Source organism: Micropterus dolomieu, unplaced genomic scaffold (assembly GCF_021292245.1).
Source record: "Micropterus dolomieu isolate WLL.071019.BEF.003 ecotype Adirondacks unplaced genomic scaffold, ASM2129224v1 contig_11328, whole genome shotgun sequence".
NCBI classification, from domain to species: domain Eukaryota; kingdom Metazoa; phylum Chordata; class Actinopteri; order Centrarchiformes; family Centrarchidae; genus Micropterus; species Micropterus dolomieu.
Window position 1 is genome coordinate 16,287 of NW_025740314.1, and position 61,745 is coordinate 78,031.

Consider the following 61,745-nt stretch of genomic DNA (forward strand, 5'->3'; position numbering starts at 1 on the left):
CTTCGCCAGACCTGGAGTCTAAAAACACAGACTCCCTCAGGAGGAGCGAGTATATAAGGGCATGGTGGAGCAGTGCGGCATGGTTTGAGAATCAGGTGGTGAGGCTTGGGCTTGTGGGTGGGTTGGTACTTGAGCACAGCAGATGGTGTTAAGTGTTGAATGTTGAAAAACAGATGAACCAGTAAACTCATTAAGCCTGGCTCATGGGTCAAGAGCGCCATGCCAAGAATGACAGAGAACACTCCCCCAAACCAAGAAATCTGTGGGGGGGAATCATTTTTAAATCAGTGTGTGTGTCACTGAACTTCATGCTGTTACAAGAATTTTCAAACTTTGCAGTTAACAAAGTATCATTCCACTGTTTAGTAATAAATAACACAATTCAAGGATTGTTCCATGCAAGAATTACTGTCAAAGCGGCGTGTTTTTACTTATCCCTCTATCTCTCTGACATTTTCACTTGGGCCTGCACACTAATGACTATGCCCGCACACATCATGAAGCTTTCACCAACTAATTTGTACTTCGAGGATTCTCCCTAGAAATGCCATTTATACCAACTAGAACACAAAATAAGCATGATCAGGGTTAATTAAGCCAGCAAAAAGCTCTGTGTTGCCGGGTCTACCCATCATATTTTTGGGGAGCCGTCTGTAAGCCAGTGCAACATCAAGCAGCCATGTTCTTTGCGCAACTAAAGCAATTCTTAATTGCATGCAAATAAGAATGACCTGGGTTCAAGATGTGGAGCAACACTTTCTGCTCATCACAAGGCTCAACAAGAGAACTAAATGCATAACAATGTACTTCACTAAGAGCATCTTAATGAAATGACTCATGTTTGTGTGGAAACTCGATGAAACCACTAGACAGCCTCACACAAGTCAGGACACTCCAAACTGTCATTAAAGTTATATGATTCATGTTTGGAGTCAGTCCTGAAATCCCTCCTTTTATCACCCATTTTTCATCTTGAGTTCCAAAAACTCTCTTCCACCAATCCTTCAATCAGGTCTGATCTGTTGTTCCCCCCTATTCCCTTACCTCCCTCAGCCATCTGTCACAGTAGGGCCCTTGCTGCCAAGCATCTCCTTTGAAATTTTTTTAACGCTTATCACTCAACATTTTCCTGGTTAAATAAAGTCTTTCTTGATGTCCTCAATCACTTCCAACACTTTTACAGATCCTAATAATAAAGCACACTTACTTTCATTCAGAGTCATTAGAATTGACAGCACTGTTTTGTCGCTGGTGTAATCTTTTGCTTTTTCTACAGAGGTGATTGAATCTTAAACGCAGCATTTTTTACTGCAAAGCACAGGAACTACATACTTTGTCAAAACTGAGTTAAGACAGAGACGTTTTTAGGATTTGTTAGTCCAAAATAACTGCCCGGAGGCATTACCAAGATTGTCAAGTGGCAGGACTTGCCTATAAGGACAGGTCAATTTTTTTATTTATTAGGCTATATGAGCGTTATTGAGACATAGAAATGTGTTGAATTTCTGTGAAAATAGCTTTTAAAATTAGCAGTAACAACACAACTAGCTAACTAAAAACCAAGCTAAAGCATAGGCTGTGAAGTTACTGAATTTTGGTATCGTACTGCTGCATGACTGTACACTCTTGAAATGAAAAATATATATTTTGAGGAACTGCCGTCTTTTGTAATTCAGTTAGTTTTTCCAAATAACTAAATTTGACAGTACCTAAATGCAAACATGACGGAGATTATTTTTTAAACCTAGCTAAACTTTTGCTCTGGGGAAATTAGCTATAATTAGTTATATCAGTGTCATTTTAGCATTTCACTCTAGTGGAATTCCTGTGATTTGGTAAAGTTACAGGTGGCAATGTGGCAGTGGATGAGACACATGCCTTGGTATGGGAGACCTGGGTTCAATTCTCGCTGTGACATATCCACCAATGTGCCCCTGAGCAAGACACCTAACTCCTAGTTGCTCCATGACATAAATAACAATTGTAAGTTGCTTTGGATAAAAGCGTCAGCTTAATTATATTACTTTATTATATAAATAATAATAGTAATAATATACTATTAATATACTGTCTTTATTGTAATACTATTTAAAATGGACAAGAAAGTTGAAAGAACCCCTTATGTTATGAAATACTGGGAGTTGGTTTCTGTTTTTTTGAGTCAACATTATATTCCAAGTTTTGAAAGACATAATTTTTACATGTTTTTAAATGCAAAGGACCTAATTTGAGATCTACTGAAATTCCATTTTTGCACTTAGCTATTATATTAGAAGTGTAACTGCAAGCTTATTCTACCATGAGAGATTAGGGTCTTGGGGGCTGGTTATCTGAATGATCTATTGATTCCTGTTGCACCTTCAAACCTCTGCTCTATGTTTTCTGTCACATCTTGTGAAGACTGAAAAACGATTATCGTATATAAAATGAAAGTGGTACCGACATGGCATTGAACAGTTATTCCCATATTGAGCATTTCAAGGAGGATGGATTGATAATATCGACAGCGGTTTCTGAAAAAAACTGCAATAATATGAGATGATTTTGATCACAGGTTTTTACCATGACCTTTTTACCATCTTTTCTATATCCATTTGCACACATTGGCTCTCACTGAGAGTTAAAGTCAAGAATTTCAGTTAAAGTCATTTGAAGAATTGGGGAAGCAGCCATTCAGGAACAAAACATAATTTACAACTCTGTCTGTGATATATCCATATCAGAATATGCAGCTGCAAGTTTGGTTTTTATTTGTTGTGTACATTCAGCTTTTCATATTCAGCTGGCAGCCCACAGTGCACTGTATTCTGGGACAAAAAATACACCATGTTTTTGTCTATGATTATTACAACCCAGTAAAAATAGCTCCTAAATAGCACGCTGCTCCAGGGTGAATATAAGTTTGTAGAAATCCTCCTTGACCTTTGCCAAAATGCTTTAAGGTGGGCCTTTAAATGCTTTGAAATGTTATTGTTCCAAAGATACAAACTAGTGCTTGATTAAATATTCTGTTTAAATTCCCCTGTTTGTCATGAATGGACCCCTACTCCTTATCACCTCATGCCAGTCCCCTCTATAAATATTTACCCCGGAAAGTTGTGCCTACAGAAGAATACCAATTCTGTGTCAGCAGACCTTCACGCTGGGGGGAAGAAGTGTGTGGCATGCCACTGAGTATTGGATTAACAGCAAGTAAATTAATACAGCATCTGTTCTTCTTCTCATTTGCTTGGCTTTAATATGTTTATATTCACTCTGTATGTGTGTTCCAACTGCATTCCCATCTGTGCTGATATATGTTATCGTTTGAGTTTTCTGGGCAGTGGCCATCAGTGTGATTGACACAGTGTCTACTACACTGCAATTAGAAATATTTTTCCAGATTTCATCCACAAAAATGCTTTTGACAAAGACTGCCATGTAGACTCATGAAATCTGCATTTTCTTATTGAAAGAAATAAACAAACCAAATCTACAAGCTGTCAGATATCGACTCTGAATGTCTCTGTTTCCTTATAGCTGGATGAGCATAAGTAAGGGGGGACTTGCAAGAGATGGTTTAAAAGTCATGAATAGCCAAAGTTGAAGCAGTAGACACAGAGATATCCCAAATTTTAATCCCTAGTTTGGGTTAAGATCCACTGGATCCTACACTTCCCATAATAGCACATTTTGATAGACACTTTCCCTTGTTAGGGTGGCATAGTGGTGCAGTGGGTTGCATTGTTGCTTCATAGCAAGAAGGTTGTGGGTTCAAACCCTGGTTGCATGAGTGGTTGTTTGTCTATGTGTGTCCCTGCGATGGGCTGGCGACCTGTCCAGGGTGTACCCTGCCTTTCGCCCGATGCCAGCTGGAATTGGCTCCAGTCCCAGTTCTATGCAGGTCTACAGGTGTTTAACTGCTCTTGAACGCACCTCTAGAGCATCAAATTAGCTCCACCCAGATCAGACCCCCTCATTAGCAGAGCTTATTAAAGGCAGCTGTGTTATCATGGCTGCCTCTTTGCCTTTTACCTGCCTGTAGGTTGCCACATGTAACCGTCTGTGATGTATAGGTAGGTGATTGAAATAAAAAAAAACAACCTCTCTTATGTTTTCATTGTGTTTCCCAAATGACTGAGGTTGTATGTTTTGCAGCAGTCTGCTGCCCGCCTGCTCTGTGTTGTGGTTGATTCCAAGGTTCCCAGTTTGGAGTATAGTGATGTCCTTTACAGAGCACCTTGTGTTAAGGTATGAGAAGTTTAATAAGCAACAAGTAGGTTATGGTAACTACCTGAGATTTGCACATTGATTACTTTTATAAGCCTGTAGCTAAAATGTGTGTTTTTAATTGTAGGTTGTTAGCTGTTGTTTTGCCTTGGTTAAACTACGGTTTTAACAATTGTTGCTTGTACACTGTGGCTGCAGTGCCTCCAGGTGGTGTTTTTTTCCTTTTTAGTGGTTGTAGTGGTCGGCTTGTGGTGGAGGCTAGGCACACTAGTGTGGGTCCCTTCACTGATTGTAGTGTTAACAGCACTGGGGCACGATTGGATAGTGACACGATTTGCACTGACTAAAGATTGCAGTGGGAACACGCGGTGGGTAAGTTGGTGCACCCCTGGAGCACACCCTTAATTGGATTGCCTCTCCACAGCTGGCCCTGGCCCAACATATTTTTATGCCATGTTTTGACCTGGAAAAATTTTATTCACAACAATAGGTGAGTAAAGCTTAGTCATTAATTGTTTAATGTAATTTATTTGATTATATATTGGAAAATAGTTCAAATGCAAATGTTGCCTTGAAGCAAAATCATACCATTATTAAATCTTTAGGTTTATTTACTGCTCATAAATGTAAGAGTCAACATAATTTTTTCTCATTCTACATTAATCTATTAATTATACATTTGATGTCAGTTGTAATAACACTGCAATACAAATTACAATGGATATTTTAACAGTACTTTGGTTCCATCCCTGCAGGGCACATGCTTATGTTTTAAATGCATTATTCTTCCATTTCAAGATGAAAACAGTTTTCTGTGGTTCTTCGAAGAAAGGGGCACTTCTAGTTCATGGCAGTGAGGATGAATAAGGGTTTTGTAGTGAGGGAGGCAATGAGCTGCTAAAATTCCTGCAAGAAAAGAGACATTACGGATGAGTCTAAAAATGCAGATGAGGATAAGAGTGAAGTGATTGTTGCATTTTGTTGACATCCTATGCTTTGTCAACTTCTATAAGCACTGAGCCAAAGACGGCTGCAAGGCAACACCTATCAGAATGGTTGACATTTAAAATTGCATTCATTCCTATAGGCGGTTTCACAATAGTACAATGTTGCCTGAGGGTAATGTTCAGACTAACAAACCCATGTAGAGTCTTTTATTTTTGTTGTTTTCACATTTAAAATAACATGCATCTCAAACTGGTGAAGCTGTTGAACATGTTCATTTAGTATTTTAATCAATTTTATTCAAACTTTAAATAAACTTTTTTTAATTTCATTAAATTATGTTTACTTGGTCCATTTGATGATGATCACAACAATAGTTTAACCCACTTGCAAAATAATGCATACCGTAAAGGGTTATATGCTGTCTAATAACTTATGTCTTTATTTAGGGAGGGACAACTCGCACCCAAACTCAAAGATTTCTTTTTAAACTGCGTTAACTCCGCTCATTGACTATGTTGTTGGCAAGTCTGGTTCCACGACGGTGAGTTTTCTCTGTATAAACTGTCAACAGTAGCAGAGGGAGATGACTCACAAGTGCATGTGGGTGTGCGCTTCATTAAACCACAAAGGGTTACTCTTCACACAGCTTGAAGTACACTGTGGTCCCTTTCAAGGGCATATTCTTTTAGAGGGCTCTTGAATTTCCAACAAAATGCAAACTTCTGTTATCTTGATAGCAGGCATTTATTTGAAGTGAACATATCATTAGTCTTTCATAAAATCTACAGCCTGATTTATTTGGACTTGAAAGTGCTGAAATAAATTCTATATGGCACCATAAGTAATCTTCTAATTGACTGAAAATAGAATGCAGCCAGACTTTACCATGCTTATGGATCAGCAATTATACATTTTGTTTTTCACAGCCCTGAAAAAATATAAATAGCCTAGATACTTTTTTGTGATAACAAACTGTTCCTTTAGGTATCTGTCTAAATTCAGGTTAAAATATGAGCCACAAACAGGATTTACACAATTTGTATGGTGCATTAACTGCCCCACTCCCGCAGTGCCCAGGTTAATTGGAATAAGGAGGGAATTCTTCACCTCCTTTCAGCATCTCTAAAAACTCTCTCAAAGTTTAAAAGTACTTCTCTCACAATGGAGAGGCTGAAAGAGAACCTTAATCAGAAACAGTGTGACAGTCCCAGAGTTTTTATCAACCCTTCCCCTCCTCTTCGTGATTTAGTTACTGTGCCGGTGCTGTCAGCCCGAGTGCCATCTATCAGCCTGTGTCGATTCACAGTGCCGGGAGCTCCACACCACAGCGATTGCCTCCCCCCGTTCCTTGTTTTCCCTCAGACACTTCGATTTAGATTTTGTCAAGATACACTCATCACATTAGTATTGTTTCAGAGTGATGGGCATGGGGGTTCTCCTTTTATATAACTTCAGTCCTTTTGTTAATACTCCCAACTCACCTCGTCAACAGATAAGAAAAAGGATGTTACAAGTACAGAGGGACTTGGAGGTTTAGATTTTTTGGGGGGGTGGGGGGGTTCAGCTATTACAAGAATTGAATTAAGAGACAAATATGGAACAGTGCACAACACCACCTGTAGCTCCAAGGTGTGTGTTTCGGGGATATGACATTTTACAGTCAGATACTGATTAAGCCTGTTGATACAAGTAATGATGTGATATCTCAGTGAGTTTATTTATTTTAATGTTAATGTCATGTTTTAAGGTTTTATCACAGCTGCAATGTGTTTATTTCCCCAAAACAAGAAAAAGATGGCACGTTTGTTTTCATTTAGGAGGATGACCCCAAGCAGGATGGATGTGTGGTTTGTTTGAGTGCAATAATTTATTGAAGGAATCTTCATATTATCTGTGGCTGCATTAACTTAGGGCATTTTTTTTCTCATTGCTAATTTATTCAAAAAACAGTTAAGTGATTAGTTGTACATGTTATCATCATTGTTTATACCAATATGGCAGCCACTATACACACACAATTACCAGTACTTTGTTTAGGTTGCTGTGACAGACTTTCCTCTACAATTGGCGCACAACTTCTCACACAATCAGCATCCCACCTGATGCTCAACTGTAGCTGAATATGCTGGTTTAGCCTGTAGAAAATGGATCAGAAAGGTTTGCCAGTTTCAAGTGGCTTTCAGGTCTCCTGCTCTTTGAAGAAGAGCAAGTCTATTCAGCAACGCTGAGCCAATATAGCATGTAGCACATTTCCCTTTATCATCTCTGTACCTCCCCAAAATTCAATTTAACAATTTCTTTACTAATCCTCAGTGTGGATGTAATCCCTGGAAAAAGTTGCAACAATAATTGAGCCCATCCAATTGCCTAATCCAAGAATTACAGTCAGTTACAACTGAAAAATGAAAATGGATAACTCCGAATATCTACGAGCATTGTTCTCTTACTCAAGACTTTCATCATTCACTTGGAGAAGGAAGTTATTTTAACTGCTCCATCATAAAAAAACTCTTCCAATATAGAATACTGTAAAGATATTAAAACTAGTGATTTTAGGGAAACTCAAAATGGCTTCTCATTTTCTATAGCAACAAGCATGAAAAGCTTGTTCAAACACTTCCGTCGGAAAATTGAAACCAGCGCTGCAGGTGCATGGGTAATTGAACAGTGTATCAAGGAACAGAGATGAGCAGAGGATGTGTAGAGCTGGGGCTCAACAAAGGGATCCCAAGCCATCTGGAGTCTTTTGAGAAAACTCATACTGTGGCAGCGGAGGAGGAGGGAACATAAAGACTCTTCTGAGAGACACAATGAGAATAAGGGAAAAGGCACACTGCGTAAGAGGATGAGGGGCTTGACATTTTGACAAGCACATAACCATCAATACTATAATTTATTCAATATTTAAATCAGTCATACTGATTATAAAAATCCTCCAACTCCCAATTCCATACATACTAACTGTATACAGTATATGCAATATAGTCTTTAGAGTTCACTGTTAGGATACAAGAAATCAATTTACTTAACTGTTTTATACTAACCGGAGACAAATAGCCTACTTGTGTCATTGAATGTCAAACTGCATCTTTCAAAAATCTAAAACATTTGGAGAAACCAAAATGTTTTACCAATAAGTGAATTATTTGAATTATTTTTCTTAAATGAGTAGTTTTACACTTTGGGAAATACGCTTAGCCCAATCAATAACTTATAGCACTTTTCAAAACAAAGTTACTCTGTGCTTTGCAAGACAGAAGAAATGGTTGACAAACATTGATGAACCAAATCACTAAAACAGATATGCAGCACTGCGCAAAAGGAGCCACATATGAGAAAGAATGTGAAGTAAAATAATGTGAGATAAAGTAATCAATAAAAGAAAAGTTAAGGGAATGCCTTTGTAGATTTAAAGGGACTTAAGTTGCAAAAACAAGTTGTGGCTTTACAGGAGAATTTGCGCCTGACTGTTTATTAGCTCTAAGCAGTTGCCGGGCAACCAGTAGTGGCTCTAGGAAGGTCACAAGAACTTTCACAAACAGTCTAGTCCCTCCGTAAAACCACAAAGATATATTGTGTTAATTTGTGAGGTTTAGAGCTGCTGATAGGCAGATTTTGTTACGATTAGCGGTTTACCCAAGCCCCTCACGGCCAGCAGGGGGCAACTCCACTGTTGAAAAAGTCTGGTTCCATTAGACATAGCCTAATGCTTAAATGAGGCTTCTTCACACCTGTGGCCTGTATTACGAAGGGAGTTCAACCTACTCAGAGTTAACTCAGGGGTTATCAGGCAAACTCAGGGTTGACAAACTCTGACCGCCTACACTGGAGTGAAACGGTACAACAACGGTGGATAAGATGGTTAGTTGAGTCCGTGTTAACTTAATTGGAGTTGGTGCGCGTTTGCATAAAAGGGGCGTGTTCGGCCGTGCAGAGTTTTTTTTCGCAACGCCGCATGCTCCGTATTTCTCCAGAGGAATGCACATTGGTAGTGTCAGGAAATTATGAATGTAAAGACAAGTTAATGGCTAAATATCGCGGCGGACGACAAAGCCAGGGAGGTTTGTTGGCATCACATTGAGTAAATTTGTAGCCTAATTATCTTCCCAGTGTTCTTATTGTAGTTCAAATCTCTAATGTATTTTATGGGCTCTTCTTTTATGTGTAATAAGATGTAAAGGTACAACTGCACATAAGGTCTATTGTAATAGGTGGGGGGGGAAGGAGCCAGCAGAGGGGTAGTCCTAATAATCTGAGTGAGAATTTAATTTCCAAGATTAGGCTAATCTGCAAGTAAAAAACTTGAATATTCTCTGCCATTATAGTCACACATTTGAGAGAAACTTCACTTTGCAAGGCTGCAACATCACACACACGTCTGCTGTGTATTATGCATGCACTGGAAAGTTGGCCTATATTAAACTTTGCAATCGGATTCAGCAGTGAGGAAATACTTGAGTTTAGCGTACAATCGCTTTCATGCACCTTAGACATTGCCATGGATTGAGTGTTTTCAGAAGAAAACGTCAGGGATTTTCCGATTTCTTGTAAATTTAACACTTTCATCTAGGTTTTTTCTTTTCTCGGTTATTAGCCTAACCCCACCCTAGCTACTTTTTTTTTTTATTTTGGGACACGTAAAATAGTCAGTCTAAATATGTGAAAACACTTAGGAGAATTCAATTATATACTACAGATGGGCTACATCTAAAGCTGATGCTACACGGAGCAACTTTTAGAGCAATGTTGCTGTCAATGGTAATTAGTAAAGATTGCTACCGTAATCCACTTATCCCGCCGCTATCCATTGAAAACATAGTCGGACTTGGCACCAGCAACATTGCCCAGCAACATTGCTCAAAAATTTGCCCCATGTATCATCAGCTTAAACTATCCTGTTTAATTAAAATTTCCTCTCTAAAATCACTGAGGCTGCAGAGCTCGCTGTCTGAACGTAATGCTGTTGTGTTCAGAACTTCATTGCAACCACAGTGGAACAAATCAGGATGAAATCTAAACATTTATGAAGTGGTGTATATTAATATCCTACTTCTCATCATTAAACCGAGTACAGATGTGGTGTGTAGTCCACCTGCAGGGTAACCTCAAGTTAACCATGAACAAAACCTGCCCGGAGCAGTTTAGAGATGCAGTATAAATTGCCATAGCAACAGACCTCAGGTAACACCTATCCACCTTTCGTAGAACGGATTAATCGGGAAGTTGCACCCAACGTCACGAAGTTACTCCTGAAGTTACCTGGATAACCAGTTACCCCGCTTCGTAGTACAGGCCCACTGATTTATTACCTCAGTAAACACTTTCCTAATGAGTTAATGGTCTCAATCTTTAGTTTCAAGTCTTCTTCAACACAGCATGATGTTCATGTAGTAAATTATGGTCCAATTTAGAGGAAAATGGACGATAAAGCAGCATATGCTTTAGGGCGGGACTACCTTGTGATTGACAAGTCGCTACCAATGTGATCTGTCATCAGGCTAGAGTGACTCGAATCCACTGCACGGTGTAAAGTTAACCAGCGCCATTGTAAAAGTTTATTAGGAGTTGGCTGTTCCTTTTTCTGGAATGTACGTTTTGTTTGAAGCCTGTTTTTAGCTAGCAAAAATTAGCATCCCGGTTAAAATATGGTAACGCACGGAGCTGCTCGTTGCAAAAAATCAACGTGGTGGCGGTCCAACTGCCAAACTCAAGGGGTTCAAAATGGCAGTCCACAAACCAATGGGTGACATCACAGTGATTACGTCCACTTCTCTTATATAGTCTATGGGTTTACTCAGTTTCTAGTCCTTATGCTAAGATAAGCTTACTAGTGGCATATTTAGCATATGAACATGAGTGGTACTGATCTCCTTATCATTTTTTTAATACTTTTTTTTTTCAAAGAAATTCTCAAAATTCACAAGATAATTTGTGATCAATGTTTTAAATGATTTTTAATTAAGCAGGAAAAGAGAAATACATGCATACTTACACACAGAGAGAGCACAAGCTATTTCCGATCTTCTAAAATCCACCTTCTCAGACACAGCTTCCATATTCCTTACTTTGAGTCACGTTCTCCATAAGTTCTACTTTTTTAATTGTACTTTTCCATTTTATTAAATCTGAAGGTATGTTTAACATATTTCAAGAGGATGAATATTTTGTATATCTTCTGTTTTTAAATAACTTCTTATTACAAGTATCTATAAAATTATTTGGTACTACTATCAGTATCTAACCAATTCCTTTTTAGCCAACATAGATCGTCATCTAACTCTTGATAAGACAGCAAATAAGCATTTTTCCTACAATGTCGAACTATTCCTATAGTCTTTTTTCCAGTTGTGCATTGTGCGAGAATAGTTACATTGACACATCAAGCGAGATATTTTTTTTTTTTTCTACTGTTAGCGCTACAGTCAAAATCAGATGACTAAGAAATCCAAAGGTTTGGGTTACAGTCAAGAAATTGTGCTGCAGAAGCACGGCGTACTGGCTGTCATGTCTCAACTCCAAGTGAGCAATAGGTTATTCCAACAATACACCCACAAAACAAGTCTATCTGCCCTCTAAGCTGCACTAGCGCAAGCCTGCTGTGAGAAAAACACTATGTCCAGGCTTTTTAAAGTTTCCCCCTTTCTGGTTATCAAGGTATAATGTATTGGGAATCTGAAACCTCTGCTGTATACAGAGAGGTTAAGGGGCAGGAGGAGGGAATTCATTATCCTTGAGCGGCTACGGACTTTGGCGAGAGAGAGACCTTCAGATAGGGCATACGTGCTTCCTCCTCACCTCCGCTAGCCTCCAGTATCTCCTCAACCAGCTCATGATGAATAGGCCCGATCAGCAGGTGAGCTGATTGGTGAAGCAAGTAGCATCGAGGCAGCCGCAAAGATGAAGAGGAGGTAAGAAGTGTCCCTTTTAGAACAGACTGAATCTATTAGGTTTGTAGTAAACTCTGACAGTGCAAGTGCTACAGTATATATATCAATGCCAGCAAGGACAACGCAATGTTTGAGATTATAAAGACAGAGGCTGATTCTCTCATGCTACAGTATTAACATCCAACTATATACAATGAGCCAGTGCCTCATTGTCTTTTACAAAGTCAGTGACACACTGTGTAAGGATAATGTTCATTCCAACAAAACAACAATCCACTGGCTGGAGCCTCACAATTTATCGTCATTTAACGTAATCTATATTTTATGCTTCTATTCCTGTTTTGTTTTTTTTCAGATTTCCACTAGATATGCATTGTTAGATCTGTCTAACAATGCACAGTATGTGACTTATAGGAAACACTTATCAGATTTGTGGAAATGCCAGAATAAATAAAACACTGTTTCCTTTTGTAAGCAGCACATTACCCACTTGCACGATCTTTTACTTGCATAAAAGTGGCAGTACCACAGTGTGGAAGTAATGAAAGTACTCATTAGGCTATATTGCCCATTTCACAATATTGTATTATAATTGGTGATGCATTAATGTGTACATAATTTTAATGTTGCAGCTTGTGCTGGATAGCTTAATCAATAATAATAAATATAAATTATAGAATGAAATAGAGTAAAAAGTGCAATACTCCCCTTTTAAATGTAGATGAGCAGAAATACAAAGTAACATAAAATGGATATATTCAAAGTAAAGTACAAGTACCTCAACAGTACTTGAGTAAATGTACTTAGTTACTTTCCACCATTGCCCACTTGAGTTGTAAATGCAATCCTGGAATACAATGGCATTCAACACAAGGCAGAAGGCAATATAAAGAGGAGAGCTGAGTGACAAGTATAACATGTATAGGTATTGTCAGTTGAAAAAAGTAGGCACAATGTAAGTTTTTAACTTGAAGCCAAGTATGGACATCCAGAAACTACAGAAGGGTGTGTCTTTGTTTCAGCATAATTACAATGTGTTTCATTACACAGAAGAGCAAAAAACAAGTCGTAATGAAAAACCTCTTACTATTCTAGTGTAGATTAAGAAGAATAGAAGATTGATACCGCTCTCATATTTGTCTGTGAAGCTGGAGCTAGGAGATGGTTAGCTTAGCATAGCACCATGCCTGGTAGCAGGGGAAACAGCCTGCCTGGCTCTGTTCAAAGGTTAAAAAAATAAAACACCAACAAGCACCTTGCTTTAAATCTCGTTTGTTTAATCTGTACAGAAGTGTACAAATGACAAGTTTACAGGGGAGCTTCTTGGCCTCATAAATCCACGATTTATATTTTGGTTTTTGTGTGGATTAAACAAACAATACTAGGTGGATTTGTTACCTCAGGAAGAACCAGGTTAGCCTTTTTCCCCTGTTCCCGGTCTTTATGCAAAGCTAAGATAAACTGTCTCTTGGCTTCAGCTTCATATTTAAAGAACACACATGAGAGTGGTATTGATCTTCTCGTCAAACTCTTGGGGAAAAACAAATAAGCATATTATGCAAAACTATCCCTTTAAATCTACACAAGAACAAAACACATTTTTCAAAACCCCTGCTGGACTTTAGGTGATTCAGGCTTATAGGTGTATAGACAGCACTAAAACTTATCTGGTTTTTGTTCAGTGTAACACTTGAACATTTTAGACCTAAAGAACTTAGAACATTTTAAAGCCTTTCACACTTCAAATAGACCATTGTTTATACTGTAATGAGAATTAAATCTACTGTATCAAGTACAAAATGAGATTTTTGTGGGAAAAATATTAAAAGTCCTGCTGTTTATCTACTTTACCATGCAATGACTCTGTACCATTATTAGTTCTGAGTACACTACAGGGAGTGGAGGACAGGCTTTACCTTTCCATTTTGATTCCTTTCTAATTTCCAGTCTGTCGATGTTTTGTTCAGTTCCTCATGTGATTACATCCCTCATAAAACAGTGATTTTCCCAAAGCTTTTCTCCACGTAATAACAAAAGCAAGAGACCATATGAAAATGCCACAATAACAAAAGGATGTACGAACAAAATACCTGGCAGCACAGAAGAGGTTCATCAAAAAAAAAATAAATAGAGATGGAAAAAGAAGTTGGCTGTCTGTCACCTGGCAGAAAGAGAAGACGATTTAATAACTATGAACAAAGCTGTTCCCCCTAGCAAGTCAAACCTTTAATTACAAAACACGATAGGAGACCGGGGCCACCCAATATTACCTCGGCAAAACCTTGATACAAATCATACTAAACAAATGAAGCGTTTAAAAAGGAATGGAAAGGACGCAATAGCACTGCAGCGCAACTCGCAGAGAGAGGGACCGAGACAGGGAGACAAGTGAATCTGGGAGGAGAGGGACGGTGAGTTGCTCCTGAAACAGGCGTATGAAAATTGATGGAGTCTGGGGAAGCAATTGATTGCTAGAGGACAGGAAGCAGGCTGTAAGGCAATTATCACTATCTCTGCCATTTGATTTAAGACCCTCTGAGTGTGTAATACTGTGAATTAATCACATTCAAGGTAGATACATAAGGAGCCCATTTCTGCCTTAAAATTCAATGATTCTTCTCCATCAGTGGAAAATGTACTTTAGAGATGTTCTAATTAGCGCAGCATTTCCACTCACTCATGGTATGCTGTGTGTGTGGGTAGGAGAGACAGAAGGTTAAGCTTGGTTAGACAGTTACCTTATATGAATGCACAGAGTACAAGTCAGCTTAATCATCATAAAAGCAAAGCTCATGACAAATATCAACAAAAGGCAAGATTCTATGTAAACCCACACAAACTTCCACATTATTTAGACTAATGTAGGGGGGAGAGAGAGAGACTGTGTATACAAAAACAAGTGTAAACACCCGAGTCAGCCCATCCACACATACATAAACCATATGTGCCACCCACAAGGCTGTAGCATGAGCAAGACGACGCTCCAACAATTCCCGGCGGAACATCTGCATGAATAACTCGAGATTTAATCATGTAATTCTTAATCTATTAAGCATATGTTTACAGCAATAATTAACTTTTGGTCAAGTTTAATTCAACAAAGGAAATGGCATACAGTGTGGTGTTTTAGTAATCCAGGCTGCGCATATTGAATATTCTGATAAGTTACAGCAGCAGGGCATCACTATCAATAAGAATAAATAATTGTCTTGATTGTTCTGCAAGTTCATTTTAAAGTGCTGTGATTCATCAGTAATATGTATTTGGGAAGATATGCAGATCATTTGTGCCCCCTAATGGAAAGATTCATTCTTGTAAACATCTGTGTTGTGAGATGAGATGAACTTCCCCAAAGTTATTGAGCTGGTCTGTCCAGAAGAAGGATGCAACTTGTTTGTTTTTCCTGGATAGATACCATTTAAAGCTTTTTGTCCATGAAGAAGATCGTGTGCTTATTTGTATTTAACATGTATATGCTGCACAGAGGAGAGCCATCTGTTTTGACCAACATAATGTTATATTTATCAACTGTGTCATAATGGTTTCATCACAATTTTGATAAAACTTTGAGATATATGAGCCATCAAATTTAAATATTAGCATTTGTTGATCCACTGTTATTCAATGACTGATTTATGCTCATTACTGAATATACTATAGTTGAACTTAATAGCCATCTAAAGCTATATTACTTATAGATTTACAGGATGTTGTATAATAATTTTATATCAACATTAGGAATAAAAGTCTCTACAGTATCTGTGATTAACTGCTTCTTCATTATTTAAGGCTCCTGTGATCAACAGCACTGTTACGATTAGTTGCTCTTGGAAAACCATTCAGATAAGAAGATCTTTTGCCTTGATAGAATACATTTTTACCTCAAAATACCTCTTCAGTCAGTTTTATCTAAGATGAGACAATCCTCTCAGTGTGCTTTAGTTCCACCTTTCCTGTCAAAAACTGTCCTACCGAACAACAAGGCTGCCCTCTGGTGGTGTTGGGAGACATGACTGAGAAATGGCCTTTTATTTTTTTTTACATTTTACCACCTCACAATCTGTAGTTGAGTGTCTTTACTCTGCCATCAGTCAGGTCTGAGAATAAAATTAACTTTAGTTTTACATTTCAGTGACCATAACATTACTCATGAGAGTATGGGTTAGGAAATATCTGCATTCAGAAGTTTTATTGTCTGCAAAGTAAAGAAGGGGCAAATAGATCTGCAGTCTCCAGTTATAAATAACCCAAACTTGTATTTTTATATGCACCTTTTTGTTGTCGGAAAATAAAACTTTAAATGTAAGATTTACATAGGCATGCGCTTAAAATGAGCCTTCATAAACTTTCAGTCACAGTTCATTTGTTAGTAGGTTTGATTTATGGAAGCAAAGAAAGGCCATAATAATTTGAATCTTAACCACCTTGTTCTTTAAATACGATTGAAACTATAGCATTGAAATATTTTCAGCAGCCTGAATGTTCATCTTCAATTTTGGTGTTTTTTTTTAAATTTCCTTGATCCAGAAAATTACCAACTGAATCTAATAAACTTGAATACAGCTTTTTTTGCATAGTGACCACTTGGGTTTTCTAAATTTATTAACCCTTAAAAATATACATACATTCAGTATTGCATACATTCATATAGCTGGTTTGCAGTGTAAAATGTTTCAGTACTGCCATTTAATCTTAAACAATCAGCACTGGTTACATTTTTATTAGGTTTAAGTTGCTAATTATTGAAATATATAATATATTATAAAAGCCCGTCTCTGTTTCCATATGATCCCTAACCTGTGAAAAATGAGAAGGACAACTTGAAGTTACTGTAACACTTTATTTTCTTAAATACCACAGAATATTAGTACAGTCAGTCACACGTATTTTTAGAGGCAGAACACATCCTGGTCCCTCATCCTACTTTCATAAAGGGAAACCTTGGGTGGCATCAGAGGCTATGTTTACACACAAACTCACTTATACAGTAAAGAGTGCTGACCATATTCCAGTCAAGGTCTTAGTCAGGTTCAATTGGCACGCAATTTAGATAATCTGAGACAGAGTATCCATGGTGTGAAAAACACTGGTCACTTCCCAGCTGCTCCCTCCCTGTTGCTCCCGGAAAGAAATTATAATCCCAGTAGTAATATTTTTGGTCCTTGTAATGGTCGGGACAATAACCTTGAGTTACATGCAGGGCTAGAAAGAGACTTACAGGCTTCGTTTGCCAAATTAACATCTACAATGTAGGCAGTGTCGAATGTACATGACTACATGTACAAAATTAGGCTTGAGCATGACGGCCTTAATCTTGCAAACCAATTTATAACTACGTACAAACTAGAGAGGTCTTGAACAGGTTACTCCAAATTGAAGTACAGGTTTACCCAGGTTATTTGGAATAATGGCATTTCCAAGAGTTAACACAAAACCAGAATAATCACATTAACCGCAGATGCCTCCATGCATGTAAACATAGCCAGTGTTGTCAGCTACAGTATATACAGTGTTCAGGCAGTGCATGATGAGACCAGGTCAGAAACGCCAAAGTCAACAGTTAGAAGATTCATATTTAGGGGCTAAATCTCACCAGTAACATGTTTGCAGTCAGGTCAAGACATCATTTAAATCAACTTCTGACATTCTGTCTCTGAATTCATCTTTCAGTAGTACCATCACTGAAGCAATAACAGATTCATTGGCACATTAAACACCATCATGAACAGAGTGCTATAATGAATATAGATCATTTCTGACGTTTAAAATTGTGTGAGATAAAAAAATCTAAGCAACATTATCAGAGAGACATATCTGTGTGAGTTTTTTTTCTTTATAAAAGTCATCAAAGAACAAAGGGACTCTTCAGTGTAACAGTGCAGCAGTGTGAAATGATGTATTCATAGCCATTAAAGTCTGATAGGCAGAAGGACACTGAACACAAAACACACTCGGAAAGGATGCAGCAGAATAGGAATGTGCTGTATTCCACTAGATAAAAAGACGCATTCAGTTCTGAGTGCGATTAGGTGGAGACAAAATGGGATGCAAATTACTTTCTAGAGAAATACAGCTTATTTACAGGGTAGGAAAGGAGTGCAAGGCTAAGCTTTCATAGACAATCACACACTTTTAATATCCACAGTATATACCAAAAGACATGCGTAGAGGCACATATATATTCATCACACAACAACAAAACATACCAGAAGCAGAACACCAGTCAGACACGGCTTTTGTGAAATCTGATAAAACAACAATGAAATAAAAATACGCACAAAAGCATTGACATCAAGGGATGTGAAAAGGCAAAAGCTGATATTCCAGCCCTTTGAATTAAAAAAAAATATTAACATTGTCACAACAACAAAGAGACATCAGTCATTTTCCTTCCATCTTTTAACCAATACTGAGTGCCAGCCTCATTGTCAACATAATTCAACAAAATGTTTTCACCTGAAGAACTAATACGAGGTACAACATTTGTGTTTGTTTTTAAAAATTGGGTTCTCTACTTTCCCAGAATGTTAAAACATTTGTGTGGCGCAGTGTCAGCACCTTGATTTAAAAAAAAAAAAAAAAACATTTAAACAAAATCCCTGCTTTGATCCGTAAAAGAGAGGGGCAGAATCAAAATGAACAAAAATTGTGAAATGAAACAAAAAGGGTCAGAAAGGTATATCAATATCACCAACTTGTATAGGATTGGATTGGGTTTCTGAATGCAATATACAAATGGGACTGTAAATCGTCTAAATAAATGCTTGCATATTTTAAATGCTACATTTCGAGCAAGACAGTCAGATTATTCTAAATACGATTGGGTAAAAGACATCTTAAGAAACTAGGCTCTTAATTCATCTGCTCCCCTTGACAGAAAGTGTATTTCTGTATGTTGAAGTAAAACTACATTCCTTTAAGAATGATTAAAAACAACCTCTCAGACTAATAAAAGAGCAGAGCGAAGATGCAAGGACTCGTAGCTATGTTTATGTAATACCTGTATTGCTACAGACAAATAACAAGATTCCCCTTTCCTCACTGTAAGTCACAAAAACACACCCTTCATCTTTTCTTCTTTTTTTTTTTTTTAGCACACTGTAGTTTGGCAGATCACATCGAGAAGAAATAATCAAAAGTCACTGTCACAAACTGATAACGGTAATTATTTTTTAATTAATGGTCACTACAGAGTAAAATAAATCAGACCCAACTTAGTTTCACTCATTTCAATTCTTACTCCTCCTTCTCGTGGAGAGAGGCACGTACACGCTTGCGCACATAAAAAGCGGTAAGAGCACTGCAGCAGGCAGTGAAGATGAAGAGTGCAACGGCATCGTGTGCGAGGTCGCCATGAAGACGCTCATAGAAGGGACGGCGCTCTGTGAAGTCTGTGCGGAGGGCTTCCACCTGCATCAGGGTGCACACCACCACAAACACGTGAAAGAGCTGGTGGCCCTGCCCGATGAAGTCACACCTCCCAGGGAACAAACTCTCTGGGTGAGGGCAGCAGAAGAAATACGCGCCGATTAAGAAAAAGACCACATGGTAGAAATGGTATGCCACAACTGGGTCGGAGCAGCCGTCCCGGTAGCAGCTGTAGATGCGGTGAACCACAGGGCTTATGTCTAAACAGTAAGCCAAGGCTGAGGGCACTACTTGGAAGAGCTTGTGGGTTAACTTGGGCAGCTCAGGACTCGCATATTTGCCATAGCAGCAGCCAAAGCAAGTAAGCCAGGCCAAGAATGCTGCGGCGGGTAAAAAGAGCCCTTGCACTCGGGTGTGCCACTCTTTCTCTATGGCGTAGTAGTAGTGCGCCAGGGCACTGCCATACTGGTAGAGAGCGACCCCCACGTAGTCGAGGAAGTAGAAGGTGTAGTAGGAGAGCTCGGACTTGGCAGAGAGGAGATGAGCAAGAGCACTGAAGGAGAGGTAGGTGAAGGCTGCCAGGAGGACAATGAAGAGGGGCTGCGCGTGAGGGTCTCGCAAAAAATCCACCGTTACAGAGATCTCCTGCCACTTCACCAAAATAATGAAGGCGGCAAGCAGATGGGTCCACACATTGAGAGTCTCGTTGTGCCTTTGGAAGAGGGTGAGGAAGTAGTAACGCCAGCTTTGGTCTGGCTGCCTATAGCCGGTGAGGATGTGGCGCTCGCGGAACACCCAGGGAACATCGGACACCTTCACAGTGCAAGGCAGCGTGGGGAAGGCAGATTCCAGAAGCTGAGGGATCTGACGCAGCTGCTGCGCATTGATAAACAGGCGGCCGATCTGCTCCATCACCACGGTCGCCATGGCAAACTGGAGGCCAGAGGGGAGGGCGGAAAGAATGAAAACAGTCAGTTAATCAATATCCGTCTGGTTTTGAGCTACTGTTGTCTGTTTGTGTGCATCTGCCTGTGTACTAAATGCATGTATAGACTGCAGAGTGTGTGTGTGAGTGTGTGTGTGAGTGCGTGTGTGAGTGTGTGTGTGTTCCTGCAATACTACTACTGCATTAATCGTTTGGTCAATGAACTTCAATGAATCTTTTTTTTGGTCCAGTTGTTTGAACAAAACAAGCAATTTAATGATGTCACCTACGACTCTGGGAAATTGTAACAGGGATTTTCACTGTTTTCTTACCTTTTCTAGACCAAATGATTAACCCAAAAGGTATCAACAGCTTAACTGATCATAAAAATCATCATTACTTGTAATCCTAGATTAAGGTCAATAAAAACTGCTGAAATATTTATTTTTCTTATGCCCATCAGTAGCAGATGAAAATACAACACTGACTTATTATCAAGACTTTTGCATGTAATGGCTAACATCTTACCAAACAGTTAACCCATTCAGCAGACACGCAGCAATATCAACATTCTTCAGGAGCCGTGTTTTTGGCCACCTGACGAACTAAGTCCAATATTCACTTTCCGCTTAGATCAGTTTTGGTCTCCACAAGAAAAAGATCTCTCTCTTTAGCTGCTAAATGTCCCACTATGCTCACCAGCTGGTAGCTAACTGGGCTGTCTGGCAGGTAGTGTACAGTGGGTTTCTTGCTTATTGGTTTTATTAAAAACAGCTGCCTTCTGGGTCTGGAATTGGAGTTAATGATAGTGGAGTTATGGGCCAGAAAACCAAAAAAAAAATAAAACAAAACCATAGACTAAACTAGACTAAATGGCTCTATAGAGATGAACTGCAGTATTGAGGGATAATCTTAAGTGGACAATGACCAGTCACAATGGTAAGTGTCCACTTAACAACAAAAACATTGATTAGTGCAGCTTTAACTGTTTTCATTTGTATAAGTGAATCACCCTGACGATATTAAAATAATCCTGAATCATGGATTCTTGGCAAATTGTTTGATATTTGAGTGTTATTTGTGGTGGCAGCAGTTTTGATTCTTTGTTTTTGTTTGTTTGGCTGACCACCTGATTGGTCTCTCTGAATGTGTTCCCAAGCCTTCAATCAGCTCTACAACACAGTGCATCACTTTGAAGGACCGGTGCAAACCACAGGACCATGGGTGCAATTGAGCTCTGACCTTAGTGGCCCTTGCAGTCATAAATTCTGACCAATGAGGCCTTCGGTATTAGGGATTGCAGATGGGAAATTACAAAAGTGTAGAACTCGCCACAGAATCAATACTTCCTGCAGCATCTATGTTTATGAGGTGTAAGTAGGATTTGAAAATAGTTTTTAATATGAAAGAAAGTGGAAGCTAATGCTGTTACAAGTTCACAGGTGCCTGTTTTGTGATAATCCAGCCTAGTACACCCAGAGATGTTAAAGTATCACAATATTAATGATTATTATAAAAGACAGTTGACAAAAGTCCTGACTTTTGCTGCCAAAGGCATTTATAACTCTGCATGATTGGTTCTTCCCCATCAAATCTAGCTAAACTAGTTCTTGGACTCGACCTTCAGTAAATAAATGACTTCAGGTGACTGACACAAGAAGGGTATGGTAAATATGACTGACAGTTCCTACAGTGCTTTCCAACAAATTTAGATTGTGTTTTGTGTTTGTTGCAACACTACTGGATTAAAATGATAGTAAGTTGAACTAGAATCACTGTAGGGCCTAATGATTTTAAAGTCCCGGCTCTACATACACTGGGACCTGGGTTAAAATCAGTAAAACATAGGCCATCACCAATTTGATGTGCTCTCCTTCACAGAGATGTTGGGAAGGCAGAGAGCAGAGGCAGCAGCTTCATAGAGATCAGGCTGTGTGGGATGAACACAGGCCGAGGTTCAGGAGGAAAGGCGTGGAGTGATGAATGGGAAGACATTATGTAACATAACCCCATCCGACGTCCACACCCTCCGCTTCCAGCAGGGGTTGCAATCCTTTGAAATATTTATGAGTTAAACAATAATGCTCGACTATGACGAGGAAGGTTTTGTGCAGGTATTAAACTAGGCCTATATGGGCCTGTTTGCCGCGAATTCCCACGAGCAAATCTGCACCTGATCTACATGTCTGTTTTAAATTTGAGATCCAGTGTACGAAATCAATTTGCATTCACCCTTCCTCTGAGCCTCGAGGCTTGCTTCAGTCCTCCATGTGTATCCCAACCCTCTGCTCTGTGGTGTTTCGTGTTGCATTAACAAAATAGCGATACACGTTCGAGGCGCGTCTGAACGTATTTCACGCTGTGCCACTGAGATATTTTACAGAGAGAAAAAAAATATTGTATAGTGAATTTTCGACATGGAACATTAATAGCGCTGATAAAATGGACATACCTGGAAATGGTAGAATCAATCCAACGTCTTAAGCTTCGTAGTCGACGAATGATTTAGAGCCGTGCAGAATATAGAGAACATTGTTTGAAGGGGTGAACGGAGAAAGGATGACCGTGACGGGAGCAGCGCCTGGCGGCTCTCACAGCGCAGCTGCCGGGAGGATACAGGGGCGGTTTGACAAGCGGGCCTTCTAGCCAATCAGCGAGCACGGCGCCGCTCTTTGCTGCGGCCGTATTCATCGTTGTGGCCAATGACAGCTGCCGCCTGGCCGATCATGCCCGCCCACCCTTCATGGACATTTCTTCCAATGCCGTGGGAATGCATGGCAGTCCCGTGAGACACGATAAGGGCTGAGGTCATCGAACCCGTTGTTTGTCTCACAGGTGAAAATATGTCTATTAAATTGGTTTACCTGTGTCCCTACGTCTTGTCAGTGTTGCCATATTCCTGCCCACTTTGCACATATCTCACACGCATGTAGGCCATGTCATGGTGTGTCATGTGTTAGGGAAAACAAAAAGAAAAACAGTTAACAATGGATTTAAAGGACAATTATAACCTGGCACTGGCCTGTAGGTAATGAATTGGTCAGTGTCTTCAGTGAGCCAGGCAAATTTGAAGATCCTACACTCAAGTAAGGTTTATGTCAAACTTCATGCTTGGTTTAGAAATTGAAGCATATCATCATGCAAATTACAGCGATAACCCAACTGGTTCTAATTTGGTTTTCAAAACAAGCAATTTCCCTCCTTGAATAGTGTGTTCAAATCAGTCATATGGCCTGTGCCATTCTCTTGTTTAGCGTTACAAAGTTCCTTTGTTAGTGTTTCTGAAAGATCTGCATTGTTTCCTGATTCAAACCATTTTATAGCGAATATTCCCAACAGAGATGGATTTCTGGTGTCTATGATAACGCTGAACATGTTTCTGGCCTCCTGAGTATTTACCCACTCTAAGATAATCTGTGTTCTTACTTGAGTAAGGCCAAGTTCGGAGAACATAAGCAAAAAGTGTCAGAGGCTCACAACATGATTCATACTGTGGAACAGAGCAGATAAAATTGATGCTGATAATACCTTGGTAAAGCCACTAAAAGTATTCCAAAAATCCAGCACAGGTTTAAGAAAAGGGTCTAGGAAAAGAGCCAGGCTTTGTCCCCTGTGTTGTCAGTTAAGGAACACTGCACAAGCTGGGCTGACGGGTCTAGCAGTTTCCTCCCAACACATGACAAAGATGGAATTGTGCAGCTGTGTGTGTGTGTGTGTGTGTGTGTGTGTGTGTGTGTGTGTGTGTGTGTGTGTGCACGCACATACCAATGCAGACTCACCCCAAACACAACCAACAATGTTTAAATTTCTTCAAATTATGCTTTTGTCACTTTCAGCCCAAATAAATAAATTACTACTTGGCTATCTAAACACAAGTGAAAGGGATTATGATATGTAGGACGGGGTATGCTTCAGGTACAACTTCTCATATAGAAATAGTTTCTATTGTTGTTGTTGGATTAAGCACAGTAAGAATCTCTAATCAATGTCAGCTGAAGAAAAAGGGTGGTCCAGGAGTGCAACTGTGTGTGACTTATACTATCCATGTGCAAATATTTTTTAGCATTTTACATTGAGTAGTTAAATTATCAGTATTATAAAAGTATAAGTAAAAGTGTAAGTATAATTCCACCATTGTGGTGCAATTTCAAATGCATAGCACATAAAATAAGTAATAATTCTGATATCCTTTTTTGAGAAATAAGAATTAAATATACATTATACTAAATGGCAGTAATCACAAATACAAACTTAAAACTCCACTACACAACTAAGGAGGTTGAACCAGGCATGGACTGGGGCAAAAAAAATGGCCCAGGAATTTGTCCTTTCAATGGTCAGCCCACTCTCCAGACAAAGCATTGTTGGGGGCTCTGGGTCTGGAAGACTTTTATTCATGCATTCTTAAGAATTTTATGTAAGTACAGTGCATCACAAAATGAGCCCTTAAATTACATTTTCAAAACTAGAAACACCTATCTAGCTCTCCTCAAGTAAAGTAGTCCCTTCAGAGGCACCCTTGAGTACAATAAATACATTAAAGGGAAAAAGCAGTCTAAGTGCTTTTGAAGGGGCACTGACTTCCTGGCCCTGGCAATCTATGTCAACAGCAGGATTATCCACAGCCTAGAAGAGCAATTCATATCAGGATTAGGATATTCTCACTAAAATGTAACACGATGGTAGTATTTAATATTATTACATAGCCTAGGCCTGTTAGCATGTTATGTTTATTAGTATAGGCCTAGTACTACTATTCAGGTGCCGAATTTACCAGTATGCAAGATAGGCAGTAGTCATTGTAGTAACAGAATAATTACAACTAGACAGAGGCTACAGCAGGTTGATCAAGGTACATACCAATCCATTTTTAACTACAGTTTTTTGTTTCTATTTTAACACTATGTGGCTTATCGGCCCACTTGTCCAGTAGCCCATCGGAAAAATTTCCAGTGTCCGCCCTTGGGATAAATACACAACAGCTCTGAACTCGACATTGAACAAATGATACTTAGCATTGAGTGACATTTCCAACATGCATGACCGGTTAGACACTGACTGCAACACTGACTGCAAGCCTGTGCAAGCATGGTTAAACAAACCCATAAATCTTCTTACCACTACTTACACAAAACCTTGCAAATCATATGGCATGCCAGGCATCCTTCATATCTAGGCCTATATAAAACTATTTGTGATCCCTGGCCTTTGTTTTAATCAATTACTTGAGTTCATGCAGTATTTGCAAAAATGCCATCTCTAATAAACACCCAAGACAAATCATTTTGTGTACTCAACACATGCAACAGATTAGTGTAGCTACCTGTAGAAGTTGAGTTTGTGCTACCATGGTGTCTGGGCATGTAAGGGTCTCCAAACCCATTCACAGTTACAGCAAGAGTATACACTCACCGGCCACTTTATTAGGTGCACCTGTTCAATTGCTTGTTAACACAAATAGCTAATCAGCCAATCACATGGCAGCAACTCAACTCACTCAATGCATTTAGGCATGTAGACATTGTTCAGACAACTTGCTGAAGCTGAAACTGAGCATCAGAATGGGGAAGAAAGGGGATTTAAGTGACCTTAAACATGGCATGGTTGTTGGTACCAGACGGGCTGGTCTGAGTATTTCAGAAACTGCTGATCTACTGGGATTTTCACACACAACCATCTCTAGGGTTTACAGAGAATGGTTCGAAAAGAGAAAATATCCAGTAAGCGGCAGTTGTGTGGATGAAAATGCCTTGTTGATGTCAGAGGTCAGAGGAGAATGGGCACACTGGTTTGAGATGACAGAAAGGCAACAGTAACTCAAATAACTACTCGTTACAACCAAAGTATGCAGAATACCATCTCTGAACACACAACACGTTGAACCTTGAAGCAGATGGGCTACAGCAGCAGAAGACCACACCGGGTGCCACTCCTGTCAGCTAAGAACAGGAAACTGAGGCTTCAATTTGCACAGGCTCACCAACATTGGACAAAAGAAGATTGGAAAATGTTGCTTGGTTGCTTGAGTCTCGATTTCAGCTGCAACATTCAGATGGTAGGTCAGACTATGGTGTAAACAACATGAAAGCATGGATCCATCCTGCCTTTTATCAACGGTTCAGGCTGGTGGTGGTGTGATGGTGTGGGGGATATTTTCTTGGCACACTCTGGGCCCCTTAGTACCAATTGAGCATCGTCTAAACGCAACAGCCTACCTGAGTATTGTTGCTAACCATGTCCATCCATTTATAACCACAGTATACCCATCTTCTGATGGCTACTTCCAGCAGGATAATGCAGCATATCACAAAGCTACAATCATCTCAAACTGGTTTCTTGAACATGACAATGGGTTCACTGTACTCCAACGGCCTCCACAGTCACCAGATCTCAATCCAATAGAGCACCTTTGGGATGTGGTGGAATGAGAGATTTGCATCATAGATGTGCAGCCGACAAATCTGCAGCAACTGCGTGATGCTATCATGTCAGTGTGGACCAAAGAGAAATGTTTCCAACACCTTGTTGAAAGTATGGCACAAAGAGTTAAGCCAGTTCTGAAGGCAAGAGGGGGTCCAACCCGCTACTAGCAAGGTATACCCAATGAAGTGGCCTGTGAGTGTGTGTAAACTTGTAACAGTCAGCACTGGGCCCTTTTAGTTGCTTATGCACGATGATATTGCTGCTTTCTTTTACACTTGTGTGCTAATTAGAGCATACAGCAAGTGTGTCCCTACCATCCAAAGACATGCTAATGAAGTGAATCTGGCTTGGCCACAGATGTAAATGTATGTGTTCCTACAGTGATAGTTCACATGCTGGGATATAGGAGGCAGCTTGACCTTGAAGATGAATATGCAGGTATAAAAAATGGATTGGTGGTACACCTGAGGAAAAACATGTATTCTTTTTTTGATCACAAGACAGTGGTTCTTCCTAAAAGTGAAGCACTATTATGAGCCATCATCATTATATATTAATATTTAATCTTTATTTTTTTTAATTTGTTTTCTTTTCCTTCTAAAATGTGTCATTTTAAGTATTTCAGAAGAACAGCAATTAAAATTAACAAATTTATCTTGGGACACCTTGGAAATCACTGCTTTGAAAAATTACAGATTATCCATAAAATGCCACTAGGTGTCAGCAGGGTACATTATATGCCACATGACTACTCTGTCAAGCTTCATTGCTTGGTAGAAATAAAACTATTTCATCTTCAACACTCATGAGGCACCAATACATTCAACACTCAACAGACTTCACGACAGAAAACAATTAAACTGTAGATACTTTAATGGTGATACCTCTGTATCATACAGCATATTCAAACGTACAGCATTATCAACAGTTCAGAACAATATTATATGATGCATTTCAACTTAAGTATAAGGACCAATGTATTACAATACAGTGACTCTTAATGGAAAAATACAGTTCCAACCAATAAAACTAGTGTAATAAGCTGCCAATAAGAAAGCTACAAGTCAAGAAAAGTCACACTATATCCACACCCAACACTGTAAAACCAACTTTCATTCAACAGCATAATCACAACCAACACAACAAACAATACCAGGGCTGTGTCAGTTACAAAAGTACAGCTTATCTTTGGAGATGTGAACCATAAACACCATAAACAGATTAATTATCCTTTTCTTTAATTGCCTCCTTGTTCTTCCTCACTTCTTCAAGCTTCTTGTCCTGTTAGTGATTAAAAACAGAAGAATCACAGCGCTGTAGTTTTCCTTATTTCAACATTAGACATAAAGATAGGTTGATATGCCAATAGGAGCTTACCTTCTCCTTGAATTTCTCATTGAGAGCTGCCATCCGTGCAGTGCGGTTCTCTTTGTTTGCCTCCATCTTCTGATTGAGTTTCTCTTGTGCCATCTTGCTGAAGTTGCAGTTTTCCTCTATGGCCTTCTGGATGACCTCCTTCTCGTGCTCTCGTTTCTCGGCCAAGTGTTTTAACACTTCGGCCCCCTGGCTCTGAGAAATATGACAAAAGAAAATTTTTGCAGTGAATGAACAGAAGTTGAATTCTAAACCCATGTGCTCGGCTTTACAGCCCAGTTAATGATTTTCACAGTGGTGATTTGTTCGCATCTGTTTGCAGTTTTGTTATTCCTGACAATACCTTGCGTCTCTCTTCTGCAGCTTCCAGTTTTTTCTTAATCTCATCCAGTGACATTTCCTTTTTCTTAAGCGGGGACAACGGAAATTCGACCTTGGTATCTGGGGTAGAGGGCTTCAGGATGACCTCAAATGCTTGACCTGAAGCACGCTTGTTCAGCTCCCTTACTTGGATATCTGTAAAACAGGGCATTTGTTAGAGCTCACTGGTACAAGTGATGGTCAAAGCTGTGGCAGATGTATGATAATGTGAGCTCAAAGGTAATGGTCACAACAGCCGCTTTTTCATTACCAGTACCAGCTCAGCTCAACTCGCCTCGCCTCACCTCTACTCGACTCGGTTTGGCCGTGGTTCATTTTCCATTGCAGATAGTACCCCTCAATGTAACTGGTCATAGCGACGCCACACACAACTGCCGCAATGTAATTTTTTAATGCGACACACACACCCACGATCCACACAGCTTTCTCTTGATTTAAGTTAAAATGTTTCAACATTCCTCAGAATATAAAGACAGATAAGCGGAATGAAACCCTTACAGCTGTGTTTTCCTCTGCCGTTGTTGCTGCAGCTGTCTCTGTGACGGTGAGATCAGATGGCTGTGAGCGGGCGGCTGGCCAGCCTCGCAAGCTCCTCCCGCAGGTTGGCGCAGGCTTCCCCCGCCGCTCCTCAACTCCGAAAACTTTCAAGCACATTTTTGTTCCGCCGTGACTTTTTGTAAAACTGTCAATATTTGAAATCTGCACAGTTGATTTCTCATCTCAAAACTTCTCGAAAGTGGATTTAGTGATGAAATAAAGTATGAAAATTGTAAAATATAAAACTCTCTGTTGCCGGTCTCTGTCAGGCACGCGCAATGATGATGCAGTGAGTAGTGACGATTCTCTCTGACGAATAAGTAGTCTGCTGTGTTTTCACGTCACATTTTAGCATCGCCTCAGCTCGTTTGGAACCTCGACGGAGGTGATACGAAAAAAAGTACCTGGAAGCAGGTACAGGTACAACTTTTCCACAAAGGAAAACCAAACAAAGGCGAGTAGAGTCAAGGCGAGCTGAGCTGGTACTGTGCAGTGGAAAAGGGGCTAACATGGCAACATTGCTGCAAATTGCAAAAACTGATTATCAAAACTGTTAACTTGTTGATCGACCAATCAATCGCTTCACTGCCATCCTAGTTTATAAGATTATGCTTCCATTGAGATTCGTTGTCCGACAGAGGGTAAATAAAGAAGGTGGAAGATGCCATCCTGCTACATATTTAGGGTTCACTGCTTTGTCAGAGATCAGAAGAAAACAATAATCCCTGTTTTATGGCAGCATTTTGCATTTTTAATGAAGAGGAAGTAGAAACAAGATCTGACAAAACAAAGACCGTTTAGGTATTGTGTGAGTGCTGGCTTACAGATTGCTTTTTGCAACTTGCTATGCCAACCACATCAAAAAACTCAAGTAACTTGCATATAGTTGTATAACACATGTGACTCCTGCTTATGATTTGAGAGGCCTTAAGGGCATAACTTTGCTTTGCACTACTTTTCTGGTCGACAGCATCCCTGGTTTAGCAGTTATACTGACATTTTTTGTTTTAGTCTACAGCCATACTGGAAAAGTTATCTACTTTTTGAAAATGTATTATTGTATAACAAGACCACTCATCCACATTTATTATTTGCATAGTTGACACCTACCTCCACAGCTTGCCATTTCAGCAGAAATGTTGCCTTTTTTGATAACACTAGAAGAAAACATGAAAAAGATTATCGTCAAGCAGTATATGTTCAAATTTACAAAGTGGATTAGCTTTATGCAGCATTGTCCATGTTCTCTCAGCAGGAGCAGCAGCGGTGATGCAGCTGACATTAACAGCCCAGGTTTTGATATATCAGTCAAGCAAGCCTGTTAAAAAAGTAAGATTTTTTAATTTTTCCTCCTGCTCTGGCCTGTAACAGACTCATCCCTCAACTAAATACACAGTGTTACACTTATGTTGTCTTAGTGGCTACATGTGGATTTAATTACTAATCTTCTCAGAATAAGATCTACACAGCAGTAGGTGCAAGTCATAACATTAATAATAATCTGTTATAAGCAGTCACAACATGTCATGACAGGCAAAACAAGTCCTCCACCTCCCTGATGCCTTATATGAGTATAATGTTAGAAGTGATAGTCACACAGTGGAAGGGTCTCTAGCATGTTAAGGCCATGTGAGTTAATCACCAGTAGGGTAAAACAATGGTGGTGAGTCTGGGGGCCCACTGCTGGAGACTGCACATACGTTTCTGCAAGATGTTATTACCAAAATGGCGGGGGCGGGGCAGTGGGAACGCTGTAACGTTAGACAACCTAATTACACACACACACTTTAAGTACTAATGCACAAAACGTCGTTAAGATAAAGTAATTAACGTTAAAATGATAATGATGAAGAGAACAATGACGTTCCTGACTCGACCGCTAAAGTTAGCTAACTAAACTTATAGTGCCCAATAGTCATAATTACATAATATCGACACAAAACAAAACAAAACAAAACATACACGCAGCCAAACTTTGTGTAAATTGGGTCATCTGCGTGAAGTGTATGGCAGGGTAAAAGAACAATTTATTCCTGTGAGTTTTAAAGGGCGTTTTGAATTTTTCATTATTGCAAGTTAACATTAACTGAACGGCGGCGGCCATAACAACAAAGGCCGTTAACTTACGTAACGTTACTACAATTGACTTCATAATGACTTCATAATGACTTCATAATGACTTCAAAAAGTGTCCTAATCGACCTTTAACTCTTTCAACATGCTGTTTAAATTGTCTGAAAGCCTGGTTAAAACATTTGCATAAAGCTATTGTTCTCACCGTCAAGTGCTTGAGCTTGAAGAGCAAACCTCTGCCAGGTTCTTCTTCTTTCCTTTCAGACCGCCAACATCTGCACCTTCGCGCAAAAATCCACGTCACCAGAGTTGTTTGCATTCATTGGTCCAAAATCCACCAATCACAGAACGTTTTGAAACTGAGCGCCAGGACCTGCAGGCCAAAATAACAGACACAAAGTTGGCAGGCAACCTCGTGGATGTGAGAGCAAAACAAGTCTGACAAGACCCTGCACATTATATAACTGTCAATTAAATCATCCACATCAGCCAAATATGGCATCATAGATATTCAATGTTACACAGAAAGGAAATTTCTGATAAGCGTTAGTTTAAAAACTATAGCAAAGAAGGTTTGGTATGTTTCACAATGCTGTATAGGCTACTTGGGTGTGTATAAGATCATGATAACAGTTTTTATTTACACTCATAACAAACATTTTGCAATAGTTCACTTTTTTAAATCTCAACACTCAATCTGGACTAACCCTAGCAACCCAACAAGACACTAAATTAGATCTACTGTAGCCTAAATTATACTGCAATTACCTATCTAAAGAAATCCATCCATCCATCCATCCATCCATCGTCAACCGCTTATCCTGCATACAGGGTCGCGGGGGGGCTGGAGCCAATCCCAGCTGACATCGGGCGCCAGGCGGGGTACACCCTGGACAGGTCATCTAAAGAAATCAAAAAGCTTAAATTCCTAAATGGAACATTCAACAGTGAGTGCCTATTTTCATTCCTTGATGAAAGACATTTGCAAATGAGGAATCCGGAACGTTTTGTAATTGTATGAGATAATGTGTTGTTTTACTGCTCTCTTCATAGACAGCCTATCTCAGGATGGTGTCACTTTTTCTCCCACCTTACTCTCCATTCCAAGTCTTTTCCCCATGGAGGTGGAAGGTTTATGACCACCAGCCACATGATCAGACATCCCTCTTGGACACAATGAATGCTGGATGTGTGGATGTAATAGGCGATCTGCAGAAGATTTCCAGGGATGGCTCAGACATACAAAAAGATAATTTACCATATTGCAAGAGAGGACATACAGTGTGATGTGGATGAGAACTGTTCAAAATCAAAAGACAGGACTGACCAGCACTATTGTATTTATGTATGTATGGTGAATATGTAGAGTTTTGTTTTGCATTAGTGGAATTACTTAAGTTTCCATTTGGGCACTTGGAATTACTCTGTGCAAAAAAAAACAAATAAAGCCCGCTCAAGTCTATTGCAGCATTTTGCATTAATTTCTGTGACATTCTGTAAGGTAGCACAATCCATGCAATTAGGTCCCATTCTGTTTGTTGTAATGGAATCTTGATTTGTGTCACTATACTGTAAAGACATATATACATAAAATAGACTAAAAAAAACTGCTGTGCTGAGCTGCATTTCGGTAAAGAGAACTGTGTGAAGAGATCTGAAAAAGTAAGAGAAAGTATAGAGAAATGTGTGTTACCAGTTGTAGAAAACTCCAATGCAAAAACTGTATGATCAACCAGTTGTTTTCCTTTAAATATATTTTTTGCCCAATGTAGTCTACATAAAAAACAGATTAACTGGTAACCCTTCTATTTGACACAAACACAAACTGAGCTTGACACAGGTGGCAAAAAACAATAATATCAATAAAGCATTGTACATTAATTAGGACATAGCTCATGTTTTGTGTCATATGAGCTAAACACAGAGACAGGTATTGCTTTTGTTCGCCAAAAGTGATTCACAGACAAAGAAATACACCGTATGTTATGTGATATGGGGTCAGACGGCAGACAGGTCTAATTCCCTGTTGGTCATGAAATATCAAGGTGATAAAACAATGTAGGCCTACAGTTTATTGTTTGAGCTATTAAAGATCTGCCTGATGATGAATGATGCACTGTGTTCCTCTTCCTTTTCTATTTCTTTTATTACTTACGCAAAAAAACTGGGCAGTTTCACCACCTCGGGGATGTAATACCATGAAATCAAATATTGTAGTTCATTATGTAGTAACAGGTTATGGTCCATTTGAATTTTTACTCCAACAATGACCCAAAAGTTTTGCCCAAAAGTATATTATAGTTCATGAGTCATTAAACTGGAAATAGAGTAATATGGGGCAGGTTTAATGCAATAGATGTATCACTTGAATTAAGTCAGTTCTCCCAGGTTAAGTGTAAAGTGTTGCATGTATTTGCAGAACAGAAAAGTCTTCAAAAAGCCACAAACAAGCCCGTGTTTAAGGTGAAAACTACAAGAATGTTCTTGGAGTGGGAGCAGCTGCGTCCTACGAACAATAAAAAAAGGGAAGTAGACATCAGCTGCCTACTGCTGCCAGCCAAGTGAGCGCATCAGTGCCAGAACAAAGAGGTCATTATAGGAGACTTACAGGGGTATGTGGTAAAAATGCCCAATGGATGACACTGTCACAGTTAGCTTTTCAGTCCCTACCTATGGTCCCTTCCTGCAGCCACACACTCTCATCCCCTCTGCATTACTCTATCTGTCCCAACTCCTCAGACCTGCCATCCTCAAGCTGTCCACCAGATGTCCTCAGTCCTTCCCTCCTGCCCCCATCACCAGAATGACTCACACCTGTTCCCATTTCTTGCATCAGCCCTGCAGTTACCAAGAGGGAAATGCTGCATTCCAGGCAACTCAGAACTCGGAAATTTCCGTTCTCCAACTACAAAAACTATCCTGGAACACCACTTGAAGTCGAATTTCCAACTTGTGAACTCGGAGAATAAATATGTACCCCGACTTCACGAGTAGCAGCTGAATGACGTCACAAAACAATCGCAGCTCCCATGGAAGCACACACTGTAGCCTACATGGTAAACCATAAACTAAAAGGCAACAAAAAGTATATTTGCATGTATTTAAATTAAAATAATACATATACGATCATATAGTAAAACCTGTTCTGCATGTACATTGATGTAGAAATATGTTAGGCCTATTAGGTAGCCTTGCTGGCTACAGTAAAAAATCTTATAAAGTCATCTTCTCTGCAAACAAGTTATTGTTAAAAATGCCAAAACATTAGGAAGTGTAATCTACAACATTGACTGAATTGAGGGTTACCAACTGATGCAGCTAGAGGAGTACACAGAACTAGTAGCCTAACGTATAGTATTTATGTCAGTTGTTGCAGTTAAACTGCCATCCTTTGAAGTAACACCTAAAACACTGCTGAGGGTGCAACTGTGTGTCCACTTTGTCACGGTCAGCCATGGTTTTTGTTCACTTTCGGCGTCATGCACCACCATGCACCTGGAACGCTTTGAGGTCAGAAGTCAGAAGTTTCAACTGGGAAAAATCGCAGTTCCGACCGGTCTCGACCGTGGCAATAGCCCTGTAGTAGTATTTTATTGGTCCAAAACTGGCTTCACTGCTCTCCATTAAAACCTGCGGGGTGGCCTACTGTCTATGGCAGTTACCTGGCCTGCTCCGTCCACTCCTCACCTGCAACTTCTTCAGCTACATGTTTTTTGTCCCCCCAATGCCATGTTGTGTTGCTCTGTGCGTGTATCTTGGGTCCCTGTAGCTGACGCTAAATCCAGCGTAAACCCGTTTCCATGACAACACCGGAAGTCGCTCGTTCGCGACCTTTACGACGATAAAGTCGTTTCGTAATGCAATTATAATATGTCTTGTTTACTGTAATTCTGAGTAATAGTGTGACTTAAAGCTGTTTTTACATTGCTCTTGTTAAATTTATGAAGAAGAGAAAGGTTTTATTGCTAGTCACATGACTGTTACTCGGAAGTATTGAGAGTAGCGCCAGAGAGAAGAGAGAGTGGCGGGTGAGTGAGGACAGCGAACTTTTAAGCTCCCGTCTGTTATTCTACAGCTGGTCTACCAGGCGAACACGGTAATAATTATTGAGTTAAATTATTAAGCACTGTTTAATGTTATTTACAGGAAAATGTGAGACACATTGTATCGGTCTGTATAAGAAATAAGAGACAGTATATAAACGTTGTTTTGGGGTGCCTTGTGCTTGAAACGGTTTTGTTTATCTTCTAGTTTTCACGGTGTTCCGTGATACTCCAGAGAAGAATAAATGTGAATGTGGACATCAGTAAGAAGCGTGGACTCTTTTTATGACCAGTGTAGCTATAGTCCCTTGTTTCTGTCTGCATTACCTGGATTTGATCTTTGCCTGTTTATTGGACTTTGGATCCCTGTCTGCACTTTACTAGATTTGTTTTCTTGTGTTGCACTGGTTTCGACCTGCATAAGCCTTTTGTACTTCTAAACTGAACTGCACCAGATGTGCCTCTAGCATCTGTACTTGGGTCCTACCCCAGTATTAAGTACTCCACCACATCCATTGACACAAACTGAAACCTAAACAAAATTGTATTTAAACTTCACAAATTGGTGTTCTCCTGTAACCCTCCCTATTTTTTGAAAACCCATTTACTCGTTATACTCAAAGAATCTTGGGATTGCTTAACCTTCTTTTGACTGTAATCAGTGATATACACCAGTATAATATTAAAACCTAATCCCAGAGTTGTACCCAATATCACACTAATCACAATACATGGTCTTCTCTCACTACCAGAAGATCCCTACTCCGATTTGAGGTGAGATGCAGTAATGAAATACATTCGATAGAGAGTTTGAATAACTGTTAGATATATTATTTACCACCCTGACCCTCCAAAATTGTAACCCATCAGTCTTTTTAGATTAGTACAAAGATAATCTTTGGATGCATGTTTTGTACAGAAGTGGTGCATCCTACAAAAAAATATTAGAATATTTCTATATAACTGTAGGATGTTACATGCAGGCTGGACTGTGGATTACATATTTAGAGCTACAGAAATCATCAGCTGACACTCATGTCTCTTGCTTTTATGGTTTATTGGCTCTCTCTGACAAGAAGCAGATACCAACAGCTTGCAAAGCCCCCACTACAGGCCTGAGTCTGGACTTCAACAACATGCAGTCACTGACAGACATTCTTCCTGTTAATCTCAGTCCTGCAAACATCCCACCTGTCTTCATTCATCCTAAACAAATAATAAAGACTGGCACAGATGGTTGGCATTACAAAGGATTTTCTTTAACTGCCTTATATCCAGCCACCAGATGCTTCAGGCGAATTAACATACCCTCTAGAATAAGAATACATGATAAACGGCTCTCTAATGTTCTACCAGAGTAGATTTCATGTGTAAAACAGTGGTTAAATGCTGCCACCTAGTGTTTGACAGAGAAATCCACTTGACGTGTAAATCACAGGTGGCAAACTAAAATACAACAAAAAAATAATTATGTTTGGTATTCCACCAACAATATCATGGTGGTATTCTGAAAGTGTTTCTAGATTTCGTTTATAGTAATAATTTTAGCAATTTAGCAATATGAAGTAAGTATCTTGTGCATTGCACATGGCATCCATTAAATGAACATAATCCACTCATGTTGAACACATTTATGGTTTGTTGCAATGGACACTTTGTCTTTTATGGTTATAGGCTATTCCTTTTGAGTTTATTTTCAACCACAAACTCAATAAAATACGTGTTTCGTTAATTGAGGAATGCCAAAGCTGATCAATTTGACTTAACTTACAAGTTTTCAATACACCTACTTACTAGAGAATTAGAGTATGTGGCACTGAAACTTACCTTGTTCCAGGTTATAAAAGGTGCTATTAATATTTAAAGCCCCCCTCCAGTGTATTTTGACATTTCTATGATATTTCATATTTTTCTGAGTCATTTCCTTACAATGTTGATTACCCACATAGTTCGCCAAATATCTTTTGACAAATAACTTAACTTTGTGCCAGGGGCGGCTTGTACATTAGGGCGACCGGGCGACCCACCGCCAAGCCGGGAAAGGCGATTTTTCTCACGCTTTCTACCACACTGTTAGTTAGCTGTGACTGTTTTCGACAGACAGTTTGTCTCTGAATATCGCTGTTCAATCAGCGTCAAGTCGTGTTCCGTGGAGTCCTGCCTCTTTTGGTGCGATTTCAGTCTGGTTGTAAATCGCCCAGATCTCTCTCATCGACTTTCATGTAAAGGCAGTTTTTTCGAGCTGCGGCCGCTGCAATGCAATCTCTATGGGTTCCGGGAGGGCTCGCACGTACGTGTTTACGTCATGCGCCCAGCAGCAGAGCTTCGCTTCTGCCAGAGCCCTTTAAAGAGAGAGTCGCGTCAGCGGGGGTCCAAAATGCTACATCGTCACGTGGTTCATGGAGACCGCAGATAGTTCTAGGCCTAGGCGGGCAATTCAAAATGAGCGAGAGAAACGACAAAACGGCGATTTTAAGCGATTTCTGGTAATTTATACAATAAATGTGTTGATTTACAATATTTGCACAGCACAGTGACACGTGTATGTAGTTACATTACTATATTTTTTTTAAATTATTTTTGACAATAAAAGCTACACTCACCTACCTTGTGGACATTTTTTGGCCAACCTTACATTGGAAAATGTTCCTCTTGAAAACACGTTTAAAATTCAGATCAGATTTACCTTTCTAACATTCCTTTTAGTAATCCCATGGTACCAGGGTTAATTGATCTTAATGACTAATGTAATCTTTATGACTTCAGATAGAACAGACAAGTGACTATCTGGCTAAATGTTTGGTTTATTAAAAACATCACTGCAGATCATCTTCAGGCTCCACTGAACCCCCTGTGATTCTTGTGCTGAGAGAGGGAGAACAAGAGAAAGAGTTAGACAAACCTACACATCTGTAAAGATTCATCCAGGTCATGTTTAACCAAGAAAAGTTGAATCGGGAGCATCTGGACGTTTTAGAAGAAGTCCAGTTGCTCTCAATTCAACCTTTCTAGTAAAAGGCTAGAGGTTTGATTGAGAAAGTTATGGATAGTTAAATTTTGGAACTTCATTAACAGCTTTTGCTGCTGATGTTGCAGTAACTAGATAGTTTGTTAGTTAGGGAATGTTTTTATTTTTTCAAACAGTTCTCACATACAGGAACTCTGATGATGATTTGATATGAATTTGTACAAAGTAATTGTGTAATTAGAGTAAACATATCCAGTAAGAATTGAGTGTTCACCAATATGGTGCATTCAGCCACTATGATGTATTATGTGGGCAAATAAACCTGAATTGTTGTGTGGAAAATACGCTCATAAACTAAGACAGGATGCAGACACTGAGAGAAGGGAAAGAAAATGATAAAACATTTTAAGTATGATTTCTTAAATGATAATAAAATATTTTATTCATACATGCACCACTAATATATTAAAATAAAATTAAATACCACCCCCCAAAAATACGTATTTTAAAATAAATTATTCATTTATAAGCTGCCCCTGTTTATATTGTGTGCTGCTAACTTTATCCATTGCCAGTATGTTAATTTGTTAACTGTTTTAATGTTAGTTTAGTGGGGGAAGTCCACTAACATCTTTTAATGCACATGTTAAATTGATTCAGTTGTGCTAAGAACATATAATCTCGTTATTTACACGTCTTACCTTTCAAAAGTGCATCCCAGATAGCATTTTCTATTGCAGCTCCGCTGCGCTGCTAGCATTTGATGCTAACTTCCGGGAACTTTTCAGACGCTCCAGGATCCGCCATTGCTGTGAAAAACTGGTCCATTGGAGTGAACGGAGATGACGCGACTCTCTCTTTAAAGGGCTCTGGCTTCTGCCACCTGGAAACGACTCGGCGGTCCTCCAGCTTGTTGCTCTCACTACAACCAGCCGCTGTACAAAACGTACGTTCAGGCTGAAAATTCGACCGTGGTGTTGTGTCGGGAGATGCAACGACTTTACCAGCGGTGAGTAAGACACAGTATAAATAATACATGTAATTTGTTAAGCTATGAGGAGAAGAAAAGTCCGCTAGCCACTAATTTATGCCCTGTAAAATGCCATAGGCTAAGCTAATAATCTTGATAGTTACTATTAAGCCGAATTTTATGCTTATGTTAAATGTGATTGTTATTAAGCCATGTTTTATGTGTGGTGGTGTAGTCAATTTAAAGTTAGCTGCGCTTAACCAGTAACAATTATTTTATGTGTTGTTTTTTCTTTTATTGCCAGAAACCGAAGAAGAAAGAGGAGGTAGCATGATGTGGCCACCACTGGGATCTTGTTAGAGGGCAAAAAGAAGAAGAAAGCAACACAGAAAATAAACCAAAAATAACAGAATATGCCTTTTATATTTCCCCTTACACGCCTTGATTTTTATGTGTAAATACAGAGTGAGAATGGGAGAACAGCACATAGCTCATTGTTGTGTGCTTTGTGATTATAGAGTACAGGAGAACAGTGGTTACTTTAACACAGTCCACACCCCTAATAATACTGTCTTATCTACAGGATAACAAGTGGATTTTTTACTACTCTCTGCTTACCTTATTAGTCTTGTGTAATGTGTGTAACTTAAAGAATGAAAATAAATACTGTGCTCCTCTGTACCCCATTAAACATTTAAGATTATGTATCCACCTTCATATACACCATATGTGACATTATTACATAACTGTAGCCTATTACTTGAGACGGGTCCCTTAGCTGCAAGGCAAGATAAACTGTAAATAATTTTATTCATTGCAAATCATCAGCCCAGTGCTACTGCGCTTTATTCTGGATTTATTGTTCCTAAATAAAAGGTTTGTCACAGCTAAATCAGATGATTGTGAGATTCATTCTTTTTTTCATTATTGCTAAAGTAGTTGCCTTTACATCCAAAGGTCTAAAGATCTGTTGATCTGTGGACTATTCATTCATTGTAGACACTGACAATGAACTTCAGGATGTAGCTGTTCACAAATACTGTACAGTATGTAGCCTAAGGAACAATCCTTGTCTTATAGCAGACTAAGACCATTGAACTGGTCACCTTAGCCATCATCGCAACAATTTGTAGTTAGCTAGCATAGTTGTTGCAGAAAGTTAGCTACCAGAGGGTCTTCATTTTATTTTTTAGTTTCCTCCTCTTGGTTTAGTGTGCTGTTCATTTTCATTATGGCATCTGTGCGTGCGGTGTTGGAGGAGATATGACAGAAAACGCGTCGCACTTTCACCTGCCACCTTCTTATGTAACTTTACATTCTGCAACATGCATTTTACTGACGGCCGTTTTACCAGTGCAGCGGAGGCTCCCCCCACACCCCCGCGGTAAAGGAAGCGCACCATAAAACGTAGTGGGAGTTATCGTGTGCAGTGCGTGACAGGACCATCGACTGTATGATTGATAACAGCTGATACGCGCACATTAGTTTCTATCATGGGTAAGTTACTCCTACTACTCCTGCCAGACAGTAAAGTGTAACGTTACTAAACATGCCAGTGTAGTGACAGCATATCGTTAGTGAACACTCCAGCCGCTCAGTTTTTGGTTGTCATGGTAATGTATTACGTCCGACTACACACCCCTATTCTTTCTTTGAGAAAGAACGTTCACCAAAAACGGCAGTTAAAACTGGCTGGAGGGGGCTTTAAGTCACTCTGTGCCCCCTGCTGTGCAGGTGCACTACCATCAGCAGGGGCTTTTGAAGAGCCTCCTGTCTGCACCTGACAAGCTCTTTCAAACAACAGACATTCAGATCCTGGGATGCTGAGCAAGAGGACAGATGGTTGGTTGCAAAAGCCCTACACTTACTGTCTTGTTATCCAGTGTGCTCTGCAGAAACACCTAGACTATTTTGGATTGGCAGAAATAAACAGGGCCACAGCACAGACAACAGTTTAAACTTTAGTCGCTTAACCACACAAAGATGTGTCATCATTCATAGAAATGGCACATCTTGGCAGTGCCTGACTCTGGCCATTTTTTGGATTAGTCAAAGTCTGACTGTAATACACGTAACATACAGTATGTAGTAATGATGTGTATATAAATGATACATGATGTGATATTCTAAAAGTGTTTCTAGCAACATTAATAGTTTATGGTAATATTTTATCAATTTGGCAAAATGCTTAGGTGGTCATTGTGATAGCATTAGTTTGAGTTTATTCACAGTACCACTTCAAACATTACAAAAATACAATTAAGGGTACAGAATCAGTTCTTATTTATTATCAATATAATTTGTGACCAATGTGAATTATATAATTTAAAAAGCCTTCAGTATATTATACAACACATGTATAGGTAGTTTTAGGTGAGACGCCATCCATGTCAAATGCAAGTTCTCGGACATCCCATGATGTTTGCCCGAAATGAGCTCTATCCATTCTCTGGATGTGACTCAGCTCAGATTCAAAAGAGCCTGTGAAAACCTGTAACATACCCAAATGGCTGTGGCCTGGGGTACCTCTGTGGCCCCTAAGGGTTTTGGGTGGCACAATAAATTCCCATAAAGCTACCTTAATGGCCTATCCATTTTTTATAGCAGCCAAGGCACAACGAAGCACCTCTTCGCCATAGCCACCACAATCAGTTTTTCTTTTGTAATCTCTCATCTGAAAAGAAAAATAATTGTATTTTATAAATTTCTTTAGGAGCACTGACCCTTAATTTTTTAAAATGATGATAATAATAATAATAATAATTGAACTTTTCTAATTAGGCTTACTCAAAGCAGTTTACAGGGTGAACACACAGGGTAAAATAACGTTACAGATAAAATAAACTATAAGAAGCTGATTAAAAGCCAGCTGATCATGTGATACACTGTTACTAGCTTGCCTATAATTTATATCTCAGACTTTTTAACAGTGAGGCTGCTAGTAACTGGCACAATTAGATTTTATCTACAGCTTATTTTAAATGACAAAATATATCTCATTACCTCAGAATCGCTTTGATCAAAAACGTGCAAAAATTTTGAAGAAAGAGAAAATTTGTAGTTGAGTAAGACTAGCGGCAGCCAGACGAAATTGTGGCCTCTTGTTTTTGTTTCAAAGCTTGGTTAACTGTGAAGACTTATTTTGAAAAGCAGTCCAGCAACTTCCGACTGTTTATCTTCTGATCAGACTTGATGTAACGTTACAGGAAAGCGAAGGGCTGCTGTACAGTACCGTTTAATTTCAGCGTTCTCCTGTCAAAAATGGGGGCTTGTTTGGCCTTGTGCTCTTTAGCCAGCTGTGTAAGTATCTAATCTCTACAAATATTATCTTCGATACTAACGGAAAGCTTTAAAGCTAACGTTATAAACTAGCGTTAATTCACTGTCGTCTTCCTCATGTAGGACTAACGTTAGCTAAGGAGGTAACGTTAACGTTAAGCGCTACGTGACAGTCAACCTAAACGCTCAAACTATATTTTCTACACGTTAAAATTAGTTACTGACATTAAATACTTAGCTAGCTGTACTGGACATACAGCTAACGCTATACATTTGAAGGAAGTTAGCTTAGCAAGATTGTGAATCAGCAGGGCAAATAATGGTTGAGGTAACGTTAAGTTAGTGGTCAGAACAGGCCATTTAAGTTAACGTACACTAACTTCAGTCACATTTGACCCAACTAGATTAAATAATTAACGCTATGTAGTTACTGGCACATCAAATTTGTATTTCATGGCTTACTGTTAGTTCTCTTGTTGGACAAAAGTCCCTGGTCGGGTCGAAACAACAGTAGTTATCCTTAGCTTTGACAGTTTAAATAAGCCAACTAAGTAACTGACAGTATCTTCAGATTAAATAAGGCGGATTGTTTGTCTTTCTCTGTGAGATCATAAAAGCCAGGTGGCACCTTTTTTCTTGACAAACTGGGATCACCACGGCTGTTTTGAGTCGTGTGTGAGATATGTGGGATGCTTATCCACTTCGATCCAGAATTGGAAACTAGCCCAGTATATCTAATGGAACAAAACCTTTTGACTAATGTTCTGCCAAAGCACATTCAAGCCTGCCCTGCCTAAAACTTTAACTTTATTAATTTTCTCCCACTCCTTTGCCATCCTCCTCATCACTCATAGGCATCCTGTCTGTGTGGCTCAGCACCATGCCTTCTGTGTGGCTGCTGTCCCTCCTCCAATAACTCCACTATCACCAGGCTGGTTTTCTCTTTCTTTTTGCTGCTGGGGACCATGGTGTCAGTCATCATGATCCTTCCTGGAATGGAGGCACAGCTCCGTAAGGTAAGATCTCTGTTCATCTTAGTGCTATTTAATTAGTCTTCAGGGTTATGTAAGATTTCCTGCATTTACTCTGCCACATTCTTTCTTTTAAATACTTTCTAGACAAGCTTTATTACAAATTTAGTTTTTTCTGAACTTCTGCTGTTTTGCAGATCCCGGGATTGTGCCAGGGAGGAACTGCTTTACCCGGTGTGGAAAACCAAGTTAACTGTGATGTCATTGTGGGCTACAAGTCTGTGTACCGAATGTGCTTTGCCATGACCTGCTTCTTCTTTCTGTTCTCCGCCATCATGATTCGTGTCCGTAGCAGCAAAGACCCACGTGCAGCTGTTCAAAATGGGTGGGCACTTTATAGGGCTCATGTGGAATACATATGTTGAGGGATGGAGGCAGATTTGCATTTGCTGCTACTTGGTGTCTGCTGTACTGATGATGGGTTTGTAAATGGTTTTTTTTTCCCAGGTTCTGGTTCTTTAAGTTTCTGATCCTGACTGGAGTAACAGTGGGAGCTTTTTTCATCCCTGATGGAACATTTAATACTGGTAATAACATGCTCTGTTGAATTACAATAAACAGTGATATACTGTACTGTCTTTTTCTTGAGCACACAATGACTTTGTGTTTGTCAGTGACTCGGCCAGGAAATTGTATCAGCTGTGTCTGTTTCCTTTTCACTTCACAGTGTGGTTTTACTTCGGACTGGTAGGATCCTTCATCTTCATTCTGATCCAGCTTATTCTTCTCATCGACTTTGCCCACTCCTGGAACAAGGCATGGGTAGAAAATGCTGAAAATAGTGACAACAAATGCTGGTTTGCAGGTGAAGCATTCACTTGAAAGGAAGCCACGTTAAGCTACTTATTTGCCAAATGATGAATTATACACTTGACATAATATTTGAATCCATTAGACCTATTGGCTCTGCTGCCCAAGTCAGCAACACAATTATACTAGTGGTTTTAAGCCATTCACGTTGATGTATCGTCATGTATTTTCTAGGCCTGCTGTCTTTTACCTTCTTCCACTACGCCCTGGCTTTCACTGCTGTGGTGCTTTTCTACGTTTACTACACACAGCCTGACAACTGCACAGAGCACAAGGTCTTCATTAGCCTCAACCTTATCTTCTGCGTCATCATCTCCATTGTCTCCATCCTACCCAAGATACAGGTACAGTGTTGACCAGTCAAAGGCCATGTCCATACTAATGCGGATTTGAAAACAGTTTTCCCATTTTGGTTTTCCTTCCATACTAAGCCAACAAAAAAGAGAGAGACAAACACCCCAAAAACTGATTTGAGTAATTTTTTCCAATCTCAGCTGAGTTTTTAGTAGAAGGACATCCAAATACAGTGACGTTCAAGGCAGCTTAACATTATTTTACATTATGCAGTTGTTACATTTTGGCCAATTAATTTAGCGTCTGTTTGTCCTATTTGTTACAGAAAGCCCAGCCATACTCCGGTTTGCTCCAGGCTTCGATCATCTCCCTCTACACCATGTATGTCACTTGGTCTGCAATGACCAACAATCCAGGTGAGTCTCCTGTGTGCTGCGGCTCTCCCCTGTAGTTTTTGGTTGCATGCTCATTTCCAATTATACATACTCACTGTTTTCTTTCAACACATGTATTTGCTGATTATCTGCTGCAGCATTTTGATCATACAGGTGAGTTTACCATGGCACGCTATAGGAACAAAGAGCTGCTTTGTGCTCATAGTTAGCATACCCTCCTTGTTGTGTGATCTACGTTTCCCAAGTGAATGGCAATAAGAAAGCTTGTGGGGACTGTGATTGTTTACACCAACATTGAAAGTGGCATCTCTCCTACCCGCACAGAATTTCACCTTTTCACCTACAGAACTGTTTCTTTTGAGTTTTGCTTATGTTCACACTGCACGTACTTTTGTCTTTTCTAGATATTATAGGCAACAGATGCTTATAATATATCGCAATATGGACCAAGTTTTTTCCAGTACGCAATACACATACATCATTCGTTAAAAAGAAAAAAGACGCTTGACAGGCAAGACAAACAAGACAGGAACAGACAAACCAGGCTGATGGGACAAAATATTTTCCTATAAATTTGTTAAAGCAAAATAAAAATGGATAATTAAACCAAATAAATTTAGAAAATAATACTATACTGATGAATCATAGATTAGGAGCCATTTGTGAAGAGAAAAAGGAATCAGTGCTGGAGGTACTGCAAGAAGGGGGACCAGGTGTTTTCATAGGATGTGATGTTGTTTTTCAGAGATGCTGGGGGTTTGTTTTGTTTTTCTTCCTATATTTAGATTTTAGTGGTCTGTGAGTAGACTGAGCCAATGGGAAATGAATAACTTGGTTCTGTCTTCCCATTTCAGTAATAGGACGTTTTTGACAATGATTAGTGCTAATAATATGAATGTTTTGAGGTGTTTGAGAGTGTGTTAAGTAGAGACGTCAGCAAAGAATGCAATGATGGGGCATTGGGAGGTGCTGAGGCTGAGAATATCTGACAAGTGCACCAGTTAAAAACAGTAGTTAGTATACAACAGAAACATACAACAGCGCAAAAACTTTTCTTATTGTTTGGTTTTGGCAGTGAAATTCAAGAAAACACTAGTGTGGTGGAACCCTGTTCAGAGGAAACCTGCGTTTTCACATTTATTTCAGTGTAAGGCAGAGTAATGTATTTATGGGCAGGAAAACATGTACACTTTGTTATTGATAGACATGTGTTGCCAACTGATCTTACCCCCTTTTAAGTTGTTTGCAGATATTCAGTGCCAAAATTGTAGTTAATTTACATAAGAAAGTAGGGCTGGGCAATAAAACAATAATGATGATTACCACAATATAATTTTCCTTTAATAACAATATAACAAATGTTCAATAAACGTTTGATTTAATTCATTTGATTCACGAAAAAATTAGCACAGGGACTGAAAAAAGATTTGACTTAATTTTACTCATGCATATTTTTTGGAAAAAAGATTTAATCGTTCAATTGTTTTGAATGTTTTATCTCAGATTGGTGAAGTGATCCACTGTTTGGCATAAAGTGTTTGTTCTGAGGTTTAATACCACAATCAACCATCTGGTTTCTTTAACTTTCACTCAGGAGAAAAAAATCTGCCTTTAAACTTGAAAGAATTAATGATTTGACATTTATTGTGATAATTATCAATAATAGATGAAATTTTTATGTTGATAAGGTTTTTTTTCTATAAAAACAAAACAAAGTCCATTATTTCCATTACAGTTGAGGTGGAGTGTAAACAGGCTCACTGTATGATGATGTACATTTCATTATAGTGTGATAATGTTGTCTGCGTGTGCCCTGATGTCTTAGATCGAAACTGTAACCCCAGCCTGTTGAGTCTAGTGTCAAACGTCAGCGCCACTGAATCGTCTGGCAGCACCCCAGGAGTGGTGCAGTTGTGGGATGCTCAGGGCATCGTCGGTTTGATCATCTTCCTCTTCTGCACTCTCTACGCCAGGTAGGTTTAGCAGTGTCAAAACCATTTAAAAAGTGATATTTTATGTTTTTTTATCATCTGTATTATTGTATAACTGTCTTTCTCTGTCTCTTCCCTAGTATCCGTTCCTCCAGTAACACCCAAGTGAACAAGTTGATGCAGACAGAGGAGGGCAGCGGGTCAGGTGGAGAGGGCGTGGTGGGAGAGGACGGCATACGCAGGGCCATAGACAACGAGGAGGAGGGAGTCACTTACAGCTACTCCTTTTTCCACTTCCACCTCTGTCTGGCCTCTCTGTACATCATGATGACTCTGACTAACTGGTACCAGTAAGTATCTCTCGCCAACAGATTGTTAAACATGTAACATAAGGGGCCCAAAGGAATAGTTCCAGGTAGGGCTGGTCTATTAATTTAGAAGTAATCGAAACCAAAATTCAAAGCCTCTAACCGATGTAATTTTCCCATGTCGGTTATTTGGGTTAATTAATCCTGTTAATAATGTGTGTGTTGATTTCCCCTTAAAACATCCTGCCGCGTGTGTAGTAGCGTGACTCCGCCCCGTCCAGTCCTGCTCAGCCTTCAGACCGGAGTCTGAAGCACAGGGATATGTACAGTTGTGGAAACAACTGAGAGACTTTTAATAACGGACACACTGTGACCTACACTGTGCATTTACTGGCAGACTGACAACTTATTACTCACTTTCAGTTTCTGCCCCTCGCTCCCTCTCATTTGCTCGTCCACTCACTCGCTACACAAACACAATGGACTGCAGTTAAAAGATCTAACTCTGCTGCTCTTATAACAACACCTGTCTCGTAGATGTCCTTTGATGAATGGGGAGAGGAAGCTACCAAAGCGTGATTTACCATGCTCACACAGTGTGCAGGTGAAAATAATTTGTTCCACATTGATAGTAAATAATTGAGTGAGTTGCAGCGGTCATAATTCAGCAGCGGTGATGCCCGAATATAGGGGAACCATGTCTCTGTAATGGGCACATCAACATTACCTTATTAAATAACATTTAGATAGCCTAATGGATTAGTGAAATGTGTGAATAAATAAACTCAGTTTTAATAGTTGAGCATATTTAAAGTACAAACCTTGTCAGTGAAATATGTTCAAAACAAAAACAAAATATTCATTCAATAATCGTAATCGAGGTGAATCGATGTTCAGTTAATCGTCATTTTGTTTTAGGTGAAATGATCCAGCCCTAGTCCAGGCTCCTGGAACTGTGCATGCTGGCTTGCTGGCATGGCTTACCGCAAACCTTGATGCCATCATTAACAGAATTTGAGTGTGCTTTTCTTGCCATGACAAATTAAAATGTCTACCGTGAAAAAGGTCTGTTTGGCCTGTGAGTGGAGCATGATAAACGCACAAGACTGTGGTTGAATAGCATAACGTCCTGGTGTGAATTTAATCATAGAATCTTTCCTGTGTTGTCTACAAACTGAAAGCATCTAAACGCAATTCTACTGATATCTCTGACAAAATTATCAGTTCTGAGACGGCCAAATGCTTTGAAATCAGTAGCTTTCAGTAGCTGTTGCACACGCGTTGTAGGCCTTCAATGTGGCCACCAGAGGGCACATTACTTCACCCAAAAGGTATCCATTCTTTGACCACAGATTGTATGTCATTTTCAAAAATCATTAATTCATCATGTTAATAATTCATGGACCAAATGTGGAATAATATCTGTATATAAGTTTCAGTACATGTGTTATGTGGAGTTGGTTTTACTTAATTGTACTTTTCCCTCTGTGTCCTCACTTCAGACCAGGGTTGACCACGCAGACCATGCAGAGCACTATGCCAGCTGTGTGGGTGAAGATGAGCTCCAGCTGGTTGGGCCTCGGGCTCTACCTCTGGACCCTCATCGCCCCTCTCATATTCCCTGACAGGGATTTCAACTGAGCACGCCTTGTCTTTGAGCTGTATTTGGTTGTTTTGTTTTCTTGCCTAGTGTACTAGGCAGTGTGAAGGAGTATATAGGAAGGATAATATAAAGGAAATATGTTTCATTTCTTTGTATTCTTTTTTTAATCTCTCTGCTGTTATTGTGTTTCTGTTGTTTTACTCTTCTCAGTATGATTGTTTGGTGTGATAATAACTACAGACTTTTGAAAGTGTAAGTGGATTTTTTTAATAATTAGCCTGACCTTGATAGGCAACTCCCAACCGTCCCCCTGATGTTGGTGTGATATGACTGTATGAGCTCCATTATGATTTTGCTGAATTTTTGATGCTGGTATATCACAAAGGCTAAGCAACAAGGCACTTTCTCAATACCTCAGACATTTCCGTTACAGATCTCCTTTTGAAAGCCTGTGTCATCAAGCTTCTCTGATTGGCCAGGTCTGGAATCCCCCTGATTAGCTGGACTGTTTTAAGTGCTGGGGGCAACGAGGAGAACCCTTCTTAGGAGCCCCAGAGTGAGGTGAGTGTGAGAGTTAGATAAGACTAATATGACACACCCTACAGATCATAACAGGGCTTCCCTTTTGCTGCTTGGCTGTATGCAAATCCATGTCATTACTCCTTGAGCCAGAGAGTCCTGATAGACCACGAGTCTAATCTCAGCACTTCCTCGTCTGTTCCCAACATAGGGTAACATTTATCTCCGGTGCTATGCCTTTTCCATGTCTGACTGTGTTTGGCCTTGTACAGCCACAGGCGACATTCTGTATCTGTATGGCAGTCTATTTGCAGCAGGGAGACATTTATTGATTCATAGCAGTCAGCATCATGCGATGTGTAGTGGTGCGCATTTCAGGAGGCGAATGCGTTAACTCCACACTACCTGTCCTCTGACAAATGCCATTGTTTTCCAGAATGTTGCAGAGGGTGTTCAGTTAAAAAGAGGGGGATTTTTAATTGTGTACAAAACAATAATGATGCATTTCAGTAATTGTAAAATGCAGTTAAATGGTATTGACTTTCATAGTGTGTTGATGTAATGATGGTACAGAATTTTTTTGCATTATATATTAGTTACCTCAAATTTCAATATGAATAGAATGACTTAAAGTAAGACCATTATATTTTGTATAATGAGTTTGGTACAATCCTATGTTTCAAACCTTGCAATGCCCACACTTATGAATCAGATTTCCTGTTAGGCTGCGTATGAGTGAGAAGTTGGAAATGTTTTTTTTTTTTAAATATTTTTTATTCATCAAACATGTCAAATGTATTGTACATTTTACCATTATCCCCCTACTAAGAGATTATTTAGGTAAAATTGCCAGTGTTGGATCATAACATGTACTATTTCAAAACACTATTTCAAAAGTGCCTTTTTGTGGTCCTGTGTTCTAAAAAGAATTTGACACTAATACTGACGTGTGCTTATTATGCCTTTCCTTACATTGTTTTGAGTCAGTCATTGCATGCCAGTAAGGCAAAGGTCTATGACAGGAATTAACATTGTAATTTATGTATAAACACTGTTTTTAATAAAGATAGAACTCTTGTCTCTCACTCTTTGTGTTGATGGAGGCTCGATAGAAGCTTTACACGTGTGGCCCATGAAAAAGATCAAATGCACTATTTGTCAATATGTCTATTTTGTTTTGTTCGTAGTGTGTATATTAGTGTTGTCTACTCTGTAGTTTGTGTCTGATTTTATTATTGTTATTTTATTATTGTATAAGTAAGCACATCGTGAGCAATGTAGCAATGAGTTAAATTCCTCATATGTTTAGGCCTACACATACCTGGCAATAAAACTGATTCTGAAATAGAAAAACTGAGTAAAATCATCCGTTTTCAGCATGCTGTGAACATGGGAGTGTAAAAACTACTAAATATTTGATAAAAGCAGGATGTGAGCCAGTTTGTGGTTACACTTGATTATTGTTTTACTTATTTACTGAGGTACAATAATTACCGGTAAGGTAATATTAATTCTTGGGGTGATTTAGGTGCCCCATAGATGTTACTCATGGTACATAACACCTCCCTATCTCTAATGGGTCATCAGGGTGCAGGCTCTGTGATCGTTTCTGTACATCAGCCCGTAGATTGGTCATGAGGTATGAGTTGGGGGCTAAGGAGGGGCTAATACCCATATCACAGCATGTTCTGTACTCTGGGTGAAGTATCGTGATAGATGACACTCTAAAAACAAGCAAACGGTATGCCTGACACATCGCTTCAGTGCAAGCACTTTATGTCTGATGGATTGTCATCATCAGTTGGCCTTACTCTGCCATGTCCCCTGCTGGGGTTCCCTGTTTGCTGCTTAAACTGTTAACATGGTTTGTCTCTCCAACAGTTGTGTAACTGAGGACACATTCACATCAGCCACTAATGTCTTGATCCTTTGCTGAGTTTAGCTTCCTGCGACAGAAGTCTAAAGCCAAACTGAAAGCGCATGACTTGTGTATCCAGTAAATAATAATTATAGCTCTGACCAGATGTCACCTCTTAAGCCTAACTGTAAATTGAAGCAGTAAATGTGACCTGTGCTTTGTGCTGGTACAAAGATAGAGCAGTGTGTGCCAGTGCTTGCAGCCTCTGCTGTGTTATTTCCTTCTTGCCTGGCTGGCAGACGGAGCCTGTTGGTTTTGGCTGCTACAGTCACTCGATCCAATTGGCACTGTTTGAAACAGTTCGGGACACTACCTCCTGTCGACTTCCACAACGCCACCCCTCGCTCAGCCTATCCATGACAACCTTGAGCTGATGGATGAGGATGTGTCACAATTTAGTTGTAAGAATGAAGTCTCACTTCCCTTACATGTTGTGGAGGAAACAAAGACTTTCCCCCGGCACTGCAGGGAGAACAACAGCACACAACTGTAAATGTAAAAAAACAAGCACGAGAGAGTAAAGAAAACATACATATTAAAAATTAAAACAGTGAGCAGTGTTAAAAATTGTGTGAGGGAATATAAAGTGCTAATACCTGTAATTTGCTCATGGAAAATAAAAATATCTCAGCACGTGTGTGTGTGTGTAAGCCATTCCATATTCAGCATAGTGGACATTGAAGTAAATAGTATTTTAAAAGGTTGTAATTAGGACCTCACAACTAATGTGATTAAATATGATTGGAAACAAAACACACCAATATCCAACAACTGCTGCAGCAGCAGGGACAGAAGCTCCAAGTCTTGACATTATCTCACTCTAAAGAAAATTCTTTCATTTCTGTCAGTGATTGATGCATATAAAATCAAGAGTTTCTTCAGACTACAGAACTCTTTGCACTACACTCTTCCATTAGTCCCATCTGAAATTGAACAGCCTCTGAACACAGCCAACAGCATGTGAGAACAAATTAGCCAAGTGTCATAAATCGCATTTTTATTTCCCCTGCTATCATCAGGTGCACAAATGTGAACTCGGTTTTTCTCCTAGGACAGATTTAAGACACTCTCTGTCTTTGGCCATTGGCTCCAGTGTCATAAATCCCACCTTCATTTCCTCCGTTATCATCAGACGCAATTTGTCGCTGTAATAAGAGATCAGAAGCTGTAATGTGCTGATTATGAACCACTTAGTGTAGCTCAGCAGCCACGCTTGGTTAGGTACCCTGGGATTTTTAATTGCAGATTGACTGAAACAATGGTTATCACGCAGTGTTATCCCTGACCTTAATCTTCACTTCTGCTTTCCCACATTAGTTTGGAAATGTCAGCGTTTAGCTGCACTTTGCATTCACTTGTCAGGAATAAGGGCATTCTCCGAGGTGGAACACATAGATCATCTGCAGATGTCGGCTTTGTTTCAGTGTTTTGTTATTAAAACAAATGAACCGTGAATAGTAGGACTGCTCCTGGTGCTGACCTGGGTGAGCTTTTGTTTTGTCACAGGAGTGTGCCTCCCTGACCACTTCTTTGACAGAGTGACTGGAAATGCCTGTCTGAGGTGTAATTGGGTTTTAAGAGTGGGATCCAGGCCCATTAAATTATGTGCTGCGTGCAGGGGAGCTAATTGAGTTTAAGCCCTGCTGGCATACTGCATGAGCACTGGAAACATTTACCCAACATTAAGCCCCAGTTAGGCTTTTCAGGATGGGAAACTTGTTGCTGGATGATGGGAAGTGGAAATGCTGATGCCTGTCAGACTCACTGCGTAGATTCTCTCCATCGTGTAAATTGTGGACACTAAAAGATCTGCTTGTTTGTAATCAATTGCAGGACTTTCAGGGTCAGTTTTATTTATTTTCTCATTTTGTTCGATCGCTTGCATTCTCTCACTCAGTGCGATACAGTCACTCAGTCCTCTGGTTGGAAGTCTAAAAAGTCTGAGTGTGTGTGTATGTGTATGTCTGTGTGTGCGCATGGGTCTCTCCTGTGCGCATGCTCTCCCCCGGCTCAGAGGAGCAGCTAATGCAGTTATATAACAGTCAGAGCAGCCGGCGTCTGCTGTGAGCCAAATGCCAGGCCAGTCTGGTTACATAAGCCTGTCAGAGTCATATTGTAGCAGTACGGAGCGCTCACACCACAGCGTGTCCCTGCTCTCCCTCCTGCGTCTCCTGCTCTGTCTCTCATTTCCTCCCACTGTCTTTTTTTGGCTCCCCTATCCTCTCCTCTTTTTCTTCTACTCCTCTCCACACCCTCCCTCCCTCCTTCCCTTTCCTTCCCCTTTCCTCTGCGCTGCGGAGCTCTACTCAAAAGAGTTAGCACGCTGGATGCAGATGCACAGACAGCTCTGGAAATGTGAGAGACAAAAGAGCGGGACTGACTGTGCGCTCACACGCAGAGAGGACGAAATGTTTCTAATTCTGCACCAGCTTCTCCCCCACTGTTGACATCATGGAGCATGTGGCCTAATTCACCTGCTGGATGTCTTGATTTTTTTGAAATCAGCTTAATTCCTGTGCACCATGACATTGATGTGAGTCAGGTGAAAAGATGATGAGCTCTGATGTCCACTGGCCTTTTCAGAGCCTCATTTGATCTCCAGGATACCAAGGCGTGCAGCAGTCACTGCCACTAGGACTGCTCCCCACGGTAACCTTTACTGCGGTGACCTGCCCGCTCCCCTCCCCACACACACACTTGGTCCCTGAGGAATGAGGGGAGGCAAACATACGGGTTCATCAGATTAGCAGGAAATTCACTCTAAGCACTGAGATATGTGCGCATAGGATTGCAAAACGCTGCCTGTGACCCTTTGACAGCTCATCAGTCATCCAGGAGGAGTTAATTGATTTGTGGTCTCAGATCCTGACCTCTATTATATCTCTCCTGTGTGTGATGCAGTCTCAGCATCACTTTAGGGAGGCTATTCATTCTTGCGGTAGCCTATAGCAGGAAGGTGTGCGTTGGCGACCTATAAGTCTGCGGAGGTTAATACTTCTGCAGGGTCAGAGAGGAATCTGATGTAAACCAGATCAGATCAGAGTGTGCGTGATTAATCAGTCTCTACAAAACTCTCGTGAAAGCGACTGCATAAGGGTGCCTGGCTAATTAGAATTAATAGCATTAACCAGGAACTGCGCCTTTCACCCAATGGCTGCCTCTGCGACCTCATGTTTATTCATGAGGCGGGCTCGACGCGCCAGCCCACTGGTGGAGGCTGAGAGGCGGGCGGCGCCCACTGGACCTGCCGTGCGGGGTGGTGCTGAGCCGCGGAGTGTTGTTTTGCGTAGGGCGAGATGTTGTTTTGTTGTGGCGATCAGCTGAATGTGGCATCGCTGTCCGGTCTGACACAACAGTGGGAAGCACCCCGAGCCCCTCCGGCCCTCCCTCCGCTGAAACGCGGGCACCGAGAGCAACTCTATCCAGCGCATCGCAATCCAGGAAATGCGGACTTCTGGCCCTTTCGCTACGGGATAAAAGGCTGCAGCGCCCGCACTGTAGCAAGCTGGTAAATATTAACCGTAATATTATTGCCTGTTTATGACTTAATTTCGGTGACGTTGCAGTGGTTGTCACATTGAGGAGTGATGTGGTGTGAAGTTGAGCGCAGGATATGCCACCCGCGTTTTCACACCGAGAGTGTGTCATGAAGTTGAGTTGCATCGTTGTGTGTTATAATAGGATAGGTGATTGGTTTAGGGTGGGGTATTTGTGTGTGGGGGGGCGATGATGGGCTGCATGCAGCGGACCGCAGCAGCTTAGAGGGATTTTTGGAGACAGCCGTGGTCCAGAACTACAGCGCGTGCAGCAGTGTTGGCTGAAGTAGCCGCGGGGGCGCTGCACATACAGCCGACAGCATATGCTTCACCGTGTAGGCTGCCCTCATTCACCCCGTCCGTCCTCAGAAACAAACCGGTTGAGGAGAGCAACAGGGCGGACGGATCAAACGCAAGTTTAAGATTCACGATCAGGCCTGTGAACTTACTTGTAATCGACTACACCGACACTACCAGATTTTTAGGGGATGACATCATGCTTTTGTACTGCGTTGATACGCTGTTGTATGATAAATGGGTTAAGATGCCTTCAACAGGTTTATTTTGGCGACTGTACAATTAGGATCACCTCCTCCGTTTAACGCTAAGTCCCCATATTATTCAAGCTGTTTTATTGTCAGACACCTTTAGGCTACACAGCAAGGTAGGCTAATGACAATATTACAGACTCAATGAATTTATGACTCTTGACTGACATGTTTATCCTAGGCAAAATAGTTTACATACAAACTTTAAATTCCCCATCTACAAAGAGTAAAATGAAGTCATCTTGAGTATAACAGTAGCGTTTAACCTTTATTTCTGTTATTTTAACTGGGTTAATGAGAAGCCAGTTGTTAAGCACTTTGTCCATTAAGTTGAAGAGCTAAATAAGTGCAGTCCATTTACATTTATTAGCACTTAATTTGTTTACAGATCTATCTATCTATCTATCTGAATTCAGTATATTAAGTTCCATAATATCCAAAACATGTGAGCATATTGATATCATAAAGGAAATATTACATCAGGTAAATCAGAAAAATAAGGTCATGAGGTAAGGATAGCACTTGACATGTGTTGCTCTCACTGTGGATGATACCACAGTGGTTGTGGTTGCCTTAAACCCTGTTGAGAAATACCTTTCCATATCAGTCAAAGTTCAATATCTCGTCAATGCAACTCTCCATCCAATCTAAAGAATGTGGATTTAAAAAAAATAACAACAGCAGCAATGCTGCAGTGTCCTTTCCTGAGCTGTAACTCCATACTGTAACTTACAGCACAGAAATACAGTAAAGTGTAAGACCAGGGTGTTGTAGGAGGATGAGTGGAGAGGGCCAATATGCAATTATTTCTTATTGAATCAGCACAAAGTGGCAGCCTTACAGGACTCCACTCTTGCCTGGATCAAGACCACTTGTGGTGCTGGCTGAAGAAAGGCGCTAGCTCAGCAGGCACCCACGGAGAGTGCTGCTCTGTTTCCTTGCAAAGTTCCAAGATCGTTTGACATGGTAAAGCATTTGATCATTGAAAAAAATCTGGGCTTTAGGGATTACTGCCATTTATGGTTTCAACGTGGATGTGGATAAAAGCTGCGAGTCAGCCTTACTTTGATGTTTTTATACCATTGTAACTTGGCTGAAATGTTAGAAGATGGCTTGTAAAGAATAATTACTATGTTTTAAAGCTGGAAGTGAATGTGCTATTAGCAGTATAGCTGTACAACCTGTTTTCATACCAGTCAGTTTAGCACCGCCAGTTCATTACAGAAAGCTCTGGTATTCAGTGTCGTAGCTGTAGACTTGTGCAATGAGTTTGTTAGGAACAATAAAAGCAAAACATAACTCTGTCAGCACTTACACATATTACTGAAGGCCTCAGTAAGTTAGTCAGGCAGGTTTGTGTGTGTGTCTGTATCTCTTGCTGGCACAAACAACCCTCCACATGGAAAACGGCAGTTTTCTGCCAATTAACGCAGAACCACTCAACACCTTATACGTTATGTCCCTATTTTCACACACACACACACACACACACACACACACACACACACACACTCACCTGGCATACCCTCTTCACGTCTCCATCTCTCACACACTGAGTCAGCCTTGCAGGTGGCAACGTGTTGATTTAAATGCATGAAATGCCATCGGCAGCGAGGGGGTCATGTGGAGTTCCTGCTCAGACCTTCAGATGCACCTCCTACAGATAACGAGGTTGGATAACCACGGCCACACTGGAGCAAAGGATCAGGGGATGATCTGTAGAGCAAGAGTGACAGTTTAGTCTGAACCGTTGATGTGAAATTTGTAGGTGTTACATGGATGCCTGTTATACTGTGTAAAAAGTGAACAAGTGTGGTAGTCGGCAGTCTGTTCTGCTTCATGCATGACTGTTGGATTTACAGATTACACAAAGTATTAAATGGCATGTATGAGCATGTTTAAGTTTTCTCTGAGTGAGCATGCAAGAAGGATGGCATTGTTAACAGTCTCCTACAAAACTTTTTACAAAATAAACATGCACACACACTCAGTGACACACACCCAGGCTGTAAAATCCTGGTGGCTGGTGGACACAACCTTTTCAAGTCCCTGCTGCTGGTCATTAATCCTGATCTCTGAACCACCCAAGAAGAATAGACCCACTGTAGTGCTGGGAGACCAGAGTGAACCAGGAACAAGACCTTGGATACACACTTGTACAAACACACACACAACGCAAAATGGAGGCCAGGAGTGCCAGTCTGGCAACTTCACAAATGCCCCACTGGCCTAATAATTTTACTGCGTGCATTCAGTTGCACTGTGACATATTCTGAATAGGTCTTTTATAAAGACATATTTCTCTAAATTAGTCTTGTGGCCTCGTCTGTACTCAGTGGCTCTGCTTTTGTATCGTTGCACTCAGTGTGTTTGTGTTGTGTTTGTCAGGGGGTGCGGTTGTCTGTCAGTGTCTGGCCTCGACTCAACCTCTCGCCCAGGCCGGTGTGTTGGCTGCCCGTTCAAATGGAGATAGAATTTCTTTGTGTTTGCCAGGGAGCAAGAGTCTGTAGTGTATGTTTGTTAGTGTGGCTGCCTGGCCCACTCCCATGTGTGCCAGTCCAGGTTATGTAACAATATATGTGGACGATGATGTACACATACAGCCGGGCAGGCAGTGCAGGTTTTTTGCTGGGAGAGGGGTTACTCATTCAAACACTCCCTTCATGAGAGTTAATCATTAGCTACTTCGGCACAGTTGGTAACCATGTGGAATGTCGAGGGGTTTGCTGCTTGTAATGGCAAGCCTCCCTCCAAAAAGTCTGCATGTTTATTACATCACAGCAACTCTTTAATATGCCACAATATGTCATTCTGACAAGGTTTACAGTTTCTATTGTTCTCACCTGTGAATGTGATAATCGATCTGTTTTCTTCTTATATTAACAGCGAGGGCCTTTCCGCGCAGGTGTTCACTTTCCACTCTGGTCAGTGTTGTGTAATAGTGATTGTTGGAGTGTGATTGTAAGCTTCTTGTGCTGCTGACCACAGGTATGTCTGGAGAGGGCTAGGCCACAATCTCATCGGGGAGGTTTGTGCAATGCTTGGGAAAGGCTGATGACTGCCTGAAAAAAAAGCGATAGCACACACTGTAGCTTATCAATTACTGGATATTCTTAGGGAAGGAATTAAACCTAACCTTCAGGAGGTCGGGCACATAGCTCTCCAGTAAGGATTTTGTGTTGCCTTGAAAGATTAGCTATAGATGCATGCCTAGTGTGTGTATTGATCGATGACGCAGGCGAGGTATTATATTTCACGACTATGATGTCTCCACCTCATCCAAATCTCTCGCTTTCTCTTTCTGGGTCCCAAGACACCCCTTCCGACCACACCCCTCAGCACACACTGCATCTGCACAGATCACAATCTCCATGTGTCTGTTCACCATACTGATCTGTGCTGATTAACTAACCAGCTTTACTTTAGAGAGCCACCATCGCTGTGTCTCTCCTCTGCCTCTTCCAAGAGGATCTCCTTCTGTATTGTCTTATCTTTGTCCTTTGACAATGTGTGGGAATATATATGTGCGTGAGAGGGTGAAGGAGAAGAGAGTCAGTGAAGTATACTTTTCCAATCTAATGATGTTTATGTGCTTATACTGGCTTCCTTAAATTTTCATCTTTTTAGAACAGATTCCCCTCCTCTCCCTTTTTCTCCATTTGTTTCTTCTCTTCTTGTCTCCTCTTGCCTCTTGTTACCTCTCCTGTCCTCTCCTCTCCTCTCTGGAGTCCTTTGTCTCAGTGTGTAAGGCGTCCCTCCAGTAACTGCGAATGAGGATTGGAGGGGATTTCTGCTCTGCGGGAGGGTAAGAGGGCTTTGGGGGAAAATCCTTCCAACCCTGCCACGGATCTGCTGAGCAAATCAAGGCAGCAGGCGATGCTCCAGCACAGTCCGCCCCAGCCTTGTCACTGTCACTGAAGCAGAGCGGTTGAACTAACCCCTGGACCCCCTCCTTTAGCTGCACTCTTTAAAAGCCCTGTGAAATCTGTGGAACAGCCTTCGGTGAAATCCAGATGTGTTTTGTCCCTCACGGTGCTGTCAGTCTGCAGAGTGCCATGTTCAGGTCTTCGCTCTCTTACCTGGCGTACCGTCAGGCTTTGAGATGTGTTGGCTTATGGGGAGCTCTGAGGCGTGCTCCTTTTTATCTTCTGGGCCATACTCTGCAGTATGGTCATAATCTAATATATAAAATACCTGAAACAAGATTTTAAAAAAAAGAAGCTGGTCTGTATGTGTGTTGTGGGTGGCACATGTACATGTGCATTTGTTATTTACTGCATAGTCCCTGTAGGCAAGCTGTGCCCTAACATTGTCAGGTAAGGTCATATAAAGAACACCTCATTTTAGATGCTGTTAATTATGCAGCAGTGTGGTCGACTGCCATCACTTGCGAAGGTCATTTGCTCCTGACCCTATTAAAGGGCACAAAACCCTACAGATTTTGGTCTGTGTGTATTGTGTTGGGGTAGAACTGTTAATTTTTCCTGTGGTTTTGCGATGCTACTAGTGCTGTGCTGACATCCTGTTTGAGGTTAAAACTACCTTTAAAAGGCTTCAGGTTTGCAGTTGTCTTCCATTTGATGTCAGTTCACACTGCAAATGAAGGTGTATTTACACAAGATGTGTTTGTGTACGCTGTGTAGGTATGTCTCTGCGTGTTTATATATATATTCTGTGACTGTTTATGTGTACAATGTTTTTGCTGATGCCTCTATATTGCAGCCCATAAACGAGGGGCGTCTGTTTCACCTAATTGAAGGTCAATATTTGCATGAGCATTCCTACAAACAACTTTCCTTGCTTGGTCTAGACAGAACACAGGCTACCACTGTACTTCAATAAAATCAGAGTGCCTGTCATATTCCAGTCTAGCACTGCCAGACCTATCTCTCTACACTCCTTTACGTACTGTGCCAAAGCAGTGGAAAGGTCTTCCATAGCCTGCTATTATTCTGCAAGAGATCAAAGAAAAATCCTTCCTGGTTGTATCAGAATCTCAGAGTGCATCCCTAAAACCTGCAAAGCATACAGGTTCTCTTGCTAAATACTACTTTATGATTCTGAGAAAGATTTTGCACATGGCTAATTAAATTCAGTAAACATGTGAGAATTTCCCTATTTGATCATACATTTCTTATAGAGCCAGGAACTTCAAAGAGCAGTGATGACTGATAGAGATCAAAGATAGAAAAATAATCACCAAACTATTTTGTTAATCGTTGTAGCCATGTTTTAAGCAAAACTAATGGAGAAAAAAATGCTACACATTCTGCGGTTACAGCTTCTCAAATGGCAGGATTGGCTTCTCTTTGTCATATATAATAGTAAACCAAGTAGCTTTTTATCATAAACTATAATTGTCATAATAGTTAGGTGCAGACCTGGGTGTACTATACATTGCATCAAGTGAACAGAACAGATTATACTGTCAAAACTGACAAAAAAATATATCCAAAAATGTAAAAATGCATAGCATTCAAAAATAACCAGCAAGACTGTTATATACGGGATTTTTAATCAAAGGAAAGCTACTGTTTGTTACAAAAGGTCATTGATTCTATTAATTACAGTCAAATAAATGATAGAATAGATGACTTTTGTCCTTTTAAAAATCCATCACAGTCAGGAACAGCTTCCCAATTCAACTTAGACCTATCACATTTTCAAAAGTTGTTGGCATGCACAGTTTTCCTGTTTAATAAAGGGATTATTAGTAACATAACAGATGTGCTCACTTTTTTTGTATCTCCAAATAAAGGGGAAAATGAGGCAAAACATTTGACTCTGATTGTCTGACTCCTTGTGTTTTTTTTAACAATAGAATGCTGAAATGTTACTGCGTTCGGTAAATACAGTGTTATCGTAAAGTGAACATACAGTATCTCACAAAAGTGAGTACACCCCTCACATTTTTATTTGATTATATGTTTTTATGTGACAACCCTGAAGAAATTACACTTTGCTACAATGTAAAGTAGTGAGTGTACAGCTTGTATACAGTGGGTACGGAAAGTATTCAGACCCCTTTAAATTTTTCACTCTTTGTTTCATTGCAGCCATTTTCCAAAAATCAAAAAAGTTCATTTTATTTCTCAGTAATGTACACTCAGCACCCCATCTTGACAGAAAAAAACAGAAATTTAGAAATTGTTGCAAATTTATTAAAAAAGAAAAACTGAAATATCACATGGTCATAAGTATTCAGACCCTTTGCTCAGTATTTAGTAGAAGCACCCTTTTGATCTAATACAGCCATGAGTCATTTTGGGAAAGATGCAACAAGTTTTTCACATCTGGATTTGGGTATCCTCTGCCATTCCTCCTTGCAGATCCTCTCCAGTTCTGTCAGGTTGGATGGTAAACGTTGGTGGACAGCCATTTTCAGGTCTCTCCAGAGATGCTCAATTGGGTTTAAGTCAGGGCTCTGGCTGGGCCATTCAAGAACAGCCACGGAGTTGTTGTGAAGC

General features: G+C 40.2%; 3 protein-coding genes and 3 long non-coding RNA genes across 8 annotated transcripts; 3 read left to right on the forward strand and 3 right to left on the reverse strand.

Annotated features, from left to right (window-relative positions):
- Positions 1-3,999: 3,999 nt before the first annotated feature.
- LOC123965788 lies at positions 4,000-5,466 on the forward strand. Its single transcript, XR_006823782.1, has 2 exons — positions 4,000-4,055; positions 4,138-5,466. It is a non-coding gene; the product is annotated as an uncharacterized LOC123965788 (long non-coding RNA).
- Positions 5,467-16,870: 11,404 nt separating this feature from the next.
- Positions 16,871-25,716, reverse strand: paqr7b (progestin and adipoQ receptor family member VII, b). 2 transcript variants are annotated; one of them, XM_046042140.1, is made up of 2 exons: positions 25,661-25,716; positions 16,871-20,345 (listed from the first exon to the last, which is right to left on the reverse strand). In XM_046042140.1, the coding sequence occupies exons 1-2, from the start codon at positions 25,685-25,687 to the stop codon at positions 19,281-19,283; spliced, it is 1,092 nt and encodes a 363-aa protein (XP_045898096.1). In that variant the 5' UTR covers positions 25,688-25,716; the 3' UTR covers positions 16,871-19,280. The 2 variants fall into 2 exon arrangements, with proteins under 2 accessions (XP_045898096.1, XP_045898097.1); XM_046042141.1 differs by lacking the exon at positions 25,661-25,716 and adding an exon at positions 22,790-23,124.
- A 1,899-nt stretch (positions 25,717-27,615) lies between these two features.
- Positions 27,616-31,465, reverse strand: LOC123965789 (stathmin-like). Its single transcript, XM_046042138.1, has 5 exons — positions 31,331-31,465; positions 30,163-30,209; positions 28,478-28,650; positions 28,138-28,329; positions 27,616-28,041 (listed from the first exon to the last, which is right to left on the reverse strand). The coding sequence occupies exons 2-5, from the start codon at positions 30,176-30,178 to the stop codon at positions 27,982-27,984; spliced, it is 441 nt and encodes a 146-aa protein (XP_045898094.1). The 5' UTR covers positions 30,179-30,209; positions 31,331-31,465; the 3' UTR covers positions 27,616-27,981.
- Positions 31,466-31,968: 503 nt separating this feature from the next.
- LOC123965790 lies at positions 31,969-35,054 on the reverse strand. Its single transcript, XR_006823783.1, has 3 exons — positions 34,813-35,054; positions 32,216-32,334; positions 31,969-32,027 (listed from the first exon to the last, which is right to left on the reverse strand). It is a non-coding gene; the product is annotated as an uncharacterized LOC123965790 (long non-coding RNA).
- Positions 35,055-35,168: 114 nt separating this feature from the next.
- On the forward strand, positions 35,169-40,001 carry LOC123965791. The gene is made up of 3 exons (XR_006823784.1): positions 35,169-35,221; positions 38,925-39,145; positions 39,411-40,001. It is a non-coding gene; the product is annotated as an uncharacterized LOC123965791 (long non-coding RNA).
- Positions 40,002-40,802: 801 nt separating this feature from the next.
- Positions 40,803-50,361, forward strand: LOC123965786 (serine incorporator 2-like). Of its 2 annotated transcripts, none has more exons than XM_046042137.1 (10): positions 40,803-40,948; positions 43,240-43,401; positions 43,554-43,741; positions 43,864-43,943; positions 44,084-44,221; positions 44,401-44,570; positions 44,846-44,936; positions 46,741-46,888; positions 46,987-47,196; positions 48,657-50,361. In XM_046042137.1, the coding sequence occupies exons 1-10, from the start codon at positions 40,946-40,948 to the stop codon at positions 48,793-48,795; spliced, it is 1,329 nt and encodes a 442-aa protein (XP_045898093.1). In that variant the 5' UTR covers positions 40,803-40,945; the 3' UTR covers positions 48,796-50,361. The 2 variants fall into 2 exon arrangements, with proteins under 2 accessions (XP_045898093.1, XP_045898092.1); XM_046042136.1 differs by lacking the exon at positions 40,803-40,948 and adding an exon at positions 42,250-42,406.
- The last annotated feature ends 11,384 nt before the right edge of the window (positions 50,362-61,745 follow it).

Coding starts and splice junctions, on each gene's coding strand:
- paqr7b (XM_046042140.1), bottom strand. CDS start 25,687: ATGGTAGCACAAACTCAACTTCTACAG. Junction 20,346..25,660: donor CACAAACTCAACTTCTACAG/GTAGCTACACTA, acceptor TCTGGCCTCCAG/TTTGCCATGGCGACCGTGGT.
- LOC123965789 (XM_046042138.1), bottom strand. Junction 28,330..28,477: donor CTGCAGAAGAGAGACGCAAG/GTATTGTCAGGA, acceptor CATATTTCTCAG/AGCCAGGGGGCCGAAGTGTT. Junction 28,042..28,137: donor ATGAGAAATTCAAGGAGAAG/GTAAGCTCCTAT, acceptor AATCACTAACAG/GACAAGAAGCTTGAAGAAGT.
- LOC123965786 (XM_046042136.1), top strand. CDS start 42,368: ATGGGGGCTTGTTTGGCCTTGTGCTCTTTAGCCAGCTGT. Junction 43,742..43,863: donor CGTGCAGCTGTTCAAAATGG/GTGGGCACTTTA, acceptor TTTTTTTCCCAG/GTTCTGGTTCTTTAAGTTTC. Junction 43,944..44,083: donor TGATGGAACATTTAATACTG/GTAATAACATGC, acceptor TTCACTTCACAG/TGTGGTTTTACTTCGGACTG.